The 65,664-nt window shown below is 55.5% G+C and overlaps 1 protein-coding gene across 1 annotated transcript; it reads right to left on the minus strand.

Moving 5' to 3' along the window:
* Nucleotides 1-793: 793 nt before the first annotated feature.
* ELP1 (elongator acetyltransferase complex subunit 1) lies at nucleotides 794-58,114 on the minus strand. Its single transcript, XM_048504412.1, has 27 exons — nucleotides 58,022-58,114; nucleotides 55,153-55,355; nucleotides 53,402-53,554; nucleotides 52,096-52,177; nucleotides 50,658-50,738; nucleotides 48,817-48,902; nucleotides 47,230-47,329; nucleotides 45,112-45,202; nucleotides 44,324-44,447; nucleotides 44,065-44,158; nucleotides 42,819-43,043; nucleotides 41,768-41,938; nucleotides 40,949-41,048; nucleotides 39,387-39,545; nucleotides 37,827-37,933; nucleotides 37,384-37,487; nucleotides 36,293-36,346; nucleotides 36,001-36,106; nucleotides 33,889-34,004; nucleotides 31,445-31,518; nucleotides 30,540-30,618; nucleotides 27,417-27,496; nucleotides 25,302-25,439; nucleotides 8,429-8,691; nucleotides 6,590-6,744; nucleotides 6,178-6,256; nucleotides 794-1,507 (listed from the first exon to the last, which is right to left on the minus strand). Exons 2-27 carry the CDS (start codon nucleotides 55,300-55,302, stop codon nucleotides 1,440-1,442), a joined length of 3,039 nt encoding a protein of 1,012 aa, XP_048360369.1. The 5' UTR covers nucleotides 55,303-55,355; nucleotides 58,022-58,114; the 3' UTR covers nucleotides 794-1,439.
* Nucleotides 58,115-65,664: the final 7,550 nt, after the last annotated feature.

Consider the following 65,664-nt stretch of genomic DNA (forward strand, 5'->3'; position numbering starts at 1 on the left):
AAAGAGATGGCATGTCTTCCTTGAGCTGCCAGTGACCTGTTCACAAAGCATGTGCTTGGCCTTCCTTTTTAAATATAAACGGCAGTTTGGCTTTGGCCAATAGCAGGCCTTTGGGGACCATTCAGTTCTTTGGGGACAGGATACTTTGGTACAAGGGGGAAAAACCTCAAAAGCACAGGGGTCCTCTGGAACCACCTTTGCAATACAAAGAACATTGACTATTACTTCCCTGGCTTGGATCCAGCACATACGTTGTATAATTTAGTCTGGATGTTCATTGTTCAACCATAATTGATTTTGACTCCATTGGACATGGAGACCTGTAACTTGCAATAATGTTCAGTTCTCCACAGTGGTTTGGGGTGGTTTTTCCCTCCCCAACATGGACCTAAAGCAGATGACAACATAATGTTCTCTTTTATTGTATCTTCACAACAGCAACCCTGGGAGGTAAGATGAGGGAGTGTGTCACCCACCAAACTTCCCTGGCAGAGTAGGGATTGGAATCTGGCTCTACCTGGCCTTAGCCTGGCACTCTATCCACCACACAACACTTTCTGTCGTTGTACAAAAAAATCTTTACATTTGCACAAATTTGTATTGTGTAGCTGAAGACATGAACTACTGGCTGCAAATCGAAATGCCAATGGAAGACAGTTAACATGTGTGGGCATAGAATGCAAGACAAATATTCTTCATAAGTCACTGGAAACTGCAATGATTCAACAACTTGTAGCTGAAATCCTAAAAGTGTGGCGGTCACATACAGGAAGAATAGCAGAGGCCAAGAAGCAAAAAGTTACAATAAAACTTTATTATCCACATCCAAGCATCACTCCTTGATTTGGGGGAAACTCCCATCAATACTCATTTTGCCACAGCCTTTTATTTTAAAATAAGTTTCTGAAAATCCTAAGCCAGGTCCTCAGTCAATACTTTCCAACTATACCTGTACTACACTGAGTCCTCTAAAGGAAGAAAAAAATAAATGGGGTAAGACAAATTAATTTTTGTTACACAACTGTAAAAGCAATCAGTTTAAGGTTTCCAGCAAGGGAACAAAAGTACTGTTTACCTGGTAGCCCTGTTTTAACATATATTTTTTAAAAAAACTATTTTCAGCATGAAAAAAGGACCAGTTGGCTGCATTACTGCATGGCAGTAATACAGCAGAACAATATCAAGGAACTGAAGCTATTGGTTTAGCTTGATCGGCATATCCTCAAGAGGTGCACCTGCTCATCCAGGTAATGAATCCAAACAGTACAGTGGAACGATGATGAGAAAGTCCACAATCAGACATCCTGACAGCAGTATTTGTTTGCATTTGTCTGGCCTGCTCTTGCACACTTCAGGACACACGACCAATGGCAGCATAGGGGGTGTGCATGCAGCATGCATAAATGCCTCAACATTCATCAACAGCCTCTGAGTTGGAATTACTGCAAAATGTTCAGTTTCCACTTGATGTTTTTGTCAAGTTTTGGAGGTATAAACAGTTCAAGATCTGGGGTGGGGAGTGGGAATGACAAAATGAGACAGTTTTAGTTGTAGCAAAACCAAAACCATTACAACACAGCCATTTAAACCAAAACAAAGCTATTAAAAAGTAAACCTTTAATAGAAACATAAACTGCATCAAACACAGTCTATCTGAATACCCAAACAGAAATAGAGAATATGGACATTTGTCTACATTAAGCAAATTCCTATTGATGTCCCTGCTACTAGATGGCCACTAACCTGGATAGCTTTAAAAGGGGCTTGGACAGATTTGTGGAGGAGAAGTCAATTTATGGCTACCAATCTTGATCCTCTTTGATCTGAGATTGCAAATGCCTTAACAGACCAGGTGATCGGGAGCAACAGCCGCAGAAGGCCATTGCGTTCACATCCTACATGTGAGCTCCCAAAGGCACCTGGTGGGCCACTGCGAGTAGCAGAGAGCTGGACTAGATGGACTTTGGTCTGATCCAGCTGGCTTGTTCTTATGTTCTTATGTTCTTAATAACTAAATTCAGTGAAAGATAATCTAAAAAGTAGGCCCCCCTTTATTTACCCATCTGTAAAAAACCACTGTACCTTACTGGGAAGCATCTTTAGCACGTTCAATAATTAATAACGGAGGGGGACCCCCCCCACCAGCAAACATAAGCACAGTTTTGAGAAATTTTACCTGTCCAATGTCTCATTAATGCCCAATGAAGGCCAAAATAAGTATATCATATGAATGTAGCACTTTGTTAACCACAATGAACTGTGCATACAATATCTCAGTGGCCATTGCAACAATCTTGGAAACCAGGTCATATCATGATCATGATGCTGCAGAGGGGAAGGCTGAGAAGAGATTAGAGCAGCCTCATTGGTTGCTTTGGCAAAGGAAATAAATGTGAGGCATCCACTGTCTGGCTTCTATTGTCCTGCAGTGGGAGAAGGGCTCCATCTCCTGGTTTATTCTTGAACTAGCAGGGCACCCGTGCTTCACTACGCATACTTCATCACAGCCTCTCTATGAATTTCAGGGTGACATTCTGCCTACTTCTTTACAGCCTGTCTGTGGACTGACGGGTTGGTTTTCGCATATTTTGCAGCAGCTTCCTGTAGTTGTCTTTTTCTAATCGAATCTGTAAATTGCTTTCTGCTTTTAATCCCTCTCCTCCCTTTAGCTGTTTCAACAGAAGGAACAAGTTCGTATGCATTGAGGAGGTCGGTGGTAGAATCCACTTGGGCCACCATTGGCTCAATTGTGCTTGTTGTTTGGTGGGCATTATCAGAACTTGTCAATTCGACACATGGAAGTAGAGCGTCAAAGTGCCCTTCATTAAAATCTCCTGTGAAACGAATCATTTTTATTCCTCGTACTGCATCCTTTAGCTTGGCAAGCAGGTTTTTAACTGTCACCTTTAGAATGTTAGTGCAGATGGCCAGAGTTCAACAGTAAATGTGTAATAACTCGAGTAAAACTGAATATTTTGAAAAATCCTTTCTTAGTGAGCACCTAAACCACATAATGAACTGGTGTGCCAAATTTCAACTTTGTAGGTTCGGTGGTTTTTGAGTTCTTTTGATGAGTCAGTCAGTGAGTCAGTCAGTGTTATTTCACGTTTATAGATATAGATTAAGAAGAAGCAAAGAGTTTGGATTTATGCCCTGTCTTTCTCTCCCGTAAGGAGTCTCAAAGCGGCTTACAAGCTCCTTTCCCTTCTTCTCCCCACAAAAGGCACCTTGTGAGGTTGGTGGGGCTGAGAGAGTTCTGAGAGAACTGTGACTAGCCCAAGGTCACCCAGTGTCAGGGGGACGTTATCTGGGTGATTAAGATACATTTCTAATCCTATGCAACTGAGTGAAATAACAAACCAATGCTGTTCTGAGATATCTGTAACCACTGCAATCTGTGCATTCTTTCCCTGATCTTTACTTTATGGCTTCACATGCTTTGTAGGAAACTAGGCTTCCTTTGGCACTTCTGTCTCATGAGAAAATAATTATATTGGTTATCTCATAGGGGCAGGAAGCCAGGTGGCTCTCTTGCTATCTGCTGCCAACCTTGGGGTGCCTCAGCTCCAAAGACTGTTTTTCACAAATTCTTGGGAAACCGGGAGTGGGGCTTTCGGCAGGAGATAAAGGGGACTGAGATTGCCAGCTTCGCCAGAACTGGCTTTTGCCAAATATGGTGCTTCGACACCTCATCAATAAACCTTGCTGTTTGCTACTTCAGAATCTGTTTATTGGCTTAAAGTTCCAAGATGTAACACCCAGCAGGCTCCATGTATAGGAGCAGGAAAACAAATCCAGTTCACCAGATAAGAGTCTGCTGCTCATGTGGAACAGTGGGGAATTAAACCCAGTTCTCCAGATTACAGTCCACTGCTCCTCACCATGCTGACTCTTAATGGTAAATTATCAGCTCCTGATAATTAAGGAAACAAAGTGTTTGTTTTGCACTTGTTCATTTACCAGGGCCACTGCTCTTGTTCTTGTTTACAACACCATTGTTTTGTAATTGTGTTACTACAATCAAACAATAAAAAAGTTACGAAGTGTGACTCTGGCTAAAAGGTACTTGACTTCTTCCCACCTCCTCAAGGTACCCCCCCCCCCCCCATCATTAAACACAGATTCCTGAGTGTTGAGAGAGAACCAGGAAGGAAGGAAGTAACTAGCTTGAAAACAGTGGTACAGAATTACAGGGTGAAACGGTAATTTTGCTGAAGGGAATGTACTTCTGAGTAAACATATAGTAGGATTTTGCCCACAGGAATGAATTTTAATGGGAACAGAGCACTAAATGTACATATTAGTGCCATGTGAAATCTGGTTTCAATTGTGCTTCTGGCACATTGCAGGATACTGTTCATTTAGTGGCATCCAACAGTCCTCATGCGGATGTCAATATTCTGTCATGCACTTCTAAGTCAACCCTTGATGCTACAGCTGAGTCATGCACAGGCACATGGTCTGAATCAAAATGCACAACAACAAGGAGAACAGAAGCCTAGGGAATATGAAAAGAACCTGAATAAATAATCTGTAAATAGAAGAATTAGTTTTTATATCCCACTTTTTCTGTACCACAAGGAGTCTCAAAGTGGCTTATGACTGTCTTTCCTCCACCTCACCCTGCCCCATCCAGGCTCCTTGTGAGGTAGTTGGGGCTGAAAGAGTTATGAGAGAACTCTGAATGGCCCAGGGTCACCCTGCAGGCTTCATGTGGAGAAGTGGGGAATCAAACCATGTTCTCCAGATTGGAGCCCGCTGCTCTTAACTACTACTACACCATGCTGGCACTCTTTCTTAACATCAGTGGGATATGTTTGAGGCCTAGGGAAATGCAATTGTCCAGGAGGATGTTTTCATAAAGGGAATAGAACTGTACTTTATAGCACTATTTAGTGCAGTGTATCTTGCTTTTACTGCATCATTTTCTCATTTCTGTAGCCCAGTTTTTGCATTGGCTGTTGTATGCCTTACAGAGTTCTTACTGCATTGCTTTAAAATGTTGTAATCTGCCTTGAATCTTGGTCTCAGTGAGAAAAGAAGACCACAAATGAAGTAAATAAACACACACATGTGTATAAACTGCTCAAAATAGACTGGGAACAGAAGAATTTTCACTGATCGAGTCTCGCTGTTTTTGGGGAATACCTGCAATTTGGCCTACTTTGTAATACGTGAATGAGCAATGACAGTCTAGGTCTCTTATCAGCAGAACTGTTTCTGGAGCTACACTGTCAATTACGCTTTCCGCACAAAAACACTTTTAAAACGTTTTGAGGCAGGAAATTAAATGTTTCCTCCATGGAGTTCTAAAAAACCCCTTTGATTCTGAAAATGTTTTATTTCCAGCCCCAAAAAGTTTTCAGTGAATCCCCTTCCAAAATGTTTCTTTAGGCTGAAACGTTTTCAAAACAGATTCACTGCTGTGCAATCATGTCAAGACTTTTCCCATGCCTCTTTGCCTTCTGTGAATTTCCTCCTCAGTGCCATTTTCTGAGCTCTCCATTCTGCCTTACCTATTTTTTGAGCAATTCTGTGAGATTCTTTATTTTTTTGGGGGGGGGGGGATTTTTGAAACATACAACGTTTGGAGAATTGCAGCACAAAGCTGCAGGGCATGAAAGCATCAATTCATCAGCTAACTTTAAAGAAAGGGGAAAAACACGTAACGGCAGCCATGAATGGTTTTGAGGGGATGAGTGTGGACATACATCATGGTAAAGGGGTGCAGATTGAAAACATTTTCCAAATGTTTTAGGAGATTTGTGTGGAAGGGGCCTGTGTCATTGCAACCTGATTAAATGCGACAGGGAAGAACTCAATCTGAGCTACAACTCCTCATGGGCCAACCCTAGGGAGAGAGCCACTGTGGTGTCGTGGTAAGAGACCAAGGCTTAAATCTCCACTCTGCCATAGAAGCACATTGAGTGACCTTGTGGTAGATGCGCACACTCAGCCTAACCTACCTCACAGGGTTGTTATGAAGATAAAATGGAGGAGGGAAGAACAATGTAAGCTCTTTTGGGTCCCCACTGAAAAAAAGTCAGGTTATCAATGAAGTAAATGAACAAACACACAAACTCTGGAAACCGATTTTGATGGCTGGGCTTAGCACAGGAATATGTAAAGAAAGAGCATATTTACAATTTACCCACATAATCACTTCATTTTTCTCACCTTGTATTGCAGGAGACGTCCATGTCTGTTGGTTGTAGGCAGCCGTAATGATATTGGCAGTTGAGTTGGGGCCCAAAACCTAAAATTGCAAGAAATTGGCTGTAGGGAGTGTTTTACATATGTAAAGCAGGACCTTATTTTCTGTAGAGTTAACATTGTATCCACCTCTTACCACATTTCTTGACTTCTTTTATAAAGAGAGGGGAGTTATTGTTCGATGTGATGCATAATGCCCGTAAGGCCACTTTCATAGGCAATGCTTGGCTTCCATCCTCCCAACTTCATGCATTTGGCACCAGCACCCCATGCAAGCCATTCTGTGATGGCAGTCACTCTCCAAATCTAAAAATCCTCAAGATCAGGAATCCCTGCCCTGTGCCATATGCACAAAGGCAGAGCAGAAGACTCTTACTGTGTTGGCTGGAAACGGATGCAGCTCTGGAGTCCAGATATCAGGAAGAGAGAGCTCCATCAACTGAAGGGTCTCCTGAAGGGCTTGCTGGAGCTCCTGAGCATGACCATCGTAGCCAAAGAGGACTAGATGCTTCAAAAGGCTGTGCACCTCACCTGAGGAAGGAACAACATACTCCCAATAACCATCTATTTAAAACTGTGATGCTTTGAACATGAGAGCATTACACTAGGTCTTCCATTCCCCAAAGATCTCCACTTAGCTCTCCTAAGCATGGGCATAATTAATGTATTCTTCTTTCCAGGGTCATAGGCCTGGAGGGGCAGTCTGTAGGACATGGTGCCCCGGGGGAATATTCATTCTTTGAATTTTCAATTTTCATCTTTTTTAACAACCAGGGCTCTTTTGCTCACTGGGATAAAAGGAGTGCAGGCAACAGTCCATCCCGTTGCTTGGTAAAAAAACAGACCTCTGCTTATCATCCAGTATTCTGGCCGATGAGTACAGACTTCATGTAGCTAGATTTTGGCTTTTTCAGATATCTTGACGCTATGAACTTTTTTTTTTGCCCTGAAGCCCATATCCACACAATGGCTGTGGGCTAGATTGGATAGGAGCAGCAGTGGCGTAGGAGGTTAAGAGCTCATGTATCTAATCTGAAAGAACTGGGTTTGATTCCCAGCTCTGCCGCCTGAGCTGTGGAGGCTTATCTGGGGAATTCAGATTAGCCTGTGCACTCCCACACATGCCAGCTGGGTGACCTTGGGCTAGTCACAGCTTCTCGGAGCTCTCTCAGCCCCACCCACCTCACAGGGTGTTTTTGTGAGGGGGGAAGGACAAGGAGATTGTAAGCCCCTTTGAGTCTCTGCCAGGAGAGAAAGGGGGGATATAAATCCAAACTCTTCTTCTTCTTCTTTCTAGTAATGAAGAAGAAATGACAGCTCAATAGCCCATCCAATTAGCGGGTATCAAAATGCTTTTAAAGATTGCGAACTGGGAAAATCCACATCCCGAGACAGTGTGGTGTAACAGTTAAAGGTGGTGAACTCCAATCTGGAGAACTGGGTTTGATTCCCACCTGAGCAGCTGACTCTTATCTGGTGAACCAGATTTGTTTCCCTGCTCCTTGATATGGAGCCTGCTGTGTGACCTTGGGCTAGCCACCATTCTCTCAGAACTCTTTCAGTTCCATTTACCTCACAAGATATCTGTTGTGGGGATGGGAAGGGAAAGTGATTGCAAGCTGCTTTGAGACTCCTCATGGTTGAGAAAAGTGGGGTATAAGTCCAAACTGTCAGCTAGTCCATTAGGTCAGGAAGAATAGGATATTAAATCCAATAAAAATAAAATAAATTCTTCTCAGAATGACAGCAGAAAGTCTGCTCTCAAACCCTGCTCCCATTTCCTGCTTAGATAGCCTGTGTCAGGCTTTCCCAGCTCACCCTGACTTCTTAACAAGAACTTTAGAAACTGTTTGGTAGAGGGAAGGCGGAGGTCTGTCTCCTCCTTATTTTGGTAGAGGGAAGGTTGAGGTAGAGGGAAGGTGGAAGTTTTTCTCGTCCCTATGTTGGAATTTTTGGATACCAACCTACCAGATGACTGGGAGAGGGCATCTTTGGATCTGTGGGCTTTAGAAGCCAGTGTGATGTAATGGGGAGAGGGCTGCACTAGTTCTTGGCAGGCGTGGGTTCAAATCCCGACTCTGCCCAGAATATTTTCTCGATTCTCTCTGGAGGTGATCATTAGCTCTTACTCCTCTTTTCTCAAATAGCCCTTTCCATGATCAGCTGTCTCCTCCTTCAGATTTAATCCACAGCTCAGAGAACTTCAGAAACTAACCTTTCAAATTGTCAACATTCCGCACAATCTCCCCTAAAGCCTCCAGGAGGGCAATGTCCTCTAGGGGGCTCCCTTCCTTAAGGCTGTGTTTCTTGCGTTCTGCCTTGCGACGGTTTTTCGAAGAACGTCTAGAACATAAGAAACATCTTGTTAATTCACGCAGCAAAGCAGATGATGAATGCTTGGGGGCAGGGGAGATAAGAGGAAAATCAAGGTGAGAAGGCATATTTAGTAGTACTTTGCTGTCTTCATGTAGGCCAATTTAGTTGGTCAAATTCATTCCCACTGAGGTGGCAAACTCCAGGTCTGGGCTGTATCACTTCATCCTGAAGGTGGGATCTCACCTTAAATTAATGTTCCTTCTTACAAATAATAAGAATTAGAAAACTAGCGTTTTAGGGAAGAGCCCTGACATGCTAGTTTTCTATGTGCACAGAATTTTAAAGCTGTAATCCTAAGAACATTTTCCTGGGAGTAAGTGCCATTTAATAAAATAAAACTTATTCCAAGCAGACCTGCTTAGGATTGCTCTCTTTGTCTCATGAGCCTCTACCTACAGTTTGAAGTGGAGTTACCAAGATTTGGGTTGTTATCGAGATGTAAGGACTAAGCCTTAGCCACAAGTTTGAAATTATAAATATAGCCCTCTTAATAAGTCATTATTTATGTTCACATATACCAGCCTGCAATCTAGACTTGTCTGCTCTGCTCCACCTCTGAAGATTTAACTTCTTGATAAAGTGTAAGGTAAGAACATTTAGCAAGAGAACTAATCTGGAACAGCACAAAGATAGCTGATCCAACTTTGGTAATTTCTTGGGAATCTCTGCTCCAGGAGCTGAAAGTCATATAGAAACCTTTTTCATGTGGTCAAAATCATATAAATTCAGCAGCATCGCTTAGCAAAAAGTCTTTCATATCTATGAACTTTATGTACCTGGTGGGGGGGGGGGTGGGGGGGGGGGGGGGTGGGGGGGGGGGGGGGTGGGGGGGGGGGGGGGTGGGGGGGGGGGGGGGTGGGGGGGGGGGGGGGTGGGGGGGGGGGGGGGTGGGGGGGGGGGGGGGTGGGGGGGGGGGGGGGTGGGGGGGGGGGGGGGTGGGGGGGGGGGGGGGTGGGGGGGGGGGGGGGTGGGGGGGGGGGGGGGTGGGGGGGGGGGGGGGTGGGGGGGGGGGGGGGTGGGGGGGGGGGGGGGTGGGGGGGGGGGGGGGTGGGGGGGGGGGGGGGTGGGGGGGGGGGGGGGTGGGGGGGGGGGGGGGTGGGGGGGGGGGGGGGTGGGGGGGGGGGGGGGTGGGGGGGGGGGGGGGTGGGGGGGGGGGGGGGTGGGGGGGGGGGGGGGTGGGGGGGGGGGGGGGTGGGGGGGGGGGGGGGTGGGGGGGGGGGGGGGTGGGGGGGGGGGGGGGTGGGGGGGGGGGGGGGTGGGGGGGGGGGGGGGTGGGGGGGGGGGGGGGTGGGGGGGGGGGGGGGTGGGGGGGGGGGGGGGTGGGGGGGGGGGGGGGTGGGGGGGGGGGGGGGTGGGGGGGGGGGGGGGTGGGGGGGGGGGGGGGTGGGGGGGGGGGGGGGTGGGGGGGGGGGGGGGTGGGGGGGGGGGGGGGTGGGGGGGGGGGGGGGTGGGGGGGGGGGGGGGTGGGGGGGGGGGGGGGTGGGGGGGGGGGGGGGTGGGGGGGGGGGGGGGTGGGGGGGGGGGGGGGTGGGGGGGGGGGGGGGTGGGGGGGGGGGGGGGTGGGGGGGGGGGGGGGTGGGGGGGGGGGGGGGTGGGGGGGGGGGGGGGTGGGGGGGGGGGGGGGTGGGGGGGGGGGGGGGTGGGGGGGGGGGGGGGTGGGGGGGGGGGGGGGTGGGGGGGGGGGGGGGTGGGGGGGGGGGGGGGTGGGGGGGGGGGGGGGTGGGGGGGGGGGGGGGTGGGGGGGGGGGGGGGTGGGGGGGGGGGGGGGTGGGGGGGGGGGGGGGTGGGGGGGGGGGGGGGTGGGGGGGGGGGGGGGTGGGGGGGGGGGGGGGTGGGGGGGGGGGGGGGTGGGGGGGGGGGGGGGTGGGGGGGGGGGGGGGTGGGGGGGGGGGGGGGTGGGGGGGGGGGGGGGTGGGGGGGGGGGGGGGTGGGGGGGGGGGGGGGTGGGGGGGGGGGGGGGTGGGGGGGGGGGGGGGTGGGGGGGGGGGGGGGTGGGGGGGGGGGGGGGTGGGGGGGGGGGGGGGTGGGGGGGGGGGGGGGTGGGGGGGGGGGGGGGTGGGGGGGGGGGGGGGTGGGGGGGGGGGGGGGTGGGGGGGGGGGGGGGTGGGGGGGGGGGGGGGTGGGGGGGGGGGGGGGTGGGGGGGGGGGGGGGTGGGGGGGGGGGGGGGTGGGGGGGGGGGGGGGTGGGGGGGGGGGGGGGTGGGGGGGGGGGGGGGTGGGGGGGGGGGGGGGTGGGGGGGGGGGGGGGTGGGGGGGGGGGGGGGTGGGGGGGGGGGGGGGTGGGGGGGGGGGGGGGTGGGGGGGGGGGGGGGTGGGGGGGGGGGGGGGTGGGGGGGGGGGGGGGTGGGGGGGGGGGGGGGTGGGGGGGGGGGGGGGTGGGGGGGGGGGGGGGTGGGGGGGGGGGGGGGTGGGGGGGGGGGGGGGTGGGGGGGGGGGGGGGTGGGGGGGGGGGGGGGTGGGGGGGGGGGGGGGTGGGGGGGGGGGGGGGTGGGGGGGGGGGGGGGTGGGGGGGGGGGGGGGTGGGGGGGGGGGGGGGTGGGGGGGGGGGGGGGTGGGGGGGGGGGGGGGTGGGGGGGGGGGGGGGTGGGGGGGGGGGGGGGTGGGGGGGGGGGGGGGTGGGGGGGGGGGGGGGTGGGGGGGGGGGGGGGTGGGGGGGGGGGGGGGTGGGGGGGGGGGGGGGTGGGGGGGGGGGGGGGTGGGGGGGGGGGGGGGTGGGGGGGGGGGGGGGTGGGGGGGGGGGGGGGTGGGGGGGGGGGGGGGTGGGGGGGGGGGGGGGTGGGGGGGGGGGGGGGTGGGGGGGGGGGGGGGTGGGGGGGGGGGGGGGTGGGGGGGGGGGGGGGTGGGGGGGGGGGGGGGTGGGGGGGGGGGGGGGTGGGGGGGGGGGGGGGTGGGGGGGGGGGGGGGTGGGGGGGGGGGGGGGTGGGGGGGGGGGGGGGTGGGGGGGGGGGGGGGTGGGGGGGGGGGGGGGTGGGGGGGGGGGGGGGTGGGGGGGGGGGGGGGTGGGGGGGGGGGGGGGTGGGGGGGGGGGGGGGTGGGGGGGGGGGGGGGTGGGGGGGGGGGGGGGTGGGGGGGGGGGGGGGTGGGGGGGGGGGGGGGTGGGGGGGGGGGGGGGTGGGGGGGGGGGGGGGTGGGGGGGGGGGGGGGTGGGGGGGGGGGGGGGTGGGGGGGGGGGGGGGTGGGGGGGGGGGGGGGTGGGGGGGGGGGGGGGTGGGGGGGGGGGGGGGTGGGGGGGGGGGGGGGTGGGGGGGGGGGGGGGTGGGGGGGGGGGGGGGTGGGGGGGGGGGGGGGTGGGGGGGGGGGGGGGTGGGGGGGGGGGGGGGTGGGGGGGGGGGGGGGTGGGGGGGGGGGGGGGTGGGGGGGGGGGGGGGTGGGGGGGGGGGGGGGTGGGGGGGGGGGGGGGTGGGGGGGGGGGGGGGTGGGGGGGGGGGGGGGTGGGGGGGGGGGGGGGTGGGGGGGGGGGGGGGTGGGGGGGGGGGGGGGTGGGGGGGGGGGGGGGTGGGGGGGGGGGGGGGTGGGGGGGGGGGGGGGTGGGGGGGGGGGGGGGTGGGGGGGGGGGGGGGTGGGGGGGGGGGGGGGTGGGGGGGGGGGGGGGTGGGGGGGGGGGGGGGTGGGGGGGGGGGGGGGTGGGGGGGGGGGGGGGTGGGGGGGGGGGGGGGTGGGGGGGGGGGGGGGTGGGGGGGGGGGGGGGTGGGGGGGGGGGGGGGTGGGGGGGGGGGGGGGTGGGGGGGGGGGGGGGTGGGGGGGGGGGGGGGTGGGGGGGGGGGGGGGTGGGGGGGGGGGGGGGTGGGGGGGGGGGGGGGTGGGGGGGGGGGGGGGTGGGGGGGGGGGGGGGTGGGGGGGGGGGGGGGTGGGGGGGGGGGGGGGTGGGGGGGGGGGGGGGTGGGGGGGGGGGGGGGTGGGGGGGGGGGGGGGTGGGGGGGGGGGGGGGTGGGGGGGGGGGGGGGTGGGGGGGGGGGGGGGTGGGGGGGGGGGGGGGTGGGGGGGGGGGGGGGTGGGGGGGGGGGGGGGTGGGGGGGGGGGGGGGTGGGGGGGGGGGGGGGTGGGGGGGGGGGGGGGTGGGGGGGGGGGGGGGTGGGGGGGGGGGGGGGTGGGGGGGGGGGGGGGTGGGGGGGGGGGGGGGTGGGGGGGGGGGGGGGTGGGGGGGGGGGGGGGTGGGGGGGGGGGGGGGTGGGGGGGGGGGGGGGTGGGGGGGGGGGGGGGTGGGGGGGGGGGGGGGTGGGGGGGGGGGGGGGTGGGGGGGGGGGGGGGTGGGGGGGGGGGGGGGTGGGGGGGGGGGGGGGTGGGGGGGGGGGGGGGTGGGGGGGGGGGGGGGTGGGGGGGGGGGGGGGTGGGGGGGGGGGGGGGTGGGGGGGGGGGGGGGTGGGGGGGGGGGGGGGTGGGGGGGGGGGGGGGTGGGGGGGGGGGGGGGTGGGGGGGGGGGGGGGTGGGGGGGGGGGGGGGTGGGGGGGGGGGGGGGTGGGGGGGGGGGGGGGTGGGGGGGGGGGGGGGTGGGGGGGGGGGGGGGTGGGGGGGGGGGGGGGTGGGGGGGGGGGGGGGTGGGGGGGGGGGGGGGTGGGGGGGGGGGGGGGTGGGGGGGGGGGGGGGTGGGGGGGGGGGGGGGTGGGGGGGGGGGGGGGTGGGGGGGGGGGGGGGTGGGGGGGGGGGGGGGTGGGGGGGGGGGGGGGTGGGGGGGGGGGGGGGTGGGGGGGGGGGGGGGTGGGGGGGGGGGGGGGTGGGGGGGGGGGGGGGTGGGGGGGGGGGGGGGTGGGGGGGGGGGGGGGTGGGGGGGGGGGGGGGTGGGGGGGGGGGGGGGTGGGGGGGGGGGGGGGTGGGGGGGGGGGGGGGTGGGGGGGGGGGGGGGTGGGGGGGGGGGGGGGTGGGGGGGGGGGGGGGTGGGGGGGGGGGGGGGTGGGGGGGGGGGGGGGTGGGGGGGGGGGGGGGTGGGGGGGGGGGGGGGTGGGGGGGGGGGGGGGTGGGGGGGGGGGGGGGTGGGGGGGGGGGGGGGTGGGGGGGGGGGGGGGTGGGGGGGGGGGGGGGTGGGGGGGGGGGGGGGTGGGGGGGGGGGGGGGTGGGGGGGGGGGGGGGTGGGGGGGGGGGGGGGTGGGGGGGGGGGGGGGTGGGGGGGGGGGGGGGTGGGGGGGGGGGGGGGTGGGGGGGGGGGGGGGTGGGGGGGGGGGGGGGTGGGGGGGGGGGGGGGTGGGGGGGGGGGGGGGTGGGGGGGGGGGGGGGTGGGGGGGGGGGGGGGTGGGGGGGGGGGGGGGTGGGGGGGGGGGGGGGTGGGGGGGGGGGGGGGTGGGGGGGGGGGGGGGTGGGGGGGGGGGGGGGTGGGGGGGGGGGGGGGTGGGGGGGGGGGGGGGTGGGGGGGGGGGGGGGTGGGGGGGGGGGGGGGTGGGGGGGGGGGGGGGTGGGGGGGGGGGGGGGTGGGGGGGGGGGGGGGTGGGGGGGGGGGGGGGTGGGGGGGGGGGGGGGTGGGGGGGGGGGGGGGTGGGGGGGGGGGGGGGTGGGGGGGGGGGGGGGTGGGGGGGGGGGGGGGTGGGGGGGGGGGGGGGTGGGGGGGGGGGGGGGTGGGGGGGGGGGGGGGTGGGGGGGGGGGGGGGTGGGGGGGGGGGGGGGTGGGGGGGGGGGGGGGTGGGGGGGGGGGGGGGTGGGGGGGGGGGGGGGTGGGGGGGGGGGGGGGTGGGGGGGGGGGGGGGTGGGGGGGGGGGGGGGTGGGGGGGGGGGGGGGTGGGGGGGGGGGGGGGTGGGGGGGGGGGGGGGTGGGGGGGGGGGGGGGTGGGGGGGGGGGGGGGTGGGGGGGGGGGGGGGTGGGGGGGGGGGGGGGTGGGGGGGGGGGGGGGTGGGGGGGGGGGGGGGTGGGGGGGGGGGGGGGTGGGGGGGGGGGGGGGTGGGGGGGGGGGGGGGTGGGGGGGGGGGGGGGTGGGGGGGGGGGGGGGTGGGGGGGGGGGGGGGTGGGGGGGGGGGGGGGTGGGGGGGGGGGGGGGTGGGGGGGGGGGGGGGTGGGGGGGGGGGGGGGTGGGGGGGGGGGGGGGTGGGGGGGGGGGGGGGTGGGGGGGGGGGGGGGTGGGGGGGGGGGGGGGTGGGGGGGGGGGGGGGTGGGGGGGGGGGGGGGTGGGGGGGGGGGGGGGTGGGGGGGGGGGGGGGTGGGGGGGGGGGGGGGTGGGGGGGGGGGGGGGTGGGGGGGGGGGGGGGTGGGGGGGGGGGGGGGTGGGGGGGGGGGGGGGTGGGGGGGGGGGGGGGTGGGGGGGGGGGGGGGTGGGGGGGGGGGGGGGTGGGGGGGGGGGGGGGTGGGGGGGGGGGGGGGTGGGGGGGGGGGGGGGTGGGGGGGGGGGGGGGTGGGGGGGGGGGGGGGTGGGGGGGGGGGGGGGTGGGGGGGGGGGGGGGTGGGGGGGGGGGGGGGTGGGGGGGGGGGGGGGTGGGGGGGGGGGGGGGTGGGGGGGGGGGGGGGTGGGGGGGGGGGGGGGTGGGGGGGGGGGGGGGTGGGGGGGGGGGGGGGTGGGGGGGGGGGGGGGTGGGGGGGGGGGGGGGTGGGGGGGGGGGGGGGTGGGGGGGGGGGGGGGTGGGGGGGGGGGGGGGTGGGGGGGGGGGGGGGTGGGGGGGGGGGGGGGTGGGGGGGGGGGGGGGTGGGGGGGGGGGGGGGTGGGGGGGGGGGGGGGTGGGGGGGGGGGGGGGTGGGGGGGGGGGGGGGTGGGGGGGGGGGGGGGTGGGGGGGGGGGGGGGTGGGGGGGGGGGGGGGTGGGGGGGGGGGGGGGTGGGGGGGGGGGGGGGTGGGGGGGGGGGGGGGTGGGGGGGGGGGGGGGTGGGGGGGGGGGGGGGTGGGGGGGGGGGGGGGTGGGGGGGGGGGGGGGTGGGGGGGGGGGGGGGTGGGGGGGGGGGGGGGTGGGGGGGGGGGGGGGTGGGGGGGGGGGGGGGTGGGGGGGGGGGGGGGTGGGGGGGGGGGGGGGTGGGGGGGGGGGGGGGTGGGGGGGGGGGGGGGTGGGGGGGGGGGGGGGTGGGGGGGGGGGGGGGTGGGGGGGGGGGGGGGTGGGGGGGGGGGGGGGTGGGGGGGGGGGGGGGTGGGGGGGGGGGGGGGTGGGGGGGGGGGGGGGTGGGGGGGGGGGGGGGTGGGGGGGGGGGGGGGTGGGGGGGGGGGGGGGTGGGGGGGGGGGGGGGTGGGGGGGGGGGGGGGTGGGGGGGGGGGGGGGTGGGGGGGGGGGGGGGTGGGGGGGGGGGGGGGTGGGGGGGGGGGGGGGTGGGGGGGGGGGGGGGTGGGGGGGGGGGGGGGTGGGGGGGGGGGGGGGTGGGGGGGGGGGGGGGTGGGGGGGGGGGGGGGTGGGGGGGGGGGGGGGTGGGGGGGGGGGGGGGTGGGGGGGGGGGGGGGTGGGGGGGGGGGGGGGTGGGGGGGGGGGGGGGTGGGGGGGGGGGGGGGTGGGGGGGGGGGGGGGTGGGGGGGGGGGGGGGTGGGGGGGGGGGGGGGTGGGGGGGGGGGGGGGTGGGGGGGGGGGGGGGTGGGGGGGGGGGGGGGTGGGGGGGGGGGGGGGTGGGGGGGGGGGGGGGTGGGGGGGGGGGGGGGTGGGGGGGGGGGGGGGTGGGGGGGGGGGGGGGTGGGGGGGGGGGGGGGTGGGGGGGGGGGGGGGTGGGGGGGGGGGGGGGTGGGGGGGGGGGGGGGTGGGGGGGGGGGGGGGTGGGGGGGGGGGGGGGTGGGGGGGGGGGGGGGTGGGGGGGGGGGGGGGTGGGGGGGGGGGGGGGTGGGGGGGGGGGGGGGTGGGGGGGGGGGGGGGTGGGGGGGGGGGGGGGTGGGGGGGGGGGGGGGTGGGGGGGGGGGGGGGTGGGGGGGGGGGGGGGTGGGGGGGGGGGGGGGTGGGGGGGGGGGGGGGTGGGGGGGGGGGGGGGTGGGGGGGGGGGGGGGTGGGGGGGGGGGGGGGTGGGGGGGGGGGGGGGTGGGGGGGGGGGGGGGTGGGGGGGGGGGGGGGTGGGGGGGGGGGGGGGTGGGGGGGGGGGGGGGTGGGGGGGGGGGGGGGTGGGGGGGGGGGGGGGTGGGGGGGGGGGGGGGTGGGGGGGGGGGGGGGTGGGGGGGGGGGGGGGTGGGGGGGGGGGGGGGTGGGGGGGGGGGGGGGTGGGGGGGGGGGGGGGTGGGGGGGGGGGGGGGTGGGGGGGGGGGGGGGTGGGGGGGGGGGGGGGTGGGGGGGGGGGGGGGTGGGGGGGGGGGGGGGTGGGGGGGGGGGGGGGTGGGGGGGGGGGGGGGTGGGGGGGGGGGGGGGTGGGGGGGGGGGGGGGTGGGGGGGGGGGGGGGTGGGGGGGGGGGGGGGTGGGGGGGGGGGGGGGTGGGGGGGGGGGGGGGTGGGGGGGGGGGGGGGTGGGGGGGGGGGGGGGTGGGGGGGGGGGGGGGTGGGGGGGGGGGGGGGTGGGGGGGGGGGGGGGTGGGGGGGGGGGGGGGTGGGGGGGGGGGGGGGTGGGGGGGGGGGGGGGTGGGGGGGGGGGGGGGTGGGGGGGGGGGGGGGTGGGGGGGGGGGGGGGTGGGGGGGGGGGGGGGTGGGGGGGGGGGGGGGTGGGGGGGGGGGGGGGTGGGGGGGGGGGGGGGTGGGGGGGGGGGGGGGTGGGGGGGGGGGGGGGTGGGGGGGGGGGGGGGTGGGGGGGGGGGGGGGTGGGGGGGGGGGGGGGTGGGGGGGGGGGGGGGTGGGGGGGGGGGGGGGTGGGGGGGGGGGGGGGTGGGGGGGGGGGGGGGTGGGGGGGGGGGGGGGTGGGGGGGGGGGGGGGTGGGGGGGGGGGGGGGTGGGGGGGGGGGGGGGTGGGGGGGGGGGGGGGTGGGGGGGGGGGGGGGTGGGGGGGGGGGGGGGTGGGGGGGGGGGGGGGTGGGGGGGGGGGGGGGTGGGGGGGGGGGGGGGTGGGGGGGGGGGGGGGTGGGGGGGGGGGGGGGTGGGGGGGGGGGGGGGTGGGGGGGGGGGGGGGTGGGGGGGGGGGGGGGTGGGGGGGGGGGGGGGTGGGGGGGGGGGGGGGTGGGGGGGGGGGGGGGTGGGGGGGGGGGGGGGTGGGGGGGGGGGGGGGTGGGGGGGGGGGGGGGTGGGGGGGGGGGGGGGTGGGGGGGGGGGGGGGTGGGGGGGGGGGGGGGTGGGGGGGGGGGGGGGTGGGGGGGGGGGGGGGTGGGGGGGGGGGGGGGTGGGGGGGGGGGGGGGTGGGGGGGGGGGGGGGTGGGGGGGGGGGGGGGTGGGGGGGGGGGGGGGTGGGGGGGGGGGGGGGTGGGGGGGGGGGGGGGTGGGGGGGGGGGGGGGTGGGGGGGGGGGGGGGTGGGGGGGGGGGGGGGTGGGGGGGGGGGGGGGTGGGGGGGGGGGGGGGTGGGGGGGGGGGGGGGTGGGGGGGGGGGGGGGTGGGGGGGGGGGGGGGTGGGGGGGGGGGGGGGTGGGGGGGGGGGGGGGTGGGGGGGGGGGGGGGTGGGGGGGGGGGGGGGTGGGGGGGGGGGGGGGTGGGGGGGGGGGGGGGTGGGGGGGGGGGGGGGTGGGGGGGGGGGGGGGTGGGGGGGGGGGGGGGTGGGGGGGGGGGGGGGTGGGGGGGGGGGGGGGTGGGGGGGGGGGGGGGTGGGGGGGGGGGGGGGTGGGGGGGGGGGGGGGTGGGGGGGGGGGGGGGTGGGGGGGGGGGGGGGTGGGGGGGGGGGGGGGTGGGGGGGGGGGGGGGTGGGGGGGGGGGGGGGTGGGGGGGGGGGGGGGTGGGGGGGGGGGGGGGTGGGGGGGGGGGGGGGTGGGGGGGGGGGGGGGTGGGGGGGGGGGGGGGTGGGGGGGGGGGGGGGTGGGGGGGGGGGGGGGTGGGGGGGGGGGGGGGTGGGGGGGGGGGGGGGTGGGGGGGGGGGGGGGTGGGGGGGGGGGGGGGTGGGGGGGGGGGGGGGTGGGGGGGGGGGGGGGTGGGGGGGGGGGGGGGTGGGGGGGGGGGGGGGTGGGGGGGGGGGGGGGTGGGGGGGGGGGGGGGTGGGGGGGGGGGGGGGTGGGGGGGGGGGGGGGTGGGGGGGGGGGGGGGTGGGGGGGGGGGGGGGTGGGGGGGGGGGGGGGTGGGGGGGGGGGGGGGTGGGGGGGGGGGGGGGTGGGGGGGGGGGGGGGTGGGGGGGGGGGGGGGTGGGGGGGGGGGGGGGTGGGGGGGGGGGGGGGTGGGGGGGGGGGGGGGTGGGGGGGGGGGGGGGTGGGGGGGGGGGGGGGTGGGGGGGGGGGGGGGTGGGGGGGGGGGGGGGTGGGGGGGGGGGGGGGTGGGGGGGGGGGGGGGTGGGGGGGGGGGGGGGTGGGGGGGGGGGGGGGTGGGGGGGGGGGGGGGTGGGGGGGGGGGGGGGTGGGGGGGGGGGGGGGTGGGGGGGGGGGGGGGTGGGGGGGGGGGGGGGTGGGGGGGGGGGGGGGTGGGGGGGGGGGGGGGTGGGGGGGGGGGGGGGTGGGGGGGGGGGGGGGTGGGGGGGGGGGGGGGTGGGGGGGGGGGGGGGTGGGGGGGGGGGGGGGTGGGGGGGGGGGGGGGTGGGGGGGGGGGGGGGTGGGGGGGGGGGGGGGTGGGGGGGGGGGGGGGTGGGGGGGGGGGGGGGTGGGGGGGGGGGGGGGTGGGGGGGGGGGGGGGTGGGGGGGGGGGGGGGTGGGGGGGGGGGGGGGTGGGGGGGGGGGGGGGTGGGGGGGGGGGGGGGTGGGGGGGGGGGGGGGTGGGGGGGGGGGGGGGTGGGGGGGGGGGGGGGTGGGGGGGGGGGGGGGTGGGGGGGGGGGGGGGTGGGGGGGGGGGGGGGTGGGGGGGGGGGGGGGTGGGGGGGGGGGGGGGTGGGGGGGGGGGGGGGTGGGGGGGGGGGGGGGTGGGGGGGGGGGGGGGTGGGGGGGGGGGGGGGTGGGGGGGGGGGGGGGTGGGGGGGGGGGGGGGTGGGGGGGGGGGGGGGTGGGGGGGGGGGGGGGTGGGGGGGGGGGGGGGTGGGGGGGGGGGGGGGTGGGGGGGGGGGGGGGTGGGGGGGGGGGGGGGTGGGGGGGGGGGGGGGTGGGGGGGGGGGGGGGTGGGGGGGGGGGGGGGTGGGGGGGGGGGGGGGTGGGGGGGGGGGGGGGTGGGGGGGGGGGGGGGTGGGGGGGGGGGGGGGTGGGGGGGGGGGGGGGTGGGGGGGGGGGGGGGTGGGGGGGGGGGGGGGTGGGGGGGGGGGGGGGTGGGGGGGGGGGGGGGTGGGGGGGGGGGGGGGTGGGGGGGGGGGGGGGTGGGGGGGGGGGGGGGTGGGGGGGGGGGGGGGTGGGGGGGGGGGGGGGTGGGGGGGGGGGGGGGTGGGGGGGGGGGGGGGTGGGGGGGGGGGGGGGTGGGGGGGGGGGGGGGTGGGGGGGGGGGGGGGTGGGGGGGGGGGGGGGTGGGGGGGGGGGGGGGTGGGGGGGGGGGGGGGTGGGGGGGGGGGGGGGTGGGGGGGGGGGGGGGTGGGGGGGGGGGGGGGTGGGGGGGGGGGGGGGTGGGGGGGGGGGGGGGTGGGGGGGGGGGGGGGTGGGGGGGGGGGGGGGTGGGGGGGGGGGGGGGTGGGGGGGGGGGGGGGTGGGGGGGGGGGGGGGTGGGGGGGGGGGGGGGTGGGGGGGGGGGGGGGTGGGGGGGGGGGGGGGTGGGGGGGGGGGGGGGTGGGGGGGGGGGGGGGTGGGGGGGGGGGGGGGTGGGGGGGGGGGGGGGTGGGGGGGGGGGGGGGTGGGGGGGGGGGGGGGTGGGGGGGGGGGGGGGTGGGGGGGGGGGGGGGTGGGGGGGGGGGGGGGTGGGGGGGGGGGGGGGTGGGGGGGGGGGGGGGTGGGGGGGGGGGGGGGTGGGGGGGGGGGGGGGTGGGGGGGGGGGGGGGTGGGGGGGGGGGGGGGTGGGGGGGGGGGGGGGTGGGGGGGGGGGGGGGTGGGGGGGGGGGGGGGTGGGGGGGGGGGGGGGTGGGGGGGGGGGGGGGTGGGGGGGGGGGGGGGTGGGGGGGGGGGGGGGTGGGGGGGGGGGGGGGTGGGGGGGGGGGGGGGTGGGGGGGGGGGGGGGTGGGGGGGGGGGGGGGTGGGGGGGGGGGGGGGTGGGGGGGGGGGGGGGTGGGGGGGGGGGGGGGTGGGGGGGGGGGGGGGTGGGGGGGGGGGGGGGTGGGGGGGGGGGGGGGTGGGGGGGGGGGGGGGTGGGGGGGGGGGGGGGTGGGGGGGGGGGGGGGTGGGGGGGGGGGGGGGTGGGGGGGGGGGGGGGTGGGGGGGGGGGGGGGTGGGGGGGGGGGGGGGTGGGGGGGGGGGGGGGTGGGGGGGGGGGGGGGTGGGGGGGGGGGGGGGTGGGGGGGGGGGGGGGTGGGGGGGGGGGGGGGTGGGGGGGGGGGGGGGTGGGGGGGGGGGGGGGTGGGGGGGGGGGGGGGTGGGGGGGGGGGGGGGTGGGGGGGGGGGGGGGTGGGGGGGGGGGGGGGTGGGGGGGGGGGGGGGTGGGGGGGGGGGGGGGTGGGGGGGGGGGGGGGTGGGGGGGGGGGGGGGTGGGGGGGGGGGGGGGTGGGGGGGGGGGGGGGTGGGGGGGGGGGGGGGTGGGGGGGGGGGGGGGTGGGGGGGGGGGGGGGTGGGGGGGGGGGGGGGTGGGGGGGGGGGGGGGTGGGGGGGGGGGGGGGTGGGGGGGGGGGGGGGTGGGGGGGGGGGGGGGTGGGGGGGGGGGGGGGTGGGGGGGGGGGGGGGTGGGGGGGGGGGGGGGTGGGGGGGGGGGGGGGTGGGGGGGGGGGGGGGTGGGGGGGGGGGGGGGTGGGGGGGGGGGGGGGTGGGGGGGGGGGGGGGTGGGGGGGGGGGGGGGTGGGGGGGGGGGGGGGTGGGGGGGGGGGGGGGTGGGGGGGGGGGGGGGTGGGGGGGGGGGGGGGTGGGGGGGGGGGGGGGTGGGGGGGGGGGGGGGTGGGGGGGGGGGGGGGTGGGGGGGGGGGGGGGTGGGGGGGGGGGGGGGTGGGGGGGGGGGGGGGTGGGGGGGGGGGGGGGTGGGGGGGGGGGGGGGTGGGGGGGGGGGGGGGTGGGGGGGGGGGGGGGTGGGGGGGGGGGGGGGTGGGGGGGGGGGGGGGTGGGGGGGGGGGGGGGTGGGGGGGGGGGGGGGTGGGGGGGGGGGGGGGTGGGGGGGGGGGGGGGTGGGGGGGGGGGGGGGTGGGGGGGGGGGGGGGTGGGGGGGGGGGGGGGTGGGGGGGGGGGGGGGTGGGGGGGGGGGGGGGTGGGGGGGGGGGGGGGTGGGGGGGGGGGGGGGTGGGGGGGGGGGGGGGTGGGGGGGGGGGGGGGTGGGGGGGGGGGGGGGTGGGGGGGGGGGGGGGTGGGGGGGGGGGGGGGTGGGGGGGGGGGGGGGTGGGGGGGGGGGGGGGTGGGGGGGGGGGGGGGTGGGGGGGGGGGGGGGTGGGGGGGGGGGGGGGTGGGGGGGGGGGGGGGTGGGGGGGGGGGGGGGTGGGGGGGGGGGGGGGTGGGGGGGGGGGGGGGTGGGGGGGGGGGGGGGTGGGGGGGGGGGGGGGTGGGGGGGGGGGGGGGTGGGGGGGGGGGGGGGTGGGGGGGGGGGGGGGTGGGGGGGGGGGGGGGTGGGGGGGGGGGGGGGTGGGGGGGGGGGGGGGTGGGGGGGGGGGGGGGTGGGGGGGGGGGGGGGTGGGGGGGGGGGGGGGTGGGGGGGGGGGGGGGTGGGGGGGGGGGGGGGTGGGGGGGGGGGGGGGTGGGGGGGGGGGGGGGTGGGGGGGGGGGGGGGTGGGGGGGGGGGGGGGTGGGGGGGGGGGGGGGTGGGGGGGGGGGGGGGTGGGGGGGGGGGGGGGTGGGGGGGGGGGGGGGTGGGGGGGGGGGGGGGTGGGGGGGGGGGGGGGTGGGGGGGGGGGGGGGTGGGGGGGGGGGGGGGTGGGGGGGGGGGGGGGTGGGGGGGGGGGGGGGTGGGGGGGGGGGGGGGTGGGGGGGGGGGGGGGTGGGGGGGGGGGGGGGTGGGGGGGGGGGGGGGTGGGGGGGGGGGGGGGTGGGGGGGGGGGGGGGTGGGGGGGGGGGGGGGTGGGGGGGGGGGGGGGTGGGGGGGGGGGGGGGTGGGGGGGGGGGGGGGTGGGGGGGGGGGGGGGTGGGGGGGGGGGGGGGTGGGGGGGGGGGGGGGTGGGGGGGGGGGGGGGTGGGGGGGGGGGGGGGTGGGGGGGGGGGGGGGTGGGGGGGGGGGGGGGTGGGGGGGGGGGGGGGTGGGGGGGGGGGGGGGTGGGGGGGGGGGGGGGTGGGGGGGGGGGGGGGTGGGGGGGGGGGGGGGTGGGGGGGGGGGGGGGTGGGGGGGGGGGGGGGTGGGGGGGGGGGGGGGTGGGGGGGGGGGGGGGTGGGGGGGGGGGGGGGTGGGGGGGGGGGGGGGTGGGGGGGGGGGGGGGTGGGGGGGGGGGGGGGTGGGGGGGGGGGGGGGTGGGGGGGGGGGGGGGTGGGGGGGGGGGGGGGTGGGGGGGGGGGGGGGTGGGGGGGGGGGGGGGTGGGGGGGGGGGGGGGTGGGGGGGGGGGGGGGTGGGGGGGGGGGGGGGTGGGGGGGGGGGGGGGTGGGGGGGGGGGGGGGTGGGGGGGGGGGGGGGTGGGGGGGGGGGGGGGTGGGGGGGGGGGGGGGTGGGGGGGGGGGGGGGTGGGGGGGGGGGGGGGTGGGGGGGGGGGGGGGTGGGGGGGGGGGGGGGTGGGGGGGGGGGGGGGTGGGGGGGGGGGGGGGTGGGGGGGGGGGGGGGTGGGGGGGGGGGGGGGTGGGGGGGGGGGGGGGTGGGGGGGGGGGGGGGTGGGGGGGGGGGGGGGTGGGGGGGGGGGGGGGTGGGGGGGGGGGGGGGTGGGGGGGGGGGGGGGTGGGGGGGGGGGGGGGTGGGGGGGGGGGGGGGTGGGGGGGGGGGGGGGTGGGGGGGGGGGGGGGTGGGGGGGGGGGGGGGTGGGGGGGGGGGGGGGTGGGGGGGGGGGGGGGTGGGGGGGGGGGGGGGTGGGGGGGGGGGGGGGTGGGGGGGGGGGGGGGTGGGGGGGGGGGGGGGTGGGGGGGGGGGGGGGTGGGGGGGGGGGGGGGTGGGGGGGGGGGGGGGTGGGGGGGGGGGGGGGTGGGGGGGGGGGGGGGTGGGGGGGGGGGGGGGTGGGGGGGGGGGGGGGTGGGGGGGGGGGGGGGTGGGGGGGGGGGGGGGTGGGGGGGGGGGGGGGTGGGGGGGGGGGGGGGTGGGGGGGGGGGGGGGTGGGGGGGGGGGGGGGTGGGGGGGGGGGGGGGTGGGGGGGGGGGGGGGTGGGGGGGGGGGGGGGTGGGGGGGGGGGGGGGTGGGGGGGGGGGGGGGTGGGGGGGGGGGGGGGTGGGGGGGGGGGGGGGTGGGGGGGGGGGGGGGTGGGGGGGGGGGGGGGTGGGGGGGGGGGGGGGTGGGGGGGGGGGGGGGTGGGGGGGGGGGGGGGTGGGGGGGGGGGGGGGTGGGGGGGGGGGGGGGTGGGGGGGGGGGGGGGTGGGGGGGGGGGGGGGTGGGGGGGGGGGGGGGTGGGGGGGGGGGGGGGTGGGGGGGGGGGGGGGTGGGGGGGGGGGGGGGTGGGGGGGGGGGGGGGTGGGGGGGGGGGGGGGTGGGGGGGGGGGGGGGTGGGGGGGGGGGGGGGTGGGGGGGGGGGGGGGTGGGGGGGGGGGGGGGTGGGGGGGGGGGGGGGTGGGGGGGGGGGGGGGTGGGGGGGGGGGGGGGTGGGGGGGGGGGGGGGTGGGGGGGGGGGGGGGTGGGGGGGGGGGGGGGTGGGGGGGGGGGGGGGTGGGGGGGGGGGGGGGTGGGGGGGGGGGGGGGTGGGGGGGGGGGGGGGTGGGGGGGGGAGGAAGTGGGGGGGGGGGGGGGAGGGGGGGGAAAGCCAAGGGGGGGGGCGGGCCGGGCCAGGGGGGGGGGGGTTGGGGGGGGGGGGGGGGGCGGGGGGGGGGGGGGGGGGGGGGGGGGGGTGGGGCGGGGGGATTCCCATCAGCCCCTGCCAGCATGGCCAATTGGCCATGCTGGCCATGCTGGCAGGGCTGATGGGAATTGTAGTCCATGAACATCTGAAGAGCCGCAGGTTGCAGACCCCTGCAACTAGATATGAAGCATGACCCCTTGCTCTCATTACTACAATATCCAAAGTCTTGATTAATGAACAGGATAACAAGATGGTGAAGGCTAAGAGTTCTCCAGTCTACTCCCCGTCACCCATTCACTACAGATGTCATTGCCCAAAGGAGCACACGATGGCCTCCAAGCCCTGAGAGAGGAGGCAGGGAATGTTCCTCCCACCTCAAGGCCCAAAGCTGTCTTTCTCTCCCTACTAACTACCCAGGGGGGAGAGGTTGGGAGGAAGGAAGAATTTTCAGAAATGTGTTGCTGTCTTCAAATGGGGGAGATCTAAGGACCCCAGCCATAAAACTCCAGTCTGCTCCTATTTCTAGTTCCAGGTACCAATTCTTGGTTATACTAGACTAGAGTATGACCGAATGTCAAGAACTATAATCTGTCTCACAAAAAGATGTCAGTAGATTGTATATTCCTCTACCATGGAACTCAACATGCCGGACCCTCTTTGTTGTAGAATGCTCCGCCTTGGTCCTACTGCCTACCTACCTCTGCTCCCCGCATCTGTTTGAAAGTCTGATGATAGTCATTCAACAAACTATAAATGCTTTGGCATTAAAGTACCATGTTCAATAATGCACAAAATAATGGTTTTGACAAAGCTAGTGTGCTAAAATGAAAGATAAATTTTCATATGTGTTCTAGTGAGGAAGCATACAATTTTCTTAACTGCTGCACCCCAACTGACCATACTAACATCTTTATCTGAGACAGTGTATAGCTTTGATGAACACAAGTACTGTATAGTAATTCATATGTTTTGTACTTGGGACCATTGATCTTCTCCATGGCTGTTCTCATTGCGTTGCAGATCAGGTTGACCTTTTTACCATCAGAATTGAGCTGCTCAGAGGCATCCCTGGGCTCGAGGGGTGGGTACATAGTCTTTGTGAAGTCTTCTTCTCTAAGGAAGAGCATATAAAAAACAGAGCTTATGGATCTCAGTAAATCTGCAATTCCAGTGTGCACAAAGTGTAAAAAATACTGTGTCAAAATATTTTTTACAAATTGAATGGGGAGAACAGTGTCTATGAAAGTGCAAAAATGTTGTAGATTGGGAACCAAAGACAGCTTCTGGAGAGCCTCATCTTGCTTGTTTTCTATACATGGAGCAGCTTGAGGAACCATGGCTGGGAAGAGAAGTCTCTCTCACACACACCCCACAGACTGCTGAGAGTACTCAGCCCCTGCTTTATACTGGAGGTTCTAGGGGTATCCACTCTGGGTACCTTCAGAATTCTGAAACAGGGTGATGGGTGAAAGCACAAAATGGCTCCAGAAAGAGGCAGAATCAGTCGCAATACAGCTGCCGCTCCTTCCCTTCAGTTATAGTGGCAGTGGTGGCAGCTGCTGCCAAAGAGACATTGTTAAAAAAACTGCACATCTGATGACATCTCCAATGGCCAATCAGAAGCCTGGCTGCGCAAAAGCCCCACCTGTCAGTGCCCAGTTTCTAAAAACACTTGGTGGGAACCAGGAAAGGTGCTGGTGGGTGCCATGGCTCCTACTGGCATCACGCTAGGCACAGGCAACAAAAAGAACAACCTATCTGATCAAAAACTGCATGATTGGCATAAAGGACAAAAACAGGTAATTTTTCAGAAATTTTAAATAGGCATATTTAAATTTAGAAATATAGAAACAAACATAAACCAGACCCCAATAGGATAAATAAGTGATCCAATACAAATGAAGTGAATAACAACTAAACAATAAGAACATAAGAACATAAGAAAGAGCCTGCTGGATCAGACCAGAGTCCATCTAGTCCAGCACTCTGCTACTTGCAGTGGCCCACCAGGTGTCTTTGGGAGCTCACATGAAAGCAATGAAAGCAATGGCCTGCTGCTGCTGCTGTTCCCAAGCACCTGGTCTGCTAAGGCATTTGCAACCGCAGATCAAGGAGGATCAAGATTGGTAGCCATAAATCGACTTCTCATCCATAAATCTGTCCAAGCCCCTTTTAAAGCTATCCAGGTTAGTGGCCATCACCACCTCCTGTGGCAGCATATTCCAAACACCAATCACACGTTGCGTGAAGAAGTGTTTCCTTTTATTAGTCCTAATTCTTCCCCCCAGCATTTTCAATGTATGCCCCCTGGTTCTAGTATTGTGAGAAAGAGAGAAAAATTTCTCTCTGTCAACATTTTCTATCCCATGCATAATTTTATAGACTTCAATCATATCCCCCCTCAGATGTCTCCTCTCCAAACTAAAGAGTCCCAATGTCATCTTATCAGCTAGTCCAAATAAACAAATACATAGATACATATTTTGAAGCTTATGAAATACAGTTAGAAGTCCAACCCCACTCATAGAGTAGTCTGTTATGTCCTAAAACCATTAAATTATTTTTCTTTTTAGCAGCAGAGCATGAACATGCCTTGCCTATTAATAAAGTCACTTCACTGAACCATATATGTTTAATAGATATGACTTGTCTCTCATCCAGTCTTCCCTAAATGGGTTGAATGTAATTTTAAAAAATAGTAGCAGCCACTCTTCTAAAAACAAAATAGCAGCCATAATGCAAAGGGAGTCGGGGTGGGGGTGAGGGGAATTGGGTCTTCCTCTTTCTCCCCATTAGACTTTACAGATGAAAGCTGAACACATACTGGACACACATTCACCCTGGAAAGGGGAAAAATCAGAAGCAGATAAACAGAAACTACATGCTTTCTTTTACTCTGGGGATAAGAACAGCTCAGAGAAGCCATGTGAGGGAAGGTTTAATTGCCTCTTTTCCTGTGCCACGTTCCCAATATGACTCACGTGGCCCCACGTGGCTGCTATCATGTGGAAGAACCCATCACAGATTTCCTCAGGGCTGGCCCTTTCCCCTTTTAAACCAAAGCAGACTCTATCAAAAAGCAATACTCACTTCAGCTCCGTAAGAAACAAGTTGATATAATTTACAGAATCTACTTGTTTGATAAACGTTTCCACATTGTCCAGGAAGACCTGAGATGAAATTCAAGGCAGTTTAATTCAACACCAGCCTATTAAATGGTATGCTTAAGATGCAGAAGAAACAAAATGCCAATTCTAGCCTGAAATGGAATTTCAGCACCTGGTTTGAAGAAGCAAGACAAAACACATCAATGGTACAACTCTTCTGCCACCTGTCTAGATCAGGAGTCTGCAACCTGCAGCTCCGGAGCCACATGAGGCTCTTTCAGCCTTATACTGCGGCTCCAAGTGGCTTGGAGATTAGAGAGTAGCGTGGGCATGTCCCTCCAGCCAATGGTGGGATTCAAACATTTTAACAACAGGTTCCAATAGTGGTGGGATCCAAATAATGACTGTTAAAAAGTATTTAAAAATATTTTAATATCACTTTTTAAATTTTAAGTGTTAAAAAATATTAATACTTAATAAAAAATATTTTAAGTATTAAAAAAGTAATATTTTAAATTTTAACAATAGGTTCTATAGAACCTTCAGAACCCCCTGAATCCCACCTCTGCCTCCAGCCCTCCAGAGCAGCGCTGGAAGGAAAGGCGAGTGGAGGGGCCAAACCGGAGGTTGCTCCGTCTCGGTAGATCTTCGGGGCCGTGGAAAACAGGTCCAAATGGCTCTTTGGGTGGTAAAGGTTGCCGACCCCTGGTCTAGATATTGCCTCCTAAAATGGTTCCCTCTAATCACATTGCAAGACAGCTTGGTACAAACACAACATTTCCATCCCTCCTATACTCTACTTAATCATGTATGTCAGTGTTAGGTCTTGCAACCTTAAGCCAATGAATGGACTCTGAAATATAGATCAGTAGCGTTTATTGAATAGGCATCGAAGCACCATACTTGGCAAAGCCAGTTCTGACAAATCTGGCATCTACAGTCCCCTTTATCCCCTGTAGAGAACCCCCTCCCATTTTCCCAAGATTTGTGAAAAACAGTCTTTGGAGCTAAGGTGCCCCAAGGTCAGCGACAGATAGCAAGAGAAAGCCACCTGGCCTCCTGCTGTACAAGATAACGGATGTAATGCAGTCCCATGGGATGGAGGTACCAGGGGAAGCCTAGTTGTCTACAAAGCGCATGAAGCCATAAAATAAAGATCAAGGAAAGAATGCACAGATGGCAGTGGATACATATAGCAGGCTGGTTACATTTATCTTCCTAGCAGCAGTAATTTGTTACTTTAAGCAGCTGCATGGTTCCGGGAATGTATCTCAATCACCTAGACAGCATCCATTTGACAGTCAGTTGATATATAATTTTTGACCAAAAATAAAATGAAATTTCATTTTCTAAAATTTCAATTTGTTTCTGTAAACCTAACACAAGTACAAAGTGAAACGGAACCCTAATCATCCCTATGTAAGCTGGGCTCCACTTTAAACAACTCTGTGCTTGCCCTAAATTCCACCCCTGCAGCTGGGTGCTGGGGACTGACATGCCACAGGTCTCCAGTTGCCCCGTTCCCTTAAATGGCTGGATGTGTTTTATGTTGTGAGGATGCAACCAGAGAGCCAATAAAAAACTGTAGTGGTGCCATTCTGCCAGGCCCGCTGCCCTCACTAAGCCTCTGAAAAAAACCAGTATTTGTCTTTTCATTTACCTTAAAAAAATGCTTCCCTAATCCATAGTGAAGAAATTTTTAGATAACTGGCCATTTATGTTTTAACAACTATTAATAACAATGCAATTATTTTAAATATTTAGGTGTTACATTCAGTCCTTCACTAAATTGGAATGCCCACTTAGCAGTGGTCAAAGCAGCTGCCCAAAAATCTGTTGGGGCAATATTGAGATTTTATCATACAAAAGGAGGTCATTTAGTTGATCCAGCCCTAAAAATCTTTAAAACTAAAGTTATATCTATGTTACTCTATGCTACAGAGATTTGGGGATGGAATGTCCAAGTCCTACATAAAATAGAAACTATTCAAAACTCCTTCCTTAAACGAATTCTCCTACTCCCTAAAGGAACGCCAGCAGCCCTCCTTAGGGCAGAACTCGGTTTGCCTTCTATTAAAGCTCGAGCTGAATTGGCAATTTTGAAATACGTTAAAAAGAGTTCACTAAAACCGACTTCGTTTGGGAATCAAAGTCTGCAGATATTACTAAAGGCCTCAAAATTACATAATACCTCCCTAAATAATATATTGCTCAGTTATTCTGTTCCAGATCATTTATTCTCTTCACCAATTTTAAATCACGACCTTCGGGACTGGATATTCAAAGGAGATAACTGTATGGACAGAGATATAATTTTACATTCCAAGTTTGCTCCCTGGTATAGTCACCTTAAAAAGGATCATCATAGAGCCTCCTATCTTGCTGGCATTACTCAGTTTAAGATAAGGAAGGCTATGACAGCATTACGATTTCAAACAATGCCAACAAATTATTTAGAAGGCAGATATGCCAAAATACCAGTTGAACAACAAATTTGTATCTGCAAACAGGAAGTAGAGGATTTACCTCATTATGTTCTGAACTGCCCCCTGTACGCAGAGCCTAGGGCTAAGTTTCTGAATAGTTTCATATCCCTGTCCCAGGTATATTATGAGTCAGACTATTATACCTTCTCCTTGCGGATTTGGATCCCTATATATCCTATAGGGTTGGCCTATTCGCCTTGGCAGCTACAAAGATTCGCTCCAACAACGTAATAAAGTAAATGATCAAACCTAAATTGGTATAAGTTAGGTGGGAATACAATCTAGACATACTGTAGGGGGGAAAGTGAAAGACTTAGTGTTCACATGATGGATTTTTAGTGAATTTTTTTTTTCTTACCTGTTGGAATAACAAGTTGGCTCAGAAGTTTTAATGTAATAATATTGTAATATTGTAATGGCCTATGGCTTTCAATAAAATTGATTGATTGATTGATTGATTGAACTATTAATAACATTGTATGATAATTAGAGGCCAAGCTACACCCATGTCTCCCCATCCTTGTTACCAAGAGCATTGTAGCTTATGACTGTCCATTCATAATTCCTGCCTCCTACAAAATATCTTATGAGTAAATACCAACTGCTTTCCTTGAACTTGCCTTTGGATTGTGGTCATAAAGGAGATTTAGATTGATTCGTAGCTTCCTCATACATTCAAATGCTTCTTTAAACTGAATCCTGTAAGAAGCAACGGATTGGCATGAGTCAGTTCTGATACATTCATAGAAACAGAAAAATAGCATCATGAGTGCCTTTTCTGGCTTTTTTCAGAGGGTGTAAAAAGTAGAACATATTTAAATTAATTAAAATACATGTGTGTTTTGCTGTCAACTCACAGCTGACTTATTGAGATCTGTTAGTGTTTTCAAGGCAAGAGATGTTCATAAGTGGTTTGCCATTGCCTGCCTCCTCTTTACACCCCTGAGATTCTTAGGAGATCTCCCATCCACATTCTTGCCAGGGTTGAGGCAAGAGTGTGTGACTGGCCCACGGTCACCCAGTGAGTTTCCTTGGCAGAGTGGGGATTTGAACTTGGGTTTCCCAGATCCTAGTCTAACACCTTAACCAATACACCACACTGGTGGTGTACCTGCATATACTCCAAATGCGTTACACTAGGGTCTTCAAACCTGTTGCGTCTGTGAGCACTTTGGAATTTTGAGAATCGGCAGTGGGCACCACCACAAAATGGCTGCCATCAGAGGAAGAAACAAACACAAATCAGCCACCACGTGAGGTAACCACAAAATGTTGAGAGTCAAGTGTCTTCCTATGGTAGAGGCAGCTGTTTCTAAACCGATGCTCCCTGCAGACTCAAAGGTCTGGGATCTTTCAAAGCACTTCCTGCTCCAGAAACAAGGAGGAAAGCCAGGATTGGCCCATATGTTAACGAAAATGAAAGTGGGGCCTCAAGAAATATGTTGGTTTACACCATGCCATCCATAAGTGTCATACACGGGAGATCTTTGCCTTGAACACGAGGAGGTCCAAAAGACTGCCTTACCTGTCCAGCCACTTCCGAACTTGAGCCAATACAAGAGCCCGATGATGAATTGTTTCCAAGTTTCCTCTTGGTACCTACAAAAAGAGCCCAAGAAGATGGTTTATCCAAACTGCTGAGAACATCAAGTTCGAGTAACTGTTATGTCCAACCCACTGTCTGGTGTCCCAGCTCAGACGCTAGACATCAGTGACTCAGGGTCCAGCTTCGTTTTTTATACTGAATTAGTGTAACTGATCAGTGGTACTTCAATTTTCTTATCTCCCTTGAGAACACAGTAGAAAGGCAGGAAATAAAAGCAACTAAGAACCACCTAACACAGAGTTTCCCAACTTGTGTGAAGGCTGAAGTAAAATGGTTTTCTCAACTGTCACAGAGATACCTTTTGCTCTTTATCCATTATGTGATTACTTGGTTCCCCTGACCTAACTTTGACTGAGACAGTTGGCTGTCAGGCCTGAGGGAATTAATTTCCCAAATATATGTGGCCCTGATGTCAATCAAGATCACTGTGTGAGAGAAGAGGGTTCGGCCTCCCCTCCCCCCTCATTTTCCTAACCCAAAGTAGCCTTAGGGGGCTGCACACTGAAGTCGTTACGGCGATGCAAGGAATAGGTGAGACGCAGCGATATCAGGAGACTGGTGGAGAGAGGCCAGTGGTAGTCTGGTTGGTCTGGCCCAGGGGTAGGGAACCTTTAACACTCAAAGAGCCATTTGGACCCGTTTTCCATGGGAAAAGAAAACACTTGGAGCAGCAAATAATTTTTGACATTTAAAATAAAGATAACACTGTATATATTGGGTTTTTTTACCTTTTACTCGGCTCATTCTGAGAAGCTCATGGATGCGTCCGCCCTGCTGCCTGCAGGGCGGGCAAGGATGGGACCTCACCGGCCACTGGGAAAGCGCCCACCCCGCTCCAAAAGGGCAGGCGAGAGGGGAAGCCTGGGGCGTGGCCCAGCCAGCCGCAGGCAGTTGGTGCACCAGGATGGGGCCAGCAGCTCGGCTCGAGGAGCCACAGTGCAAGGGCAGAAGAGCCGCATGCGGCTCTCGAGCCGCAGGTTCCCTACCCCTGGTCTGGCCAATCTGCCGAACTGGGGTCACTGGCACCTTTTATTAAGGGTTTGGGGAAGGCGGGAGAGCGGGAGAAAGTTGTGCAATTCATGACTCAGTGGAGGGCTGCGTAAGTGCAGGGAGAAACGTTCCTGTCTGGGTCGAATCCACATTCAGGTATCTTGTGACCTGGGTGTCTGGGAGATCTCGTGATGTGCGTACGTGTGAGCCCAGGAGGGGACAGATGGCGCAGGCATTCCTGTGCACTTTTTGAAGCTCTACTGGGTCCGCTAACGCACCCCTACATCACACACAGCCCATTAGTAGCCAAGTAAATAGGAACACAGTTCAGGACTGGAACAGAGCATGGGAGGGGGAAGGTTAAAACCCCTTCTTCCCTGTGCCCTGATCCCAATCCACACTGAGGCCCTGTGTGCTTGATAAATGAGCTCCCTCACACCTGAGGTCTGTCTCAGTCATTACAAATATTAACTACTCATTTCACTAAATTACACATTACAAATGCTAAAAAGAAGTTTGACTGTGGGAAGAGACATATCCAGAGCACTCCAAATTCCATCTGCTCTTGGTTTAGAAACATAGCACAGTAAGCAATCTACACATACAAGACCTGTGTATTGAGGAGTAGTGGTCAGAGAGTTGGACTACTAGGATCTGGAAAACACAGGTTCAAATTCCCACTCTGCAACAAAACTTCCTTGGGACGTTGAGCCAATCACGCTCTCTTGGCCTAACCTACCTCACAGAATTGTTGTGAGTCAAATGGTAGAGAAGAGAATGACGCATGCCACTGTGAGCTCTTTTGAGGAAGAAAGGGATAAAAATCCACTAATACACTACCAACAAGTGTAGGTCAAATGCAATTTCAAACCAAAAATGCATTGCATGCTTGAATGCCAACCTATATGAAAACTTCCACTATATTGAAAATGTTCATGTCAAGTAGAAAAGAGCAGTCTTAACTTCTCCCTGACATACTAGCTTTTTATACAGAGGGAAAAATACAAAAAATGTGGTGTATCCCATCTGTGCCCCAACCTGGCCTAATCTCATCACAGCTTGGAAGCGAAGCATGGTGGGCCCAGTTGGATGTGATCACCAAGGAAGTCTAGGGCTGCTACAAAGAGGCATGCAATGGCAAACCACTTCTGAATGTCTTTTGCCTCGAAAACCCTATGGGATTGCCATACAACTGAGACTTTATGGTACTTTCTACTACCACCCCACCTGTGGTCTGAATGTTACAGTTCAGCAAGAGCTAAACCACATGATTTTCCTACCCATGTAAACTCAACTTTCTAGTCCATGCAACAAACACCACGGTACTGGAAAAAAACTACTTTGGGCTGTAAGAATACCCAGAGACCACTCACCTGCAGTATCAACTTGGTGTCCGGTGGCACAATCGTCACAATACGAGATCCTCTTTCAATCTTGCGCAGGGTCTCGTTTTCGGGGACAGAAGTGCTGCCCAAAGCTGCTTGCAGAGCTGAAGAAACCACAGTAAGAAATATAAAAGCTTAACTCAAAGCCAGAACTCTCCATCTTGGTTGAACGTCTGCATGAAAAGTGCTTAATAAGAGGGCACTGAGAGCACACATGCAACCCAAAAGGCTCCAATCGCATCACATCATAATCTGCAAGGGAGGACTCATTGGGAAGGGGAAAATCTTCCCAGTTGACCCTAACTTCTCTCTCCCTTGTTTTACTTAATGAGATGTTTTCCTCTCTCTCTACTTGCATGCCGACTTTCCTCTATCTTTATCATGGCTGATACGCAGGTTTTAAAAAAATGCTTGTTTATGCATGTGTGTTTTTTGAGATATTTGCACATGCACAGATCCTGTACATTTGTTCATGGTGGGGTTAGCCAAATACATTGACAGCCAGTGTAGTGCAGTAGCTCAGAGTATCAGACTAGGATCTGGGAGGCCCAGGTTCAAATCTCCACTCTGCCATGGAAGCTTGCAGGGTGACCTTGGGACAGTCACTCTCGCCCAGCCTAACCTACCTCACAGGGGTGTTGTGAGGATAAAGTGTAGGAGAGGAAAACCATGTAAGCTGCTTTGGGTTCCCATTGAGAAGAAAGGTTGACAAGAAATACACTGAGAAGAAATATATCTCAGCTTTTTATACTGGTGCAAACCTGGTTAGCAGAAACATATGCCCTCCTCTCCTTGTGGATTTTTCAAACTACACAGAAGGACCACCCATTGCTATTAGATACAGGATACCCACAAGAGAAAACTGGACACTGATAACTGGCGGTAGCAGATATTCTGTGCATTAAGTTAGAGCGGGATGGCCAACCTATAGCACCCCAAATGTTCATGGACTACAATTCCCATCAGCCCCTGCCAGCATGGAGTGCCATAGGTTGGCCACCCCTGAGTTAGAGACTGATCAGAAAGCACACAGGGCAGCTCAATAATGGAAAGTAGGCAGGCGTTGTCCCGTAGGCTGTGAGCCCCACAGATAAAAGGTAATGTATAATAAATGAATAAGTTTTTCACATACACTGGTCTTCTCAGGAAATGTAATCTCTGATAGGACCGAATGGACTAACTGAAAATACTTGTATGAGAAGGATTATTAAACTGGTTTTTTAAAAACCAAGGCTTGTTTTGCCATTACTTATTAGAGATTTGATGAAGAATCTTGGGCTTTTGCTTACCTCAGTCCCACCTCTTGACGTCAGAGGAAAAAGAAGTCTCACCCCATAACCATTTGTTTGTTTGGGATGGGTGAGAGAAGGAAAATTCTTAGGCTAATTGGGACCTGGAAAAGGTGCCTGACAGATTTGCTCTCACCATCTTTTGAATCTGTTTGATATTGATACTGTTGTTTTAATGTTTTTATCCACACTTTCCACATTTTACGAAAAGTGGTACTGTATATTAAAGATGTGTTAGCTGCCCTGAGCCCAGCCTCGGCTGGCAAGGGCAGGATAGCAAGTCCAATAAATAAATTAAATAAATAAAAGTGCATTTGCACGCAGTATTTTCTAGACTCCCAGAAAGAATGTCTGTTTTGATCAGATGGCACAGCTAGGATGACTTTCCTGACTGTGGTAGAAGGGACATCTGAGCAGGAATGAAGGTGCCCAAAATGTTTAGATTTCTCCTCAGTTGGTAACGGTTAAATATGTACCCCAATGGAATCACTAGAGGACATGGCCAAATGCTTTTCTTTGGCAAAGGCACAGCACCAACGAAAGCACATTTTCCTCTGCTACTCTTCATTGTTTATAAAGCCCAATCTACATTCGGCCTCACTGATCTACTGAACAACTGCACAATGACCTTAAACCCTGCCAGAGGAAGAATATTAGCAGCCACTCTGAAGAACTGCAAGCAGAAACTATCCACAGATGGCCGTGGCTTCAGGAGGGTAGAGAAAGCAGGGAAGTGATCTGTGGAAAATGGTCTGTGAAGAAGCAACCAATCAGAGCACTCTTTATTGTAAGAAAACACCAGGATATATACCTTTCAGGGATGTGTTCTTCAGAGGCAGACACCGGCAGGTGTGAGAATGGGTAGTCACCAACAGAAACTCATCATGAATTATGAAAGATGTGACATTTGAAGCAGCCTATGAGACGTTTATATAGATTTAAAATTAATTTTTATTTAAGTTTGTTTAAAATATTTATAGCCCACTTTCTCCCATTAGGAACCCAAAGCAAAAAAAGAAACCTCCTTCCCCACTTAGTTAAATGTGGGGAACATCACATAAACAACTTTTCTGAGGGGAGAGAGAACTAAGAATAATTGGTACCTCAGTATCATTAATGAAAAAACGGCATCTGTCAGTTAGGCCAAAAATGGTGTCCTAAGACAAAAAATGGAAACAGAATATGATTAGAAAATAAATAATGTAGAAATAACTGTATAGAAAAATAGATTCCATTATTATTGTTTGTTGACTCCAATATACTGTACTGAAACCATGAGATCATAACAGTTACACAAAACTTTTTGGCACTTTAAATGACACCCAAAAAAGTATTTAAAGCCAACCAAAGCAACACAACAATAGAAAGTGTGCAGGTTTTCAAGCTACCCAGAATTCTCTATGGGCTGGATGTTAAAAAATAGAAATTGCTAGTGTGTGTGTGTGTGTTACATATTGCCTGTTAAACAATTCTGCAGAAAACTGGTAACATTTGTAGTGTGCTATTTAATAAAAAGTATCATTTGTTTTTTGTTGTTTTGATTATGCTGTGGACCTACTTTTTAAAAACAATACATTGTATATTACCTATTTTTAACCTACTTTAAAAAAACAATACCTTGTATGTTAGCTAGTTCTTGCTATACTTAATAGATCTGAGATTCTGCATTTCTTGCCACACTGCAACATCCTACATTGTGATTGGAGGATGGAATTAACTTTTATTGACCTGAAATGAAGAATGCTCTGAGATATATTTAAAGATATATTAATGAAAAAAGGCAACAGATTTGCAGCCTTTTCAAATTCTGCTCAGCCTTGCCGAGTCCAGCTTTAAACTGTGGGTTCTACCTCTGACATCCATGTGGATGCAGAGGTGGAGCCTGTATCTCAAACCTTGATCCAGCCAGGCCGAGCCCAGTGTTAAACTGTGGGCTCCACCTACAAAATCCACATAGATGTCAGAGGCAGAGCCAGTCTAGTTTATACCTGGACCCATCCAGGGTAGAGTGGAGTTCTTGGCGGGGAGGGTGATGAGCAGCCAAGGGTGTCCTCCTTCAAGTGGCACCCAGAGTATGTGCCCTGGCTGCATCACCCTAGATATACCTCTGGGTGATGTGTGGGTGGGTGTGTGGATGTGCGTGGAGGTGCTATTTGTTCACCCAATCCAGATTTCACACTGATTGCTCACTTACTTGTCCACCAATCACAGCCTGTGCAACCTGCATACATGGAGACGGAAAGCGGATAGATGAACCACTGCTGCTCAGCCAAGGGATGACTGTGGGTGTTTCAGCCGCTAAAGCATAATAGAGGAGATGCATAAACTTTACACAATAGAAGCCAAGACTACACATCACCAGAACTAAAATGGTTTCCTAGGATTCAGATCCCAGTAAGCAAGATGGTCTCTAGACAAACAAAGCCTTTGGGTATGAATGAAGGATAGCCACTTGCCCCAGATTTTCATCAGGGATCTTTCTTCACCTTGTTATGAAAGATCCCATTAGCTGGACATTGCTGATGATTAACCCTTTCTGCATGAGAGCTAAGAGCTCCATTCCAAAAGAGTAGCCATTCCCCAAGTGAGAACCTCCAAATCCAGCCAATTCAAATGAACAGCGATGGTCAGACGTACCCCATAGGTATTTCATTACTCGGCCATCAGAGAGTTGCAGAGCCACCAGCTGGGTCTTTGGGTTGCAAGATAGGCTGATGATGTCCCCATCCACAGATACAGGTATGCTGCAAACAGAGAACAAGGAAGAGGGAAAGGTGACTGTACTGTGGTTAACCTGTGCTCTCTCCCTTTGAAAGCAGAGACTTTTGAAAAGAATAATCCAGCAAGCAAAGGATCCCCAACCCTGACTGAATAATAAGTGCAACAGTAAACTGTCTTTCCAAAATGTTATCCATTTCTGTTGCATACATTTATAACCACAAAGGGTGGCCCTGTTTGTCTGTTGGCAAAATAAAACAACATTCCAGTGGCAACTTACAGACCATCAACCTTTATTAAAATATATGCATTCATGAGTCACCACTTGGTTTTTCTAATCTGCAGTAGCAAGTGGTCTCACAAACGCTCTTATTTTTATAAAGCATCTTTAAGGTGCCACTGGACTTACATTCGTAACATTCCACAAATATATAAAGATTCAGTACTGGGCAGTAAACTGAGTGTAGGATTTGAGTTGTAGTATTTTGGGGGCAACTCAGTCTCAAAGCCCCTGAATGATTTTGGGTAAGTTAGAAGTTTGCATCCAATGAGATCTGCTCATGAATCAGGCCTTGCAAAGTAGAATATTTCCACTTTTTCCTCTTGTTGCAGCCCCAACATTTGTTCTGGGAGTCAACAGACCTCTGTAAACAGCACAGGTGGAGAGTGAGGTCTGTCCAAAGGTGTAAATACTTCTTAGTCTTTGAAACTGTGTGGCTGGGGATGAGCAAACTATCTTTCAATTTAGAACTCATTTTACAGGACAAATAGGATTGCTGTCCTGAGTACAACAGAAGAAGGGTGGGGGGAATGTGATGATTAACCACATATAAAAACAAATTATTAAAAGTCATAATAAAAAACTAAACAAGATTAAGAAATCTTCAAAAACTTTTTGGGTATAATAATTGTTACTGTGTTGGTCCTACAGAGGAAAAATTGCATGTGAGATAAGGTAGTATCTTTCAACAGACCATCTTCTGCCATTATAGAAACAGGGTGTGCAAACTTTTGCTCTATGCAAAACAATTCATCTGGCCGGAAAAAATAAAAAACAGATGGCAGATTTTGGCAGCAATCTTGGACCCAGCTATTCATGTAGGCTATATTGAGCCCAAAGAGAATTTGGATGCATCTAACTTGCAGAAGTATTGCGTGCCAGCAAGAGATGCACGTCAAATCTATAAATAAAAGTGCCTCGTAAAATAAGGATCTCAGATTATTCTAATTTTACTTACCCTTCACACCTAATAACAATGCCTCTTATATGGCTGTTCTGTTACTATGATACTCTTTCTACAAATCAGAAGCACTCTGATTAGTTAATGTAAGAATGAGGTAGGTTATAAAAATGGGCTTTCCAAGGCCACTAGCATTCTCATGGTTTGAATCTCTACAACTGCTTAGCCAGCCAGTTCCAAAGAGCAGCTCAACGTCTCCCAGAGCAGCTCAAAACAGAGAAATTGCTGACTTTAGTACCTGATATCAATACATGCTTCTTCTGCAGAGGACAGCTTCAGATGATGAATATGTGTATGAGCGGGGAGATGTCCCTGGCTAGCAGCAAGGAACAAGTCATCTTGCACCCAGGTGACTAGACGCAGCCAGAGCGGGTTTCTCTCTTCCTTGGTGTCAATTCTATAGCAGTGCCCAACAAAGAGGAGACAAATTATTCATTTGTTCATCATTCAAATTAATCTTCCCCACTTCCACTTTCTAAAATATGGTGAGACCACTATTGTATGGGGTGGCAGAGGAAAATAAGGGGGGGGGGCATCTGGCATTGCATCAATACACAATATCACTTCTGGCATAAAATCAGAAGTTATGTCATTGCATCAGTGTGACACTCTGGGATTCACCCCAAACTCTATGATTTAACCATAGAGTTTGGGATGATTCCTAGATCATCATCTTAATGCAATGACATCACTTCTGATTTCAGGACATAAGTGATGCGGCACATTGGCAAAACCCCAAATCCCTTGTCTCTATTCCCTGATTTCTCCTACTAATCCTAAATAAGGCAGATAATCTGCAGTAACGGAACCCGGTGCTATTTTTATATAATGTTTGGCCTTGAAAAATCTAACAGCTGGTTCATACATGGCCCCAGAATGCACGATAAAATTCTTCAGCATAGCACATGAATACTGCATGTGACCAGGGCCTATGTATTTAAATGCCTATGAGACCAGGTTCTTCTCATGAGACCTGTCCACCTCCCATTCTTTCTTGCTGTGGATGGATTATACCAATGATCCTCAATGTGGCAACCAATGGCACATGCCAGTGTGCTTCCAAGCATACAATTCCTTCTTCCCCATAGAAGGGAGCCAGCCCTAGCTTTCCTTCATTTCACTGGAACAGAAGAGTCCAAGAGACAACCCATTTGAGTCTGCAGGGAAAACTCATTTGGAAACAGAAAGACTTAGTTCCTTGGTCTCTTAGATGGAAACCAGTCAGTCCAGGGATGAAGGAAAAGGGAAGCATCATAATAAATACTGAGTGGGACCTACTGGCATGGGAATTATATAAAGGCCTATGTACCTCCCTCATCTACTCTATTTTTCACTGTCCATGGTACTGGAATACAGAAAATCAAGCAGAACACTTTCCTAGTAACTGGAAGTGACACATTTCCTTCATCCAGCTTTGAGATGACAGTTCTTCCTGTCAGCAAGGTATAGTGATTAAGAGCAGTGGGCTTTAATCTGGTGAACTGGGTTGATTTTCCCACTCCTCTATATGAGCACCAGACTCTCATAAGGAGAACTGGATTTGCTTTCGCACTCCTCCACATGAAGCCTGCTGGGTGTCCTTGGGCTAGTCACAGTCCTCTCAGAACTCTCTCAGCCCCACCTACCTCACAAGGTGTCTGTTATGGGGAGGAAAAGGGAAGGAGTTTGTAAGCTATTTTGAGACTCCTTTCAGGTGAAAAAGGCGGAGTATAAATCCAAACTCCACTCTTCTTTTAAAAGGTTCTAACAATGCATATTCCCTCACGAATTAGGTTTCATTCCAAATGTAACCTCATTTACCTGTAGGTCTTTTCCAGCTGAGGGGCTCTGATGGGGTCCCTAAAACCAGTTCCACCGGCACCATTTTGAACCGCAGGAGGATTTTTATCATCATAACCACCTGTGAAAAAGGTTGCAAACAGACAATGTAATAGACCTACACTGGCTCCTCCCTAGAGAATTTTAGCAGCTTTACATAGTCACAAAGTTTTAAGACACAACAAAAAAATCTAAAACCCATTTGGCCATTTCACAACTCTAAAAATAGGTTCTAGTGATAAGACTGCTAGCTATGAAACAAGATGCACCTTTCCTCACATCTGCAACACAGACCCTCTTCCTTCCTAAGACCAACCAGCAGGACATACAACATGCTAGGGAAAAAGGGAGAAAAATCAGAATATTTCTGGAAAAAATGACACAGGTAGGGGAGACCAGAGCCAGGTTGGTATGGTGGTATCTGTTGTGGGGAGAGGAAGGGAAAGGAGTTTGTAAGACACCTTGAGACTCCTTACAGGAGAAAAAGGCATGGTACAAATCCAAACTCTTTTTCTTAGAGAACTCAATTAACAGGAAAGAATCTGATGCCTTCTGCAGAATCCTGAAAATGTCCACTGCTTATTAAAACCTAGAGCCTTGCCATCTCTTCAAAATTATGCTTTAGCCACTGTCAGTCCTCTTGTTCTGCACAAGCTACCAGAGCTAAACTGTATTTATACGAACCGCCAACCTTCAAAACTTTCAAAGCTGTGCACCTATACATTTTTCAAAAGCTGAAAGCCACCCATTCTCGCTGCTGTTTGCAAGAAACATAGTTGAAGCAGAATGCAGAGCACTTACAGGATTTATAAATGGAGAGGCTGTTGTTCACATTCAGGACAGCAAGATACCCACAGCTAGAAGGCTTCATAGGAAATGCCACTTGATTGACAGCACAGGGAAGCTGAAGCTGATACGTACAAAGAGGCGGCGGGATCACAGCATGCTGAAAAGTCGTCAAAAGCAGCTTGTCTTTGAAACAGGAAGAGAAAAGGAACTCACTTGTGAATCACTGCAATGTAGTAGGTATTCATCTGTCCAAGCCCTTTTTAAAGCTACCCAGGTTAGTGGCCATCACCACCTCCTGGGCCAGCATATTCCAAATACCAATCACACGTTGCGTGCAGAAGTGTTTCCTTTTATTAGTCCTAATTCTTCCCCCCAGCATTTTCAATGAATGCCCCCTAGTTCTAGTATTGTGAGAAAGAGAGAAAAATTTCTCTCTGTCAACATTTTCTACCCCATGCATAATTTTATAGACTTCAATCATATCCCCCCTCAGACGTCTCCTCTCCAAACTAAAGAGTCCCAAACGCTGCAGCCTCTCCTCATAAGGAAGGTGCTCCAATCCTTCAATCATCCTCGTTGCCCTTATCTGCACTTTTTCTATCTCTTCGATATCCTTTTTGAGATGTGGCGACCAGAACTGAACACAGTACTCCAAGTGCGGTCGCACCACGTCTTTATATAAGGGCATGACAATCCTTGCAGTTAGCCCTCTAAATATTTTTGGATGGGAGATTCTGAGGGATGAGATGGATTTCCAAATGTGCCCCCCCCCCTCAATTCCCTTAGCTTGCAAAACCACAGGAAGAGTGCTGCTAAATAATACCAAAAGTCTAACTATCACAGCAGTCTCCCACACCAGACAGCCAAATGCTTCTGAGAATCATACCCCTATTCTTAAACACATGCATTTTGCTTTTAATTTTTGGAGCTGAAAGGTGGCAGGACAAAGGAAGAGATTAAAATGTGGCCCAGTCTGTAATCTTTCCACATAGATAACCTGCCTTGCAATCCACCCTGTCTCCCTCCCAGCCTGCAAAGTTCATTAGACCACACAGAAGCGTACCTCCATCAATAACTGCCACCCCAGCTGAGTCATTCGCCCCTTCGCTCGTGCTGCGGTCTGTACTCCACTGCCAGTCATAGCAGAGATACAGCCACCGTTGACAAAGGATGTGAAGTCGATATGGAATCTCTGGATCCCATGCCAGGGAGGTGATCTCTCTGGAACTACCAAAGTGTAGGCTTTGCTTCAGGTACCAGTGGTAGTTTCCTGTTGTCCACAGCTGAACTACACACAAACACAGAGAATAGGCAAGGATGACAGGCTGTGGGCTGAAAATCAGGGAACAGTGCATAAGATACATAATCACTAACACTACAGACCAAATGAATATTGGCACCAGACTCCAGTTCTTAATCTCCTTGGCTTTTAGGATGTTCTTGTTAGCCCAGTGGGTTGATCCCTAGCCTTCCCAAATGGTGCTTGCTGTTTTTGTTTCTTGTCATTTTTTAAATTCAACAAATATTTATTAATTGTACTCAGAAGAAGGCTAGTCCATATGGAAATAGCAAGGGAGAGTGGGTAGGGTGCTCCTTTCTGCATTATCAGACTGCATGTTTCTCTTTTCCTAAAATTTCACAATTCTTTGACCACTAGCTGCCACCAGCTCAGAGGCGTGGGGGGGGGGGGGGAGAGAAATGGCACCTGGGGCAACACCTGCTCCAGGCGCCCACTGCCTCCATACCCCGCACCGCACTTACCTTGCTGGTGGAAGCCTGCCACAGGCCGAGGAGTGCTCGGCAGTGGCCCAACCAGGATGCGTCTTCAGCCAGGAGACTGGCTGAAGGAGCAGACTGGCAGGGCTGCCACCAGGCACCCCTTGGCCTGTGGCAGGCTGGGAAGGAGGGTTGGAGAGACCAGGAAGCAGGAAATGAAATGACATTCCGAGAGGTGGGTGCAGATGAGATGGCTTAAGGCTCAATGCCTACCTAAATTGTGTATGTCATGATGATGTCAGAATCCCTATATCAGTTAGCCCCCTACTGCTGGGTGTTTGCCAGTACTGGGTGTTTGCCAGTACTATCCCAAGAATTCAGGTACTTACCTTGATCGACCAATAAACTTTTTCTAGAATAAAAACTTGGCATCCGCTTTCTCTTACTTTGGCCTTCTTTAACACCCCCCACCCCACCCCACCCCAATGTCCAATAGCCATGCAACAACCAGGGTGATTCTGCAGAGTCAACTGTGAGCCTGATCTAGAAAGTTCTGGAAAACTAAGATTCACAAAAGTATTCTGGGTTCTTACCATACGTCTTTGGTCGTGAGTTCATTTCACTTTTCAGGTCTTCCAGCCATACAGCTAATACCATAGAGTCCAAATTCCACAGTAGCTCATTGACCTAAAGGAATGCAGATCGGAACTTTTCACCAACATCAGAAACTTTGAGGAGAATGGTTCGGATTTCACTGAGGGTCTGATACTCTAATCTCTGCAGAAAAATCAAGCCCCTTCAGAAATTTGCCTTACCTTGACTTTTTATGCCAATAAAGGCTTGCTATCTTACCTTGACTTGGCCTTTCTGAAAGGGAAGCGTGAATTCCCCATGAAGGAGTCCATTTTTTTCAAAGAACACAACATCATGTTTATTGGCTTTATCTTGAGAGGATACTATCAAGCTTCCAGAGGGCCTTAAGGACAAAACAAAGGAAGAAGAGGGTGTGAAAATATTTCATTATGGATAATTCAGACCAATAGTTTCCCAAATGCTTTAAAAATATTTCTTTAAAAAGTGAAAGTCTGCCATTGGACTAGATAAGAGGTGAGGGGGTGGAGAAAAGAGGGCTTATCTGTTGAAGGAGACCGGTGGAAGCAGGTGCCTCTCCTCCTGGTCACTGCCCTAGATGGCAACCCCTTTACTTTGCCCCACAGAACTCAACAGTAGCAACGGAGAGCTGAGTCTTTCCCACTGGTGTGACTCTTGGGTTCCTTCACTTGGTCACATTTAAATGTAACAAAGAGACAAAGCTCAGGTCTGATGCACAGAAAAGCCCCACAGCTGCAGTCCCTTCATCTCCCAGAATCCTGCACAGGGTTGTGCTCTCCTCTCACTTCTAAGAGCTTGCTAAGGAAGGGACTTACTACCTGATGGACCATAGGGCACCACCCTTCCAGCTCAGTTGTAGGTAGAATTACTCCAGTCTAATGGAAATCAATGGGTTTAGCTAGGAGTAATTCTGCCTAGGATTTCACTGTTACACAACTGAGCATGTGATGAGGAGGAAGGACCCTTTAAGTTCTAACAAAGCACAAGAGGTCCTTGTGTTTCCTGCGTTGCCACTCTTTAATACTCACTTCCATGCTAAGGCTTGCTCTAGACCTGGGACAGGCTCGCTTGTTGACTGCAAAACAAATTCTCGGCTCCACACTCGGATCTTCCGAGCACCTACATGTTGGGACAGGATGGAGGGATAGAGAGAACATGAACAGGGAGAACTTAGGATAACAGTTTCTTAGACTTTTGGAGCAGCACATGAGGTCTTAACAAAAGCAGCCTATGCACCCTTCAAGTCAGTGCCGACCCAGGTCAAGTAATTCTCAGAATGCACGCCAAACAGTGGCACACCAAAGAATTTTCCTTGGCATGTAAGGTTAATGTGCTGCAGTGGTTAAGAGTGGTGGACTCTAATGGGGTGATCTGCATTGTTTCTGCATTCCTATACATGAAGCCTGCTGGGTGACCTTGGCCTAGTCACAGTTGTCTCAGAACTCTCTCAGATCCAGCTACTTCACAAGGTGTCTGTCATGGCGAGGGGGAGGGAAGGTGATTGTAAGCCTCTTCGAGACTTCTTTAAATGTAGAGAAAAGCAGGATATAAAAACCAACACTACTACTTCTGCATAGATAACAGCGGAATATGAGAAGGCAGAGAATGGGGCTTATGCGCTGTGCTGCCTCCCAGATCTTTCGAGTTGAGGCACAATGCATTCAACAATGCCATCGATGTTCCCAGCATGCTTGGTGGACTAGCGAAAATGTCTCTACCCCCTCCCCTCTATTTATTTTTCTCTGGGGCTGTCATATTTGGGGATATAGTGTGGAACAAGGTTCACACATGCACCAACCTGAAACCATTGGACAAAGGGTGGATGTATTTATTTATTTGCTTCATTCATGTCTCGCTTTTCTCCCCACTGGGAACTAGGGTTGGCAAGAATCTGGGGGGGAAAAAGACTACTCTGCCCCCTCTCCCCCTTGAAAAGAGGCGTAATGGGCTGTTATTTACCAGGTGATATTGCTCACTTCATGAAAAACCTTCAATTTCCCGTTTCCACACATGAAACGGGCAAGTTTTTTTCCCCTCCAGGCCTGTTGGCAACCTTAATGGGGACCCAAAGCAGCTCACAGCCATCTCTCCTCTGTGTTATCTTCCCTACAATCCTGTGAGGTTAGGTTAGGCTGAAACAGTATAGCTGGGCCTCAGTCACCCAGCAAGCTTTCACAGCAGAGTAGGAATCTGAGCTTGGTCTCCCAGACACTAGTCCCACACTCTAACCACTATACCACATTAGCTCTTGGGAATAAAAATTATAATGGAAGAAAGGACACCGTGCTTGTCTTTTCTGGCTTATCCAGGGACTGGGGTGGGATCATTTTTTGCTGGTTCTCAACTGGGCCACATTACCGCCCATTTGTTCTCTAGAAATCAGTATGAGCCAATAGGCAGCGCATATCTGTATTCACCTACTTGTCACCCCAGGAATTTCTACATGCATGGAAGAGGAAGAGGTGGAAGAGTTGTTTGGATTTATACCTTGCTTTTCTCTCCAGTAAGGAGTCTCAAGGCAGCTTACAAACACCTTTCCCTTCGGCCCCTTCCGCACATGCAAAATAATGCATTTTCAAACCACTTTCACAACTGTTTGCAAGTGGAGCACTGAAAGCAGTTTGAAAGTGCATTATTCTGCATGTGCGGAATGAACCTTCCTCTCCCCACAACAGACACATTCTGAGATAGGTGGGGCTGAAAGAGTTCGAAGAGAACTGTGACTAGTCCGAGGTCACCCAGCAGGCTTCATGTGTAGGAGCAGGGGGACAAACCCAATTCACCAGATTAGAGTCCTCTGCTCACGTGCTCATGTGGAGGAGTGGGGAATCAAACCCGATTCTCCAGGTTAGAGTCTACCTCTTCTTAACTACTACCCCATGCTGGCTCTAGTGCATGTTTAAAGAACCAATGTGGTGTAGCGGTTAAGTTGTTGGACTAGGATGCAGGAATCCCAGGTCCAAATCCATACTTGTGCCATGATAGCTTACTAGGTGACTTTGGGCCTGTAAAACACACTCAGCAAGATATAGATTGAGAAATCTTTTTAAAAAAGAAAAGATAACGAGCATGATTTTAATCCTCTTCATTCAACTTCATTCAGTTGTTGACAAATGACATTTTATGATTTGAAGAGTCATACCAACCTGTCACTGGGCAAACAGCACTCACTGCAAAATACTGTCCATCACCTCTCCAGCTGATGCGAGGTCTGTGATCATCCCATGACAAAGCAGGTGAGACTTCCTGGAAGGGGGACATGGTTATTTCCTGTTAAATCAGAAGCAACTGGGGACACTTGCAAAATTACCTTGCAGCCACTCACTCTACCACTCCCCATTTCTATTGCCCTTCTTTTTTACTACAAAGTGTGGCAAATTAAGGGGCTGCTGCATCAGAATAGAAAAGAGGAGGAAGAAAAAGGAATGGCAGCCCCACATAACCCTTCTACTTTCAACATTTGTGGGCAGTACCTTTTGGAGATGCATTCTGCCCATAAGCTGCCAATTGCTGATTAGGACTTTAGATTATCTGGAGTATAGCAGAGGCAAACACTATGATCGTAAATAGTTTCATCCTGCCCTTTTCTCCAGTCAGCATACAGATCCTGCCCTGCCCTTCCATTTTAACACTGGAACAATTTTTGACATCGGTCCAGCTGACAGGCAGCAAGAGAAACACTGGCTCATAGTGAACTAGTAAGCTTAATGGTTAAGCAAGGATTTCAACAAGTCCTAGACACATGCTGAGCACTCTAGCTAGGGTTAACAGCTCTGGGTTGGGAAATTCCCTGAGGTTTGGGGGTGGAATCTGGGGCCGGCAGAGTTGAAGAGGGGAGGGGCCTCAGTGGGGTATAATGCTATAGAGCAGGGGTCGGCAACCTTTACCACCCAAAGAGCCATTTGAACCCGTTTTCCACGGGCCCGAAGATCTACAGAGCCAGAGAGCCGCCTCTGGTTCGGCCCCTCCACTCACCTTTCCTTCCAGCACTGGAAAGCGGAGGTGCCGGGCAGGGAAACCCCCTCTGCCTGACGGAGTAGGCAGCCATCTGCTCTGTGGGGCAGGGGGGATGGCAGCTGCGACCTGCCCGGTGCTGCCGCCTCTTGCGCTGTGGGAGGCAGCGGAACCAGGCAAGGAAACCCCCTCTGCCCAACGGAGCAGGCAGCCACCTGCTCTGTGGGGCAGAGGGGAGATGGGGCTGCGGGGATGGCAGAGGGGGGATGGCGGCTGCTCTGGAGGGACATGGCCATGCTACCCTCTGACCTCCAGGGGTCGGAGGGCAGCGTGGGCGTGTCCCTCCAGCCCTCCAGAGCAGCGCTGAAAAGAGAGGTGAGTGGAGGGGATGCAAAAAGCTGCGTCCTCACACGCGGAGCAGCCTCTGGATTCGGGCTTCCACGCACCTTTCGGCACGAACTTCACGATCTCCAGGCCACGCCGAGCCACAGTTTAAGGCTGAAAGAGCCGCATGCGGCTGCCATTTTCTCCATGGGACTGATCTCTGTCATCAGCAGATCAACTGTAATTGAGAGGCCTCCAGGCCCCACCAGTAGGTTGGCAACCATAACACCGCCACACTGACTGCAGAATCTTATTTATGGCCCATGTAAACATTAATAGTTTCCTGATATCCCTTTCCTCTTGTCACCTGATATTTATTTTTATTTCATAAAATTTCTGCTTGGTGGCTCACAAATTACAGCATACATAACAAAAACCAAATTTTCAAACCGTACCACTGGCTTGGTGTGAGCTGCCTGCTTGCCTGCAGATCCATGGAACTGTGTCTCCTTTTTACCCCAACCGACAGTAATAAACTTCCCTAGAAATAAGTGAACCAATTCATGACATATGTTTGAAATACTGGTTGGATTTTTAAAACAATTTGAAGCAAAACAGTCCCCAATACCCCCATTTCCCCCCTTCTTCTGAAAAGTTTGCAAACTCCTACAATACCAGGCTGTTTACTGGACATGTTGCGTTTCCTAGCTATAACCCCTGGCAGCAGACAATTTAATTTTCAAGTAAAGAAGACATGTTGATTCAGAAACAAAAGTTCAGGCTGCCGTTCCTCAACTCTATGCCTGATTCCGCATGGGCCAAAAACAGCAATGTGAAAACAGTGTGAAAATGGTGTAAAAGGGTTTAAAACAGTGTAAAAGGGTTTGTACTGTTTTCACACCGTTGTTTTTGGCCCATGCGGAATCAGCCTATGTTCCATAATAAAATGGTAAACTATCAGGACTACTACAAAAACTGCATCAGAAGAGAAATTCTACCAGATGCACTGTTTGTAGCTGCTGTGCTACTGGGATTGGAAAAGGAGCAAGCTATTGATCATCTAATTTTGTATTGTTGATTAAATATCAGATGATTAATCAATGTAAAGAATTGTAAGTGGATACCTCAGTAATTCTGGATTCTCAGGTGATTTCGGACATACAGACAAATACTGATGCAGGAATGGATTCAGAAGGGGAACGAGGGGGCAGGTTGGGACATCAGCGGGTCATATGGGGGGCGCATTTCCCGCGAACAACTCACAGCTCACTTGCTGCTTGCTCATCAGGCCCACCATGGCCGCTTCACCTGCGCCCCCCCCCCCCCCCCAACAACTCCCTGCTCACTGCCTGGCCCACCACTAATTCACCCGGCCTGCTACGTGCACACTGGGCCCACTGTAGTCACTTCGCCTGCCTCCTCCCAAACTCACTGCTTGCTTGCCTAGCCCCCTGTGGCTACTCTGCCAGCCTCCGCAACTCATGCTGGCCCACTGCATGGCAAGCAAGAGAGAACGTAGGCAGGGAAGGAAGAGTGAAGGAGTTAGTCAGGCAAGCAGGCAGGTTCTGCCTAGTCTTCAAGGGCCTGGAGCCACTTCTCTGGTGCCACCACTGCATCTCCAGCCCAGCAGGGGGAAGTGACAAGAAGCAGAGTCTGGCAGGAGCCAGACACCTGCCCAGGTGGGTGCTCGGCAAGATGGCTCGACCTGGCTGGTGCAGGGTTTCAGCTTGCAGGGAGAACAAGTTGGCTTTCAAGAGGGAATGTGATAAGAGGGGTGTGTATGCAAATTTAGAGGGGGCGCCATTTTATTACTTGCCCCGGCACCATTTTTTGCTGATACGCCACTGTACTGATGAGAGATATACCTATACATGTACTAACATTTAGTGAGGAAGACTTTCATTTTATCTTCTGCTCTCCTATCAATATATGCCTATGTTGCTGTTAAGAAAAACACTTTTTAAAGTCTGTAAAGCAGTAAACTTTAAAAAGGAAGCTGGAGAATATAGCAAATTACAACAGTGTATATGCAATCTATAAATCTCATCACTTGCCCTTTTGATCGCCTGTACTGAATTCTCAAAGTAGGATCGTTGCATTTACATGCATTATATGAATTTGCATCTTCATATCAGCAATGTCATCATTTTGCATAGCCAAGCAACGCAATCAAATCCAGTTGCTTGGATTTATCACATTTTTAATTTGCATTCAATCCTCCCTATGCATGTTATTTGGTTTTACAAAGTTGAGTGTTATATTCTGTGGAAATCCAGCAACCTTTCCAGCAACTCACCTTCTCCAAAGTCATCTTGGTGGATCTGATTTTCCATAATCGGCTCAAAGTCCCTTGTCATAAGAATGAGTGTCTGCTGACCTTTGTGGTATAAATATGAAACAGATTTTAAAAACAAAGCTTTCTTGGTCAGCTGAAACAATGTAAATTTTTCCTTATTTTACTTATTTGACATGATACAAAATTTCAGCCTTTGTGGCAATTAGGACAGCTGTTAAAGAAGATGAAATGCATGGTGCCCAAGAGATAAAAAGAAATTTGGAACAAAACTCCCACACAGATATACATGCACATTGCCATGAGACATGAAGAAATGATTCTACTCTACAGTCACATAGGTAAGAGTTAAGTCCTACAAATGCAGATATAGTGCTCACTCTCTGCAAACCATGGTGTGTAAATTAAGAGCTGGTCTTGAACAAATATGATTTTTCTCTCTCCTACTTTATTTTAAATCACCCACCACCATGCCTAGTTTACCTTAAATATGTGTGCAGGCATAATCTCAGTTGCAGCTGACAGGGCCACCCCTCATGGGGTTTTCCAACAAGTGATGAAGAGATGTGAGCTGCCATTGCTTACCTCTGCGTGGCAACATTGGACTGCCTTAAGGGTCTCCCATCCAAGTCAAATACTAAACAAGGCTTAGCTTCTGAGATCTGATGAGATTGGGCTAGCCTAGGCCATCCAGGTTAGGGCTCCTTAACAAACCCTGGTTAAGAAGGAAATCTGTTCAACATTTAGCTGTGGTTCTCTTCAGTGACTATAAACCAGCGGTTCTCAACCTGTGGGTCACGACCCCTTTGGGGTTGAACGACCCTTTCACAGGGGTCACTTAAGACTCTCTGCATCAGTGTTCTCCATCTAAAATGGATAAATGTTAGGGTTGGGGGTCATCACAACATGAGGAATTGTATTAAAGAGTCGCAGCCTTAGGAAGGTTGAGAACCACTGCTCTTAACGATATTTAAGGAGCCTAACCCTGGTAGGTTTTGGAGCACCTGTAACACTGTTGGTGGAAAGTGCTGTCAAGTTGACTTATGATGACTCTGTAGCATTCTCAAGGCAAAATATGTTCCGATGCTGTTAGCCTGCCTCTACATGGGCTGAGAAAGTTTTGAGAACTGTGACTGGCCCAAGGTCACCCAGCAGGTTTCACGTGGAGGAGTGGGCAATCAAACTCAGCTCTCCAAATTAGAGTCCAGCGTTCTTAACCACTGCACCATATTGGCCTGTACACTGAACCATGTTTAAAGCAAACTAGAGAAGGGGAGAAAGAGAAATCCTCATTTGAAAGGGGAAGCAGCATGCATTGCCAAAGTGAATTCTTATTTAGCAAATCATGACTTTCAAACAGCCGGTACTAACTACCTGCCACTCTGCAACTAAGGATGAGAAAGTCAACTGACCATATCTACTTGAAAACTTTGCTCTGTACCTGTCGCCAGGAGAACAAGTTCTTGGTCTGGACTCCAGCTCATCACTGTTAGACCACTGTCCACACTTCCCACACACTCCAACTGGAAGGAGGAAAGACAAGAGGGTTTAGTTCCACTGTTCTTTGTTGACACTGCTCCTTTACCTTTATTGACACTGACATACTAAACTTAAGCAGATAAAGATCCAATCGTCACTTGTTTCAGAGCTGAAGAAAAAGAAAAATCTGGATTTATATGCTGCGTTTCTCCAATTTCTTAAGGAGTTTCAAAGCAGCTTACAAACTCCTTTCTCTTCCTCTCCCCGCACCAGACACATTGTGAGATAGTGAGCAGCAGTGGCGTAGGACGTTAAGAGCTTGTGTATCTAATCTGGAGGAACTGGGTTTGATTCCCAGCTCTGCCACCTGAGCTGTGGAGGCTTATCTGGGGAATTCAGATTAGCCTGTACACTCCCACACACGCCAGCTGGGTGACCTTGGGCTAGTCACAGCTTCTCTTCTCGGAGCTCTCTCAGCCCCACCCACCTCACAGGGTGTTTGTTGTGAGGGGGGAAGGAGACTGTAAGCCCCTTTGAGTCTCCTGAAGGAGAGAAAGGGGGGATATAAATCCAAACTCTTCTCTTCTTCTCTCTTCTAGGTGGGACTGAGAGAGTTCAGAGAGAACTGTGATTAGTCCAAAGTCACCCAGCAGGCTTCATGTGGAGGTGTGAGGAAACAGAAACCTGGTTCATCAGATTAGAGTCCACCATTCATGTAGAGGAGTGGGGAATCAAACGCAGTTCTTCAGATTAGAGTCCAGTTCTCCTAACCACGACACCAGTGTTTCCCAACCTTTTTGACGTCGCGGCACCCTTGACCTCGCTCTTCATATCTCAGGACACATTTGAGCAAAATACCTATTTTAAAAATTGATTTACTTTAATTATTAGTTACGTGAGAGACATAATAGTTTATTGCCGTTAAGTATCTGTTTATTCATTCATTAATGATGTGAAAATGAACATAATTTAAACTAGTCAAATTAAGACAATAGTGTAATATTAAAGCATTTAGTTCTGATTATATTTGGTTGTATTTTCCACTACAACTGGGTTTTTTTGTTACGTATACATGTGTGACAGTGTATATATTCTTTTTCTACAAATTTAAAGAAACCAATACTAATTTCTTTAAAAATGGGTTGGCAGGAAAAGGCACGAAGACTTTTATCATGCAAGCAGCTGACAACCTCTATCACTGGCTAGATTTCTGGTCTTCCTTTGACATTGCTGGAGGTTGTATATCACCACCTGACAATACCGCATACCTGGTTTGTGTTCAGGTGGCACAGGATAACATCTCCAGTGGCTGTAGCCACACAAACAGATTCTTGGTCAGGAATATCCTCGATACCCACAATATGTCCACTTCCATCTTCTGGCAGAAACCCTTCTGCTGTTAGAGAAATTTTATTTGTGACCTATAGTCAGACAAAACAGAGGGTAATGAAAAACAATCACTACCACTAATATTCATAATGCCATTTGAAATCCCATCAGTTATAAACTTCTTAAGATTTAACATTCCTACAGAGATCAGTCCTTGAAAGAACTGAAATGATCAACAGCAAATGTAATCAGCAACACACAACTTTACCGTGTTTCCCCGAAAATAAGACAATGTCTTATATTAATTTTTGCTTCCAAAGATGCGCTATGTCTTATTTTCAGGGGATGTCTTATTTTTCTGTGTTCTGTTTGTTGGGCATGCTTCCAAACAAAAACTTTGCTACATCTTACTTTCGGGGGATGCCTTATATTTCGCACTTCAGCAAAACCTCTACTATGTCTTATTTTCTGGGGATGTCTTATATTCGGGGAAACAGGGTAGTTCCACAGCTATGGCTAGACAGTTGTCAGAACAGTGACCCCCAACCTGCTGATGCATTTCTTGGTTCTCACTTCCTTCCTCCCTGAAGCAGAGCCAATATTAACTTTTCTCTGCCTTTTTTGGAACTGATGACACTTCAGAAGAGTCCTAGTGACTTTAGCTTTGCGTCCGCAAGGAGCACGTGTTCAGAAAAAAAACTGCCTGTACTGTAGGAGAAAATTTGGCATAGAATCTCCCAGAATTTTGCAACTTGTCCCAGCCTAACCCACCCAAGAAAGCAGTTTTGTGACGGTATTCACTAAGTGTGGTGTAATGGTTAAGAGCAGGTAGATTCTAATCTGGAGAACAGGGTTTGATTCCCTACTCCTCCACCTGAGTGGCAGAGGCTTATCTCGTGAACCAGATGTGTTTCTGCACTCCTACATTCCTGCTGGGTGACCTCGGACTAGTCACAGTTCTTTTCAAACTCTCTCAGCCCCACCTACCTCACAAGGTGTCTGTTGTGGGGAGAGGAAGGAAAAGGAGCTGGTAAGCCACCTTAAATCTCCTTACAGGAGAAAAATGTGGGGTATAAATCCAAACTCCTCCTCCTCTTCTAAATGTTCTTAAAATTCCACAAGCTCAACAAGGCTGGGAAGCCTTGCCTCAGAACAGTGATTCCCAACTTTTTTTCACTTATGTACCCCTTGGCAGAGGCGTAGCGGGGCAAAATGGCGCCCCAGGCAAAATGGCAGCTACGTTCTCAAACACACACACCTCCCCGCACCACACTTACCTGAGCCGGCAGCAGTCCCGGGCAGCCTGATGGTTTCTGGCTGTGTCCTGATTCGAAAGGCACTCGGCTGCAGCCTCCGCCGGGACTGGTGGGGCTGAGGGGCACCCTGCGACAGTCCCGCCAAGCCAGGCCCGGCCAAGAGGGAAGGGGGGTGATTTTCCGACCCCCAACATGACTGAACGGAGGCCCGCCTGGGGCATTTGTCCCCACCCTGCCCTGTGATAGCTACGCCACTGCCCCTTGGCAACTCATTTCCCTAAAACTGTACACCCATATTTGCAAATCCATTATGTAATGTTTTAGCACACCTCCAAACACTCTGGCGCACACCCCTGGGGGTACATTTTACCCCAGGTTGGAAACCACTACTTTAGAACATAAAAACAATTTGACAAAGAAATATAGGACCTCACCTCCTGTGTGACAGGATCCAGTTCCACAATTCCATACTCTGAGCTGATTAATAATGTCCCTCGGTCCACACGGAGAGAGAAACCCTGTGGAATTCCAAAAGGCTGGCTGGGCTGGCATTCCCGTGTTCTCAGTAATTTTAGGTTTCTCATGATGTCCTCAGTACAAACAAGAGTACTAAGTAGGAGAAAATGATTTTCTTTTCCTGCCATAAGAACAAATTGAAGTCACAAACTGCACCAAAAAAACCAGATGCACACACACAAACATAACACTGGCAGTATTTGTATATAGTTATGCGATTTCTGCTCTTTGCGCCTTTTTTTTAGCTTGGGCATAAGTGGACTACAAAAGTTTTTAAAAGCAAATCAAGTAGTGCTAAGCAAAAAAAGAGACAAAATTGTTAAAATAATAATAGTTCAGGGTTGAGAATATACATCAAGTCATATTTTAAAGCACAGGTGTCAAACGGCCCTCCAGATGGTATGGACTACAGTTCCCATCATCCCCTGCCAGTACATTGCTGGCAGGGGGTGATGGGAACTGTAGTCCATAACATCTGGAGGGCCATGAGTTTGACACCTATGTTTTAAAGTGTTCAAGGGACAGATCAAGACTGGACTGTTGAGGTAAAAGCAGGCCTCATCTTTCATGGCTGAAGTAACTGTGGGTCACTGCAGGCAAGGTCAGCCCTATCACAATAGTATCCCCCAAGTGCAGTGTTTGCTTTCACCCAAATAGGAAACTGTGTGCTGGGGCGGGGGGCGGTAAAGCCTTAGGCTTGGGAACACTATTGTGAAAATGGGAGAAGGTTATCCTCTACCCCTAACACTGGGTGGCCTGGTCTCTGGCACGGCACCGAGAGAGAGAGAGAGAGACCGAGAGATAATGAAAAGATGCTTTGTTATTGGGGCATTTTGCTGTAATTTTCATTGTAAGCTGTCCTGAGTCCATATGATAAAGGGCAACCTAGAAATCACATTAGAAAATTCAATTAACATTAAAAACACAAGATATCATAGTGCTGCTGTACACCGCATTGTTCATGCTACTCCTGCATGCAGGGGCCTGGAGACCAAGACCTGTGAGAGAAAACTGAGGGACTTGGGAATGTTCAGTCTGGAGAAGGGGGGGGGGCATGATTGTTCTTTTGAAGTATTTGAAAGGAACCCTTACCCCACTTAGAGGAAGGCAGGGAGCTGCTCCTTTGGGAGCAGAGGATAGGACTTGCAATGATGGGTATAAATTGCAGGTGGAAAGATACCAGCTGGACATTAAAAAGTGTTTTACAGTAAGACTAGTTCAGTAGTGAAATTGGCTGTCCAGGCAGGTGGTTAGCCCTCCTCATATGGCACTTTTACGAAAACCATTTGCATGAACCAACATTTTGTGAGGCTACCTAAACACTCTTGTGGCCACACTAGGGATAACAATTGCCTGGCCCCCTCCATACTTTTCCACACCTGGCAGAACAGATGGGGGTGGGGGCAGAAATGAAGCTTTGCTGTGTGTTGATATGTGTGGCCAGCAGCCTGAGCAGGACATCAGTGTGCCAACCAACACTCTGGAAATACCAGCATTTGCTTAAGTTGTGGCATCGAAGAGTTGGATTTATATACCCCCTTTCTCTCCCGTAAGGAGACTCAAAGGGGCTTACAAACTTCTTTCCCTTCCCCCCTCATAACAAACACCCTGTGAGGTGGGTGGGGCTGAGAGAGCTCCAAAGAACTGTGCCTGGCCCAAGGTCACCCAGCTGGCATGTGTTGGAGTGCACAAGCTAATCTAGTTCCCCAGATAAGCCTCTGCAGCTCAAGTGGCATCGCAGGGAATCAAACCCAGTTCTCCAGATTAGAGTGCACCTGCTCTTAATGGCTACATTGTCATGTAGTGTGACATCATGTCCTCACCGTGCCCTGCTCCCAAAGGTTCTGGGGGTGCCAGGTGGATACCTGGCCTCACTTGTCACATTCATGTAGCTTTAGTCAAGGGTGGATTGGCCATTTAATTTGCTGCTGTCCTAGTGGGCTGCCAGGAGCAAGCACAGCCAAGTCCCAGCAGTTCTATCAACGCTGCTGGGACTGTTTGGGTCAGCTCCTTCAGAGCAACAATGATCATTTGCCTTCTCCTGAGCCACTACCAGTCAGAGGCACCAAGTCAAAGCCCATTGCTGGGTGAGAACTCAGGAACCCCTGCAGTGCTGGCTTACTGAGCCATTTGGGCGGAGGGTGGGGTGGGGTAATCTCTCAACTGAGTCACTTCTCAGTCTGAGCTAGTGTGGTATAGCGATTCAGGCACTGGACTAGGGCCAGGCAGTTGGAGGTTCAAATCTCCACTCTATCATGGAAGCTCACTGGGTGCCCTTGAGCCAATCATTCTCTTCCAGCCCACCCTGCCTCACAGGGTTGTTGTTGTGAGGATAAAACGGTGGAAGGGAAGAACCATATATGCCTCCAGGCTCCTTGGAAAGAGGGCAGGATAAAAAAAGCTCTAGATTACTAAAGAACTGCCCGACAGGCAGAAATCTAGCACGTGAGGCCATACTGTCATCCCCACGTCAATAACAGCTGCACTTGGTAAAGTTCCCACTCAGAGGTTTAGAAGAAAATATTACCCAGTTGTTGTTATTATTACTACGGCTCAACACTGCAACGATTTGGAAACTGGCTTGAACCAGCTTTAGATGTATTTGCTGCACCACGCCTTGGCTGAGCTGGGCATGGAGAGCCAAGAGGGGAGTGGGGTCTCTTGCAAATAAGGATCCTGTCCCCTTCCTTCTGTTAATAAGACCTGTACAGAACCCGCACACACACACAAGAAAACCCCCGTAGAGCAAGAAAACATCCCTATTGATCTTTATTGAAGTTCACTTACCTTAGAAGCGTGACACTTGCCAAATACACGCGCACAATTTAGCTACGGCTTCTGCCATGTTAAAAATACCGTGAGGGTAAAGTGAAAATAGAGCATGCTCAGTAGAACTTTGAAGCCGGTAACGCGTAAGGGCGGTACGACTTACGGAGGACGCGTGCTCAGAGGGACTCTGACGGCAAGGTAGGGTGATGTTCGCAAAGCGCATGCTCAGTAGAAATCACTCTCTAAAAAGTTCCATGGCATGCAATAGTTTGGTACACAGCGGGAAATCTAAAGAAGGGGATTGTGTGCATGTGCATCTCAGTCGAATTTCTCATTTTTCAGCCAGAGAAAAAAGGGGAGGGGCCTTCTTGATTTTTTTTCTCAACAACGAATTCATTTATTTATCTATTTATTTATTTGGAGCACGTACCGGTATATATTTCACTTTTCGTGGTCTTCTCAAAGCAAAACAACCCCCCGCCCCCTAAAACAGTCTTATACACATGATGTCTGCAAAGAGAAGAACGGGCGAGCCGCGCTCTGCCGACCCCCGCGGCAAGCCGGGCTGCCGGCCGGGGCTGCTCTTCGTGCCACCTTCGCTCAACCCTTACCTTTCTTTCCTCAGTGCGGTGCGGTGGGTCCGTCGCTTGCAGGGGGCGGGAGGAGGGGCAGCTGTTGGGGGGGGGGGGCAGTTCTGGTCCCGGGAAAGGGAGGCATGCATGCGGCTGATCTTGTCCGCCCCTTTGTTCATTCCGCAGAAGGAGGACGGGAGGAAGGATCACTGCTGCCGCTGCTGGAGGTCACCATTGCGAGCCATGTCAGTGGGAAAGATTCTCCACAATATCGATTCTCCAAAATATACGCAATGACATCTTTTCTGGGAAGGGATTGAAGAGCCACCAGAATTCTGTTGTGCAAGAACATCCAATTGGTTAGATAGCATGGTCTTATTCCTGAGCCCTACCCCACACCTGTAAGGCATGCATCCCTTACTGCTGTCTTCCTTTCTGTCACCAGGTATTTTCTGCACCCTCCCTTTACAGCCACAAGAGGCTGCTACTGACTAGATAATAACTGAGTTCCATCTTTCCTGATGCTGCTAGATATAGCCTGAAGGGCAGGAATCTGGTCATTTCTAGCAGTCTTTTAAAATGGCAGTATCCCTGCTCTTTGGTGATCCAGCATTGTTTAGAGCAGGGGTAGGGAACCTGCAGCTCGAGAGCCGCATGCGGCTCTTCTGCCCTTGCACTGCGGCTCCATGAGCCGAGCCGCTGGCCCCATCCTTGCCCGCCCTGCAGGCAGCAGGGCGGGCGCACCAACTGCCCGCGGCCGGCTGGGCCGCACCGCGGGCTTCCCCTCTCGCCTGCCCCATTGGAGCGGGGTGGGTGCTTTCCCGGCAGCCGGCGAGGCCGAGCCGCTGGCCCCATCCTTGCCCGCCCTGCAGGCAGCAGGGCGGACGCATCCATGCGCTTCTCAGAATGAGCGGAGTAAAAGGTAAAAAACCCCAATATATACAGTGTTATCTTTATTTTAAATAAAAATTATTTGCGGCTCCAAGTGTTTTCTTTTCCCATGGAAAACGGGTCCAAATGGCTCTTTGAGTGTTAAAGGTTCCCTACCCCTGGTTTAGAGCATGCAAAAGTTTGTGTCACAGGACCTTGCTGGAGTTATCTTGCCTCGCTTCCCATATTAATGAAGAATTCTTTTCTTTTTCTGATAGATTTAAAGACAGCAACTTTACTAATTTCTTTATGCAAAAGCTGAAGGTCTGGCTACTCACACAACTATATCTGTTCTTTGGGCTGGACCCACACAGGGGTTTTTGTGGGGGGTGGGTGGAGCAAGCTGAGTTAAGTGTATTGGGTTTTTATGGTAGGTTTTTCCAGAGGGTAACAAGCTAAAATGGAATTCAGAGTTGTCGAAGGCTTTCACGGCCCGGATTCTTGTCAGGAAGGCAGAAGCTAGGAAGGGATTGTTCTGCCCACTTTCCATAGAGTATTGTTCAGCCTGACAGACTGAACAACAAGAGGAGTTTTATTACACCTGCTTTGTTCTTTGACGATCAGGTAAAGGCAGCTGCACAACTGCCTTTCTTGCAACTGTTTCTTGTGTAGAAACAGTCTCTTGCTGATCTGACCATGCTCATCCACACTAAAGTAATTTCAAGACCAGACTACCATAATGCACTCTCTACATGGGGCTGCCCTTGAAGGCTAGGCAGTAGTACCTGCCCCATATCTACTAACCAGAGCTTGGAAGTGTGCATGTGTTACTCTGATTTTAAGACAACATTGAGATCTAAGAACAGTTTCCAAGTAGGAAGCCCTATGGAGTAGCCTTGAATAGGATTCTGAGTAGACAGGCTTAAGGCAGTACTGGAACATCTATTATGTTTTTTGTGTCCAGTTCAGGGTGCTGTTTATCATCTTTAAAGCTGTCAACAACCAGGGACTCGTGCATCTGAAAACCCATCTCTCCCAGTTTGAGCCTGCACATCAACCCAGAAATCTGCAGGGCTCCTTCCTCGCTACCCTCTTCTGTGGATATTTTGTGCTGTGATTACAGGCCTCTGGAATGGTCTTCCAGAGCCATGTAACCACAGATAGTTAGGAAAATACCCACATCAGCCCTTGTTTGAATGTTCTGTGAGGCCCCTAAGTTGCCAACTCCAGATTGTGTTATCGCCAGGAAAATATGAAAAATATCTTCCGAAGCCCATCGCTAAACTACACTGGCTAAGGACCAGAGCAAAGAGACCAGTGTCACACAGAAGTCTCCCTAGGGCATGGAAGGAATGTGTATAAATGAGTGTGTTAATGTTTCACATGCTTTTATCCCTTTTAAGATTTAATGTAAAACCCTCAGTGTTGGATTTATTGTTTGCCCAATGTTTAGGCTTATATCTTAGCTATGGCCCCTTCCGCACACGCAAAATAATGTGTTTTCAAACCACTTTCACAACTGTTTGCAAGTGGATTTTGCCATTCCGCACAGCTTCAAAGAGCACTGAAAGCAGTTTGAAAGTGCATTATTCTGCATGTGCAGAATGAGCCTAAGTTTTTCAGTTGATTTAAGGTTTATTAATGTTAGTTTTTTAGGATATTCTTGTTTGTGCTCTTATAATATATTGTAATTCTGTAGGATTGCATCTAATGTTTAATTTAGAAATGTTATTTTTGATATTTGTATCTGTTAGTAAAAGCAATAGCTTGTAGCAGCTGATATTAAGACCCAAGGAAGTTAGTCTTGGAATCCAGTGTGAGCCAACACTCGGTAAATCTCTTTAGCAAAAGCAAAGACCCTTTGGAATTACAAATTGAATCCAATGACGGCACCCCAGATATCCTAGCCATTGAAGAATGTGCCAAGATCACCACTGGACCATTTAAACTTTCTTTTGTTGCGGGACTGAGGCGCGGGAGCCTCAGGACATAACATCTGCTAATCAGATACCTGGGTGTGTTAATAGCCTCACCCAGTTTTATGAATGGACACTCTCCGCTCCTTGCTCCTGGAATATCTTAAAGTCTTGCGGGAAGACACCTGACAATGAGATCTCAGGGTCTCATTCACAAAGTTGTAATTGCACCTTTTCATTTATGTGTTGATGTTTCCTTATTGTTGCAAGGTAAGGGACCTGCCTCCTTACCTGCCCCCTTGCCCCTTTTGATCTTTGTGTATAAAAAGTCCTGCGCTTGGCTGTGAGAGCTGTAGCGACCACTTTCGAATAAACTGCTTGCTTTTGAAGAACACTGGCTTCCTGCGCCTCACTACGTTGCCTGAGCTGAAATCATTTAATGTTACCCAAGCAGCAGCAGTAACAATTGGACAACTCCTGGAGACTTGGTGATGGAGTCTGGGAAAGGGGAGGTTTGGGGAGAGGAGGGGAGTTTCAGTGGGTATAATGCCATCCTTCAAAGCATCCATTTTCTCCAAGGGAACTGATCTGTGTAATCTTATCTGGTGAACTGGATTTGTTTCCCTGCTCCTACACAAGAAGGCTGCTGGGTGACTTTGGCCAAGTAGTTACAGTTCTCTCCAAACTCTCTCAGCTCCACCTCCCTCACAAGGTGTCTGCTGTGGAAGATGAAGGGAAAGGAGTTTTTAAGCTGCCTTGAGTCTCTTTGCAGGAGAGGAAGGCGGGGTATAAATCCAAACTCTTCTTCTTCTATACTGGTTTTTATGAGCAGTTGCTAATGGCAGGTTTGGCAGGCTATATTTAACAAATATTTCTAACTAAAAAGGAAAGGGAAACATTACCAGAGCTCTTTTTATCTCGCTTTTCATATCACCTCCTTACCTATTTACTTACAAGAAACTAGAGCCCTTTATTAAACTCCATTTGCCAGAAGGCACAAAAAATCAAGTTCTTCCTGCCTGTCCCGCTGCACAGAAGAACACATTTGGGATTTGCCATGCCAAATACAACCATGCTTCCACATAAAGATGTGGTTCTTCTTATGTTCCCTTGAACCCCAAAATAAGATTTGCAGTGGTGACATCATGGGGGTGGGGAGGAGGGCAAAGGTGTGAACAACATGACCAGGCTTGTCAAAACTTTGTGGAGTGAATTCAAGGAAAACACATAAGACATGCGGGCCGATGAGTCACTGCATCTTCAGGCACAGAGGCCTTTGCAGCTGAGCCCATGAATTTGCAGACATTTGCACATTTGCCTGCACGCAGTGTCCCTTATGGCCCCTTTTAGGCAATTCCTTTTGTGGGGGAGGGATTAATTTTTTAAAATTTGTACCTTAAAATCCTTCCAACATCAAAAACACATGCAAAGACAAAAACTCACCAAAACGTACAATACTTATTCCCTAAGGACTCCCAGTTTCTTCTGCACCAAATATTGATTTTAGCACTACATTGATTTTAACACTTGGTCATTAAGCATCAAAATAAAAATAAAATCTTTAAAATTCATTACTGATTTTTTTTAAAAAGCACTCAATTTTCTCTCCTGCTTCCTGTTTTAGCAGTGTTTAGTCTCCAAAACCATTACAGTAATCAATCCCCCCTCCCGTTTTGTCTAAATACTCTATCAAGGGTTTCCAATAGTCCAAAAACTTAATTAAATTTTTTTTCTTTGAGTAGCAAGTTAACTTTGCCAACTCTAATATCTTTACATCCCGTTGCTCAATTGCAAGAATAGCTGTAGTTTTCCATTTCTTGCTGCTGCTCTCCTATGTAAAAACAAAATTGCAGGTTCCCTTTCTAGAGATCTGTCCACGAGTCCCAACAGAGAAGCCTGAGGTTTCATCTGTGCATGAGTCCTGGGAATAACCTCGTGCCTTCCCCTGCGGCCACAGGCGGAGGAAGGCATTGTTTTCTTTCCCGCTGCCAGGGCAATGCCCGACATCGCCTGGTACTGCCCCGCCCCCAAGCGACCAGGAAGCAGCTGGCCCCGGCAGCCGCTCGCCTTGCAAAAGCCGCAGCCGCCCCGGGCAGGAAACGGAGCGCGCTCCAGAAGCCGCGAATGGCCCGGGCCCGGGCGAGCCAAGGTAAGAGCCGACCGGGGCGCGCCTGGGACCGCCGGCTGGCTGCAGAGCTTTGGCGAGGCGACTCCGACGGGACTCCCTCTCCCCCACCCCCATAAGTCTCCGTGGGGATGGCGAACTGTCTGCTGTCCAGGAGGTTTGCAACCAGCAGAGATCTGAGTGAAGGCACTGTGAAGTCTTCCTCGAGTATCTTTTCAGGACTGTTTTTACCTTGCTTGGTAGATAGATCTCCCTCCTCCTGGTTTAACTGCACAACAGCCTTGTGAGGTAGGGGTAGGCAGACTTGCCCAGTCACTTTCATGGAATGTGGAGATTTGAGCTGGGAACCAAATCTCTCTCTCTCTCTCTCTCTCTCTCTCTCTGTCTCGTGTTTCATTTATATACACCAATATAAGTTAAAAACGCAAGATGAAGATTTATCACTTGTGATGTTAAACACATTCGGAAACCCATATTATGTGAACCAATAATAATGCTGGAAAATCCATGATTTTTTTCCTACTTTTTTTTCCCACTTGACCACACATGAGAGAAGGTTTTGCATTCTCAGATAATTATACTTAATACGTTTACTTCCAGATGTGTTGTTTTTATAATAATGTCTGTAGGACCACCACTGAGGAAGGCTAAATCAGCCGAAACACGTCTGGTCCTTGGTTGATCACTGACGTGTTATCAACAGTGTTTGGAATTGTTATAATCTTTACTGACTTTTCAGGTGTAGCCTGGTTTTCAGGCATTGTGTTTTTAACTTAAATGTCTGTATCCTTCATAGTAAATGTGTTTATTTTGTGAGATACGTTTTTTGGTTCCCAGCTTAACTTTTGTGGTTCCCTGTATTGCTTCTCCTTTTGCCCTTTTTTTGCTTGAATTGAAGATTTGAACTTCAGTCGTCCTTGACCACACTCTTAACCACTACATTTCACTTTGCTGGCTCTCAGCACACCTGAGTGACATTGCTTTGAGTCAAAAGCTGCCCTGATAAATCTCCACTGGCCATGCATGCAGGTTGGGAGCGGGGTTCTGATTCTGCCCTTCATCTGGGACTTCATCAAAGACCTAATGAGCAATTGACTCATGAACATCATGGGCAGAATTGTGAATTTCTTCATCAGGCAACCCCGGCCTTTTAGCTGCAGTTCCCCTTCCTTTGCCATTGGGGGAAGCAATGCTAATTTATCTTAAGCAATAACTAAAACATTATCAAGGCACAACTAACCTTTGGTGACCCCTCAAGTGGTTTTCAAGGCAAGAGATGAGCAGAGGTGGTTTGCCATTTCCTGCTTCTGCATATCCTTACAGAGTAGTTTTAGGGATACAGGAAGTAGCTTTCAGCAAGTCAGCCAACTGGTCCATTTTACCTACCTTTGTGGTTTTGGGCTGAGAGCTACTCAGCAAGGTCTCTCTGATTGAGGTTTTCTTGTTGAGATCCCCAGGAATGGATCTACACTGTTGTGCAGACAAAGGCAGCTGCTCAACGTGTTATTTTTAAACAAGTTTGCCAACTTTTTTACAAGTTCCTGGGCATTTTAATAGCTTCCTAGCTTGCAGACATTTGTGGGTAATAGTTTTTACACAGGTGTTTTCTGGCACACCAGAGTGACCATTTGAGGCATTAAGAGCAGACAAGGTTTTTTGGGGGAGGGGGGAGTTCTTGGTGAGTTGGCGACCAAAAACCTCAATCAAGGCAAATGAGCCCTTCCAAGAAAGGCAGCAACCCTGATTCATGGAACTGGTTGGTGTATCAACTGGTTGGGCTCCACTAGCACTGTTACGTGCTACAAGCTAATAGGAGATGGGGGTTACACCTTTGAGGGTCCTTAACTTTGGACCCCCTGAACCAAACTTCACCAAACATGAGTGGCATGATCAGGAGAGTCTCCTAAAGATACTCTGAAATGTTGGTGCTGTTAGCCTAAAAACTGCGCCCCCTGCAGGCAAAAATCTGAAAAAATACTAAAAATACAAAAAACACAAAATTCACATTTTTGCACCGGGCTCCATTTTCCCTAGCTACGCCTCTGATAGTCACCCAAATACTAACAGTAGAAGTTTAAAAGCCTGGATGGGGAAATTTCTGGAGATCTGGGAGTGGAGCCAAGAGAGAGATCTCAGCAGGGTATAATGCTACAGAGCCAGTGGTGGGATTCAGTAGGT

Source organism: Sphaerodactylus townsendi, linkage group LG07 (genome assembly GCF_021028975.2).
Source record: "Sphaerodactylus townsendi isolate TG3544 linkage group LG07, MPM_Stown_v2.3, whole genome shotgun sequence".
In the NCBI taxonomy this organism is placed as follows: Eukaryota; Metazoa; Chordata; class Lepidosauria; order Squamata; family Sphaerodactylidae; genus Sphaerodactylus; species Sphaerodactylus townsendi.

Bases quoted from the DNA above. Each gene is read 5' to 3' on its own strand.
- ELP1 (XM_048504412.1), bottom strand. From the start codon at position 55,302: ATGAGAAACCTAAAATTACTGAGAACACGGGAATGCCAGCCCAGCCAG. The intron at 44,448-45,111 runs GTGAGTATTAAA...TTTGTCCTTAAG, and splicing joins GAGCAAGCCTTAGCATGGAA to GCCCTCTGGAAGCTTGATAG. The intron at 34,005-36,000 runs GTATATATCCTG...TGGTTTCTTCAG, and splicing joins GAAGAACACATCCCTGAAAG to CTCTGCAAGCAGCTTTGGGC.